This window comes from Medicago sativa, chromosome 6, assembly GCF_051527215.1.
Source record: "Medicago sativa cultivar Bolivia chromosome 6, Bolivia_mono, whole genome shotgun sequence".
NCBI classification, from domain to species: Eukaryota; Viridiplantae; Streptophyta; class Magnoliopsida; order Fabales; family Fabaceae; genus Medicago; species Medicago sativa.
The window spans coordinates 89971932-90032879 of NC_140754.1; the positions used below are offsets into that span (position 1 = coordinate 89971932).

The 60948-nt window shown below is 33.6% G+C and overlaps 2 protein-coding genes and 1 long non-coding RNA gene across 5 annotated transcripts; all 3 read left to right on the forward strand.

Annotated features, from left to right (window-relative positions):
• Nucleotides 1-28989: 28989 nt before the first annotated feature.
• On the forward strand, nucleotides 28990-33334 carry LOC146918085 (uncharacterized). The gene is made up of 6 exons (XM_085721992.1): nucleotides 28990-29103; nucleotides 30608-30690; nucleotides 31049-31099; nucleotides 31476-31586; nucleotides 32413-32671; nucleotides 32914-33334. Exons 1-6 carry the CDS (start codon nucleotides 28990-28992, stop codon nucleotides 33016-33018), a joined length of 723 nt encoding a protein of 240 aa, XP_085578118.1. The 3' UTR covers nucleotides 33019-33334.
• LOC146918086 (uncharacterized) lies at nucleotides 32936-41536 on the forward strand. 3 transcript variants are annotated; one of them, XM_085719752.1, is made up of 7 exons: nucleotides 32936-32970; nucleotides 35055-35123; nucleotides 36898-37767; nucleotides 37854-37989; nucleotides 39928-40203; nucleotides 40289-40396; nucleotides 40903-41536. In XM_085719752.1, exons 3-7 carry the CDS (start codon nucleotides 36902-36904, stop codon nucleotides 41350-41352), a joined length of 1836 nt encoding a protein of 611 aa, XP_085575878.1. In that variant the 5' UTR covers nucleotides 32936-32970; nucleotides 35055-35123; nucleotides 36898-36901; the 3' UTR covers nucleotides 41353-41536. The 3 variants fall into 3 exon arrangements, with proteins under 3 accessions (XP_085575878.1, XP_085575877.1, XP_085575879.1); XM_085719751.1 differs by lacking the exon at nucleotides 32936-32970 and adding an exon at nucleotides 33711-34013; XM_085719753.1 differs by lacking the exon at nucleotides 32936-32970 and adding an exon at nucleotides 33711-34013 and having other exon boundaries at nucleotides 36902-37767.
• Nucleotides 41537-45225: 3689 nt separating this feature from the next.
• Nucleotides 45226-48987, forward strand: LOC146918087 (uncharacterized). The gene is made up of 4 exons (XR_015015973.1): nucleotides 45226-45760; nucleotides 45792-47028; nucleotides 47116-48397; nucleotides 48485-48987. It is a non-coding gene; the product is annotated as an uncharacterized LOC146918087 (long non-coding RNA).
• Nucleotides 48988-60948: the final 11961 nt, after the last annotated feature.

The following is a 60948-nucleotide window of genomic DNA, read 5'->3' on the forward strand; positions in this document are numbered from 1 at the left end:
GCCAAAAGGTGGCCGGTGAACCAAGCAAGTAGAAGCGTGAATCCTCCGGGAATGTAAGACATGTTAAGAAGGAACGTTCCAACCATGTCGGGTAAGATGTTAGCAATACTTCTTGTACCCGTAAGTGACGAAGTTGGATATATCTCTAAGCATGACCGAAAGTTTCGGTAAGAGTTGTTGTTGGAACGGGTTTATGATATTCTGGGATGTCAGAACAAGGCTACAAGATGGTGAGAAGTCGACATATGTTGACGGAGTCAGCGGGCTCTCAGGAATAGTATTATATGAATGAAGCTAAGGACATGTATGTTCGGAAAGTTGTGTAAGTGGCAATGTAATGAGGAAAACTATTCTTAGTGGAGGAAATTAAGGAATCAAGAGAAAGTTTTATGTTACCAGGATTAAGGCATTGATTTCCGACGTGCCAAGAATTGTATCGAAAAAGGTTGATGTTGTCGTGCATATGTTATAGAATATTTCACGAAGATAGGAATGAATGATATGCATTGTATACTTGAGAATAAGAAATTTTATGCAAAGAATGTTTTCTGAAAAATAGAGTTTGAGAAGCTCACCAATAGCAAGCCTGGGACGAAACTTTCCGTTTTAGGAAACCTATTAGTTCGTTCCTATGGTTTGCACTGACTATTGGAGAGATGTCTTCATAATAACCTTTTATGAGATGAAAATCTATTCTGACATCAAGTAATGAATGCATATCATATCCTAAGATTTCCAAGGAAAAAGGCATGGGCAATTATCAACGAAATCGATACGGTTTAAGGTAGCTTTGGAAATTAATGTGTTAAGAATCAAGAACGAGTCAAGATCAAGAGTATAGATGTTCCGGCATTTAGAAGGAAAATCACAGATGTTTATGCATGAGGTATGAAGTAGGAAGTTAAAGCGGTGCAAAGTTATGAGAAATTACAAGGTTCGCCGATTATGTGGAATTATGACGTATCGCTCGAACCTATGTTTTGCTTAATTAATTTGCTAAGGCTCATTATGAAGTTGAACTATAAGGTTTAAAGGATTTTAAAAAGATTTACACGTATAGGTGATTGAGGTTGATATTTTGAAAATTCACGAGATTTTCTAGGAACCGGTTTGCTTCGACACTCGTAGAGCGGGCTAGACTCATTAGAGTCTAGGTTCGATGGCACGTATGTGTTATCAACTCGTTCTATGATTTTAGAGCAATGGTCGGGGCCTAAACTCAATATATATTTATAAAGTAGAAAAATTATCAACGTCAATGACCCGTGCGTTAGTTTACGAAGTTTACTTTAAAAAAAAAAAATTCACCTTTGAAGTTTAAGTATGTTATTGTGTAGGGAGATGCGACTCACGAGATTTGTGCAATGAGAATCATACTGTCGTATGCAACACTTGTTGAGTGACAACGATACTTGTTAAGACATGTCAAGTCATGATTTTATAACTTTTAAAAGCTAAGATTGGTATTAAGGAACTTGGAAACGATGCTTATTTTTAAAAACTCATGAAATTATACATTTTTGAAACTGATAAGATACGTTTTAAGTAAACTCACTTAAGACGTACAAACTTCAGGACCAACTTGTTGCGGACAAGTTTGGGGCGAGTTGTTAAATCTTTTTCAAAATATAGAAACTCATCTGGTGGTTCTGTGGTACCATTACACAATCAGTTTTGGAAGTGATAAAATCTTTTTAGTCACGAGCATATTCGTTCTAAGAACCCAAATACCAAAGATTAAGAAAAATTTCTTCGAGAAAGATTTTAGAACACGTATCGTTATCATTTAACAAAAGGCGGCCCTTGTAAGTATGCACATGTTACGGAAACGACAATGTTAGTATGAAGCTAATATCCTACGGGATACACGGAATTATGTTAAGAGATAAGAAATTCGTAGAATCGGTTATATGGGTAATGCAAGTAAGAGACATGTGTCTCAAAGTACAGTAAGTAAATGATGTATGAAGTATATGTTTACCCGATAAGATTATGTATGCATGAAAAGATGTTGTAATGTCACAAGTAAGCACTGCAGGGCAAACCTGGTTTTCGGTAGGATTCCAGTTAAAAGGCAAATCCTGAGTGTTCATGTTTATGATAAGATATCTTTATGAATGGTTTATGTTAAGCGGGTAAAATACGAGTCCGAGACAATAAGTTTATGATTTAGACAATAAGTTCTAAATCATGATGTATTAAATGCCTTCAAGTTTAAGTGATATTAAGATCAAGAAAGCTATATGCTTAAGTATGTGGATTGAAAAACAGAACGAAACACAAGCAATGACGAACTTCTTGAGAATCTGTGTTTTGAATATGTATGGTTCAGACCAAAGATGGTAAATTTTGTCATGATGATTGGTAGTCGATATCTAAATTTCGAGGACGAAATTTTTTTAAGGGGGGTAGAATGTAATATCCCGCCTGACAGTATCGGTATATTACCCTTTGACCGTGTCAGATGAATTTAATTCATGGAAAGTAAGTTAAGGTTAATATTTTATGAGATGTCAGCTTTTTATGGAAAAGTATCAGAGTCGTTTTAAACACGCTTGAGGCAAGGGCATAATGGTAATTTCACGGAAAAAAGGATATTTATATGTTTTTGGATGGAAAATATCTTATTTTCCCTTATCCTTTCTCTCTCTAAGTTGGGAAAACATTTCCTCTTCCTTCTCTCTTCTCCCACACGCCCATCTCTTCCTCTCTCCACCAAATCTTCCAAATCTTCCTTCCTTCATGGCAAGTGAATCAATCTTGTTCCCTCATGATCTCTTGTACAAGTAGAAGCTTGATTAAGGTTTGATTTCCCTTTTTCCACCTCTCATGAAGCTCATCCCATCTCTTTTTCCTCTTCACCAATCTTTCATGAAACTTCATCCTCTCATGGTAAGTTTCCAAACTTGTTCCCTTATGATCATTTAAGCTTAAGGAAGTATGGATTATGTTTGATTTCTTCTATTCCTCTTCTTGAAGAAGTGATTGGAAACTAGGGTTTGGTGTATGGTGAAAATGGATTCTAAATTGGTACAAGGTATGGTCTCCACTTGATCAAGGTAATAATATTAAGTTCGAATGGATTAATATCTCTATTCTTCCTCACCAAGAATTCCTTTTGATTTTAAGTTTTGAATATGTGTTTTGAGGGTAATGTTGGAGTATGGTTTTGAGCTTGAAATGGTGTCTTGGTTTGCAAGATAAGGACAACAAGTTTGAAAGGGCATGAGCTAGGGTTGCAAGGAAATCAAGTTAGGGTTTTTGATTCTTGAGCTTATAAGCTTGGAGATGTTTTAAGAAAATTTACTAGGTGAGTTCCATAGCTAGTTTTCCTACCCTTTGGGATCATGTTTATGCCATGTTAGTTTATTATGAAAACTATGAGAAGTCTAGGATTATGTATTGTGACAGTTGCCCCTTTTCTTGGCATGCATGCAAAACATGTTTATACTTGCCAAATGAATGTTTTATAAATTTCCAATGATCAAATATGTTCCAAAACACATAGAGACACTTGGTTTGAGGTTTTTGGGTCAAAAATACCATTTTTAAGTGTTCTGGACTGTCCTAACTCGCCACGGCGAGCTATTACTCGCCACGGCGAGCTAGAACTCCGAAAGGGGGGTCCTGCTCGCCCCCAACTCGCCACGGCGAGCTACCACTCGCCTCCCCAGTGAAATCACTCACCTAGGCGAGTAAGACAATGAGAAATCTCACTGTTTTGCTTGCTTCAGGCAGGCATGGGGATTCGCGACGCGGTTTTCTCCGTGGTGTCTTTTTACGAATGTAAACCCCTCAAACCAAGGTCCCAATTGACGATCAAGGAAAGCAAGATTGTTATGTTAAAGAGGCAAGTATTATGCATGTTAGTAAGGCATGGTATACGAAAGAATCATGTCATGAATCGGGTAGTAAGTTACTCATTAAGCAAGGGAAAACTAGAGCCTCGACATAGTTGTCGAGAACTAGCTAGTTAGCATGAATTCTTAGAATGACAAGACGCGAAGTATAAGCTCTTCGCATATGTTTAAGAGTGTTTAGAAAGCATGTTAAGTCGTGGTTTGATTAGTTAATCACTCCACCATGATTAAGAAACTACAAGCATGAACAAGTATGAATTTACCGCTAATCGGATCGATTAAGGTTCTGAGGTAAACATGTATGCATGATTAGGTTTATCCTAAATTTATGACAAGTTTTAAGTAGGTGGCATGTCTCTTGCTATCCACACCAGGGGGATACAAGGGGTTCTCATCATGAGAACGATTCAAGCCGTAAGGGACCCGCATGTCACCGAAACCGCAAGACTAAGATAATAACCGCATGGCGGTGCTCGTGTCTCTTGTTATCCACGTCAGGGGGATACGGGAGGTTCTCGACCTAAGGGGAACGGTTCAAGCCGCAAGGGACCCGCACGACACCGAGGGAGTCCGATGTACGTACATCGGTCATGTATGGGATTGTTCTCGGGGTTACTCCACCCAGGGCCCTCCGTAAAATGAACCAAGATAACTGTTTGTTCAACGCTAACATAATGAATGAACTTAGATACGTTTATGTATGATATGATTATGATTATGTTATGTTCATGATTATGCAAGAGTGAATCCATGCAAGTTTATGTTTAAGAACAAGAGCACTAGATGCTACATGACAAGTATAAGACATGGAATAGAGCAAGTAAAGAACATGATACCGATGACGATCTTAGGTTTCCCCTAATCATCCGGTTTAGAATCGTGCCATGATTATGTTATGTTTAGGCCTCGATACGTAAGCGTATTCTTGGCAATGCGGTCCTAGGTTCCCTTGGCCGCCATGACACGTATAGGAAGTGAAGCCTATAACAAGTGAGATAAGACTATGACGGCTCTAGTATGCATCACCGTCTAGTATGCAAGTCCTCACACACGTATAATCAACCGTCAGGTTGTAATGTAGACACGTGGTGACCGTAGGTTTCCCCTGAGGTTACCTATAGCCTAGGATTTAGGGGAACTCACTGAGACATTATGTCTCATCCCAATCCTTATTTGTTTCAGATAAACAGGTTGGATGGCAAGCTAGTAGACGAATGGATGTTTCAACAAGTGATCGTTCGTACCGCAACAGGATGTTATGGACTTCAAGGACGTAATTTTATTATACTTCAGAAAAGTTGAGTAGGATATCTTTGTACGAACGCATGTTGTTGTAAATAATATTCATTCGAAATTTTATTGTTGTATATTTTAATGTAGCCAGTACTAAATTCAACGCACGTGCTAGACTTTCTAGATACGTCTGGTATGGGTGTTACATTTGGTATCAGGGCAGGTCAATTCAGACGGTGCCTTGGGTCATTAAATTACAACAAAGGAAGTGGGACCATTGGGTTCCAGGTAAATGTTCTAGTTGTTGTTGTTAGTTGAGCCTGATCAACTCAATTTAGCATTCAACGATTAGAATAGATGCCTGAGAGCTGAATAGGACCCAGGAGGAACGAAGTATGTGATGAAGAAGTTTGATCGTGCCAAAAGGTGGCCGGTGAACCAAGCAAGTAGAAGCGTGAATCCTCCGGGAATGTAAGACATGTTAAGAAGGAACGTTCCAACCATGTCGGGTAAGATGTTAGCAATACTTCTTGTACCCGTAAGTGACGAAGTTGGATATATCTCTAAGCATGACCGAAAGTTTCGGTAAGAGTTGTTGTTGGAACGGGTTTATGATATTCTGGGATGTCAGAACAAGGCTACAAGATGGTGAGAAGTCGACATATGTTGACGGAGTCAGCGGGCTCTCAGGAATAGTATTATATGAATGAAGCTAAGGACATGTATGTTCGGAAAGTTGTGTAAGTGGCAATGTAATGAGGAAAACTATTCTTAGTGGAGGAAATTAAGGAATCAAGAGAAAGTTTTATGTTACCAGGATTAAGGCATTGATTTCCGACGTGCCAAGAATTGTATCGAAAAAGGTTGATGTTGTCGTGCATATGTTATAGAATATTTCACGAAGATAGGAATGAATGATATGCATTGTATACTTGAGAATAAGAAATTTTATGCAAAGAATGTTTTCTGAAAAATAGAGTTTGAGAAGCTCACCAATAGCAAGCCTGGGACGAAACTTTCCGTTTTAGGAAACCTATTAGTTCGTTCCTATGGTTTGCACTGACTATTGGAGAGATGTCTTCATAATAACCTTTTATGAGATGAAAATCTATTCTGACATCAAGTAATGAATGCATATCATATCCTAAGATTTCCAAGGAAAAAGGCATGGGCAATTATCAACGAAATCGATACGGTTTAAGGTAGCTTTGGAAATTAATGTGTTAAGAATCAAGAACGAGTCAAGATCAAGAGTATAGATGTTCCGGCATTTAGAAGGAAAATCACAGATGTTTATGCATGAGGTATGAAGTAGGAAGTTAAAGCGGTGCAAAGTTATGAGAAATTACAAGGTTCGCCGATTATGTGGAATTATGACGTATCGCTCGAACCTATGTTTTGCTTAATTAATTTGCTAAGGCTCATTATGAAGTTGAACTATAAGGTTTAAAGGATTTTAAAAAGATTTACACGTATAGGTGATTGAGGTTGATATTTTGAAAATTCACGAGATTTTCTAGGAACCGGTTTGCTTCGACACTCGTAGAGCGGGCTAGACTCATTAGAGTCTAGGTTCGATGGCACGTATGTGTTATCAACTCGTTCTATGATTTTAGAGCAATGGTCGGGGCCTAAACTCAATATATATTTATAAAGTAGAAAAATTATCAACGTCAATGACCCGTGCGTTAGTTTACGAAGTTTACTTTAAAAAAAAAAAATTCACCTTTGAAGTTTAAGTATGTTATTGTGTAGGGAGATGCGACTCACGAGATTTGTGCAATGAGAATCATACTGTCGTATGCAACACTTGTTGAGTGACAACGATACTTGTTAAGACATGTCAAGTCATGATTTTATAACTTTTAAAAGCTAAGATTGGTATTAAGGAACTTGGAAACGATGCTTATTTTTAAAAACTCATGAAATTATACATTTTTGAAACTGATAAGATACGTTTTAAGTAAACTCACTTAAGACGTACAAACTTCAGGACCAACTTGTTGCGGACAAGTTTGGGGCGAGTTGTTAAATCTTTTTCAAAATATAGAAACTCATCTGGTGGTTCTGTGGTACCATTACACAATCAGTTTTGGAAGTGATAAAATCTTTTTAGTCACGAGCATATTCGTTCTAAGAACCCAAATACCAAAGATTAAGAAAAATTTCTTCGAGAAAGATTTTAGAACACGTATCGTTATCATTTAACAAAAGGCGGCCCTTGTAAGTATGCACATGTTACGGAAACGACAATGTTAGTATGAAGCTAATATCCTACGGGATACACGGAATTATGTTAAGAGATAAGAAATTCGTAGAATCGGTTATATGGGTAATGCAAGTAAGAGACATGTGTCTCAAAGTACAGTAAGTAAATGATGTATGAAGTATATGTTTACCCGATAAGATTATGTATGCATGAAAAGATGTTGTAATGTCACAAGTAAGCACTGCAGGGCAAACCTGGTTTTCGGTAGGATTCCAGTTAAAAGGCAAATCCTGAGTGTTCATGTTTATGATAAGATATCTTTATGAATGGTTTATGTTAAGCGGGTAAAATACGAGTCCGAGACAATAAGTTTATGATTTAGACAATAAGTTCTAAATCATGATGTATTAAATGCCTTCAAGTTTAAGTGATATTAAGATCAAGAAAGCTATATGCTTAAGTATGTGGATTGAAAAACAGAACGAAACACAAGCAATGACGAACTTCTTGAGAATCTGTGTTTTGAATATGTATGGTTCAGACCAAAGATGGTAAATTTTGTCATGATGATTGGTAGTCGATATCTAAATTTCGAGGACGAAATTTTTTTAAGGGGGGTAGAATGTAATATCCCGCCTGACAGTATCGGTATATTACCCTTTGACCGTGTCAGATGAATTTAATTCATGGAAAGTAAGTTAAGGTTAATATTTTATGAGATGTCAGCTTTTTATGGAAAAGTATCAGAGTCGTTTTAAACACGCTTGAGGCAAGGGCATAATGGTAATTTCACGGAAAAAAGGATATTTATATGTTTTTGGATGGAAAATATCTTATTTTCCCTTATCCTTTCTCTCTCTAAGTTGGGAAAACATTTCCTCTTCCTTCTCTCTTCTCCCACACGCCCATCTCTTCCTCTCTCCACCAAATCTTCCAAATCTTCCTTCCTTCATGGCAAGTGAATCAATCTTGTTCCCTCATGATCTCTTGTACAAGTAGAAGCTTGATTAAGGTTTGATTTCCCTTTTTCCACCTCTCATGAAGCTCATCCCATCTCTTTTTCCTCTTCACCAATCTTTCATGAAACTTCATCCTCTCATGGTAAGTTTCCAAACTTGTTCCCTTATGATCATTTAAGCTTAAGGAAGTATGGATTATGTTTGATTTCTTCTATTCCTCTTCTTGAAGAAGTGATTGGAAACTAGGGTTTGGTGTATGGTGAAAATGGATTCTAAATTGGTACAAGGTATGGTCTCCACTTGATCAAGGTAATAATATTAAGTTCGAATGGATTAATATCTCTATTCTTCCTCACCAAGAATTCCTTTTGATTTTAAGTTTTGAATATGTGTTTTGAGGGTAATGTTGGAGTATGGTTTTGAGCTTGAAATGGTGTCTTGGTTTGCAAGATAAGGACAACAAGTTTGAAAGGGCATGAGCTAGGGTTGCAAGGAAATCAAGTTAGGGTTTTTGATTCTTGAGCTTATAAGCTTGGAGATGTTTTAAGAAAATTTACTAGGTGAGTTCCATAGCTAGTTTTCCTACCCTTTGGGATCATGTTTATGCCATGTTAGTTTATTATGAAAACTATGAGAAGTCTAGGATTATGTATTGTGACAGTTGCCCCTTTTCTTGGCATGCATGCAAAACATGTTTATACTTGCCAAATGAATGTTTTATAAATTTCCAATGATCAAATATGTTCCAAAACACATAGAGACACTTGGTTTGAGGTTTTTGGGTCAAAAATACCATTTTTAAGTGTTCTGGACTGTCCTAACTCGCCACGGCGAGCTATTACTCGCCACGGCGAGCTAGAACTCCGAAAGGGGGGTCCTGCTCGCCCCCAACTCGCCACGGCGAGCTACCACTCGCCTCCCCAGTGAAATCACTCACCTAGGCGAGTAAGACAATGAGAAATCTCACTGTTTTGCTTGCTTCAGGCAGGCATGGGGATTCGCGACGCGGTTTTCTCCGTGGTGTCTTTTTACGAATGTAAACCCCTCAAACCAAGGTCCCAATTGACGATCAAGGAAAGCAAGATTGTTATGTTAAAGAGGCAAGTATTATGCATGTTAGTAAGGCATGGTATACGAAAGAATCATGTCATGAATCGGGTAGTAAGTTACTCATTAAGCAAGGGAAAACTAGAGCCTCGACATAGTTGTCGAGAACTAGCTAGTTAGCATGAATTCTTAGAATGACAAGACGCGAAGTATAAGCTCTTCGCATATGTTTAAGAGTGTTTAGAAAGCATGTTAAGTCGTGGTTTGATTAGTTAATCACTCCACCATGATTAAGAAACTACAAGCATGAACAAGTATGAATTTACCGCTAATCGGATCGATTAAGGTTCTGAGGTAAACATGTATGCATGATTAGGTTTATCCTAAATTTATGACAAGTTTTAAGTAGGTGGCATGTCTCTTGCTATCCACACCAGGGGGATACAAGGGGTTCTCATCATGAGAACGATTCAAGCCGTAAGGGACCCGCATGTCACCGAAACCGCAAGACTAAGATAATAACCGCATGGCGGTGCTCGTGTCTCTTGTTATCCACGTCAGGGGGATACGGGAGGTTCTCGACCTAAGGGGAACGGTTCAAGCCGCAAGGGACCCGCACGACACCGAGGGAGTCCGATGTACGTACATCGGTCATGTATGGGATTGTTCTCGGGGTTACTCCACCCAGGGCCCTCCGTAAAATGAACCAAGATAACTGTTTGTTCAACGCTAACATAATGAATGAACTTAGATACGTTTATGTATGATATGATTATGATTATGTTATGTTCATGATTATGCAAGAGTGAATCCATGCAAGTTTATGTTTAAGAACAAGAGCACTAGATGCTACATGACAAGTATAAGACATGGAATAGAGCAAGTAAAGAACATGATACCGATGACGATCTTAGGTTTCCCCTAATCATCCGGTTTAGAATCGTGCCATGATTATGTTATGTTTAGGCCTCGATACGTAAGCGTATTCTTGGCAATGCGGTCCTAGGTTCCCTTGGCCGCCATGACACGTATAGGAAGTGAAGCCTATAACAAGTGAGATAAGACTATGACGGCTCTAGTATGCACCACCGTCTAGTATGCAAGTCCTCACACACGTATAATCAACCGTCAGGTTGTAATGTAGACACGTGGTGACCGTAGGTTTCCCCTGAGGTTACCTATAGCCTAGGATTTAGGGGAACTCACTGAGACATTATGTCTCATCCCAATCCTTATTTGTTTCAGATAAACAGGTTGGATGGCAAGCTAGTAGACGAATGGATGTTTCAACAAGTGATCGTTCGTACCGCAACAGGATGTTATGGACTTCAAGGACGTAATTTTATTATACTTCAGAAAAGTTGAGTAGGATATCTTTGTACGAACGCATGTTGTTGTAAATAATATTCATTCGAAATTTTATTGTTGTATATTTTAATGTAGCCAGTACTAAATTCAACGCACGTGCTAGACTTTCTAGATACGTCTGGTATGGGTGTTACATTTGGTATCAGGGCAGGTCAATTCAGACGGTGCCTTGGGTCATTAAATTACAACAAAGGAAGTGGGACCATTGGGTTCCAGGTAAATGTTCTAGTTGTTGTTGTTAGTTGAGCCTGATCAACTCAATTTAGCATTCAACGATTAGAATAGATGCCTGAGAGCTGAATAGGACCCAGGAGGAACGAAGTATGTGATGAAGAAGTTTGATCGTGCCAAAAGGTGGCCGGTGAACCAAGCAAGTAGAAGCGTGAATCCTCCGGGAATGTAAGACATGTTAAGAAGGAACGTTCCAACCATGTCGGGTAAGATGTTAGCAATACTTCTTGTACCCGTAAGTGACGAAGTTGGATATATCTCTAAGCATGACCGAAAGTTTCGGTAAGAGTTGTTGTTGGAACGGGTTTATGATATTCTGGGATGTCAGAACAAGGCTACAAGATGGTGAGAAGTCGACATATGTTGACGGAGTCAGCGGGCTCTCAGGAATAGTATTATATGAATGAAGCTAAGGACATGTATGTTCGGAAAGTTGTGTAAGTGGCAATGTAATGAGGAAAACTATTCTTAGTGGAGGAAATTAAGGAATCAAGAGAAAGTTTTATGTTACCAGGATTAAGGCATTGATTTCCGACGTGCCAAGAATTGTATCAAAAAAGGTTGATGTTGTCGTGCATATGTTATAGAATATTTCACGAAGATAGGAATGAATGATATGCATTGTATACTTGAGAATAAGAAATTTTATGCAAAGAATGTTTTCTGAAAAATAGAGTTTGAGAAGCTCACCAATAGCAAGCCTGGGACGAAACTTTCCGTTTTAGGAAACCTATTAGTTCGTTCCTATGGTTTGCACTGACTATTGGAGAGATGTCTTCATAATAACCTTTTATGAGATGAAAATCTATTCTGACATCAAGTAATGAATGCATATCATATCCTAAGATTTCCAAGGAAAAAGGCATGGGCAATTATCAACGAAATCGATACGGTTTAAGGTAGCTTTGGAAATTAATGTGTTAAGAATCAAGAACGAGTCAAGATCAAGAGTATAGATGTTCCGGCATTTAGAAGGAAAATCACAGATGTTTATGCATGAGGTATGAAGTAGGAAGTTAAAGCGGTGCAAAGTTATGAGAAATTACAAGGTTCGCCGATTATGTGGAATTATGACGTATCGCTCGAACCTATGTTTTGCTTAATTAATTTGCTAAGGCTCATTATGAAGTTGAACTATAAGGTTTAAAGGATTTTAAAAAGATTTACACGTATAGGTGATTGAGGTTGATATTTTGAAAATTCACGAGATTTTCTAGGAACCGGTTTGCTTCGACACTCGTAGAGCGGGCTAGACTCATTAGAGTCTAGGTTCGATGGCACGTATGTGTTATCAACTCGTTCTATGATTTTAGAGCAATGGTCGGGGCCTAAACTCAATATATATTTATAAAGTAGAAAAATTATCAACGTCAATGACCCGTGCGTTAGTTTACGAAGTTTACTTTAAAAAAAAAAATTCACCTTTGAAGTTTAAGTATGTTATTGTGTAGGGAGATGCGACTCACGAGATTTGTGCAATGAGAATCATACTGATAAGATATACATTTAAAAACTCATGAAATTATACATTTTTGGAAACGATGCTTATTTTTAAAAACTCATGAAATTATACATTTTTGAAACTGATAAGATACGTTTTAAGTAAACTCACTTAAGACGTACAAACTTCAGGACCAACTTGTTGCGGACAAGTTTGGGGCGAGTTGTTAAATCTTTTTCAAAATATAGAAACTCATCTGGTGGTTCTGTGGTACCATTACACAATCAGTTTTGGAAGTGATAAAATCTTTTTAGTCACGAGCATATTCGTTCTAAGAACCCAAATACCAAAGATTAAGAAAAATTTCTTCGAGAAAGATTTTAGAACACGTATCGTTATCATTTAACAAAAGGCGGCCCTTGTAAGTATGCACATGTTACGGAAACGACAATGTTAGTATGAAGCTAATATCCTACGGGATACACGGAATTATGTTAAGAGATAAGAAATTCGTAGAATCGGTTATATGGGTAATGCAAGTAAGAGACATGTGTCTCAAAGTACAGTAAGTAAATGATGTATGAAGTATATGTTTACCCGATAAGATTATGTATGCATGAAAAGATGTTGTAATGTCACAAGTAAGCACTGCAGGGCAAACCTGGTTTTCGGTAGGATTCCAGTTAAAAGGCAAATCCTGAGTGTTCATGTTTATGATAAGATATCTTTATGAATGGTTTATGTTAAGCGGGTAAAATACGAGTCCGAGACAATAAGTTTATGATTTAGACAATAAGTTCTAAATCATGATGTATTAAATGCCTTCAAGTTTAAGTGATATTAAGATCAAGAAAGCTATATGCTTAAGTATGTGGATTGAGAAACAGAACGAAACACAAGCAATGACGAACTTCTTGAGAATCTGTGTTTTGAATATGTATGGTTCAGACCAAAGATGGTAAATTTTGTCATGATGATTGGTAGTCGATATCTAAATTTCGAGGACGAAATTTTTTTAAGGGGGGTAGAATGTAATATCCCGCCTGACAGTATCGGTATATTACCCTTTGACCGTGTCAGATGAATTTAATTCATGGAAAGTAAGTTAAGGTTAATATTTTATGAGATGTCAGCTTTTTACGGAAAAGTATCAGAGTCGTTTTAAACACGCTTGAGGCAAGGGCATAATGGTAATTTCACGGAAAAAAAAGGATATTTATATGTTTTTGGATGGAAAATATCTTATTTTCCCTTATCCTTTCTCTCTCTAAGTTGGGAAAACATTTCCTCTTCCTTCTCTCTTCTCCCACACGCCCATCTCTTCCTCTCTCCACCAAATCTTCCAAATCTTCCTTCCTTCATGGCAAGTGAATCAATCTTGTTCCCTCATGATCTCTTGTACAAGTAGAAGCTTGATTAAGGTTTGATTTCCCTTTTTCCACCTCTCATGAAGCTCATCCCATCTCTTTTTCCTCTTCACCAATCTTTCATGAAACTTCATCCTCTCATGGTAAGTTTCCAAACTTGTTCCCTTATGATCATTTAAGCTTAAGGAAGTATGGATTATGTTTGATTTCTTCTATTCCTCTTCTTGAAGAAGTGATTGGAAACTAGGGTTTGGTGTATGGTGAAAATGGATTCTAAATTGGTACAAGGTATGGTCTCCACTTGATCAAGGTAATAACATTAAGTTCGAATGGATTAATATCTCTATTCTTCCTCACCAAGAATTCCTTTAGATTTTAAGTTTTGAATATGTGTTTTGAGGGTAATGTTGGAGTATGGTTTTGAGCTTGAAATGGTGTCTTGGTTTGCAAGATAAGGACAACAAGTTTGAAAGGGCATGAGCTAGGGTTGCAAGGAAATCAAGTTAGGGTTTTTGATTCTTGAGCTTATAAGCTTGGAGATGTTTCAAGAAAATTTACTAGGTGAGTTCCATAGCTAGTTTTCCTACCCTTTGGGATCATGTTTATGCCATGTTAGTTTATTATGAAAACTATGAGAAGTCTAGGATTATGTATTGTGATAGTTGCCCCTTTTCTTGCCATGCATGCAAAACATGTTTATACTTGCCAAATGAATGTTTTTATAAATTTCCAATGATCAAATATGTTCCAAAACACATAGAGACACTTGGTTTGAGGTTTTTGGGTCAAAAATACCATTTTTAAGTGTTCTGGACTGTCCTAACTCGCCACGGCGAGCTATTACTCGCCACGGCGAGCTAGAACTCCGAAAGGGGGGTCCTGCTCGCCCCCAACTCGCCACGGCAAGCTACCACTCGCCTCCCCAGTGAAATCACTCGCCTAGGCGAGTAAGACAGTGAGAAATCTCACTGTTTTGCTTGCTTCAGGCAGGCATGGGGATTCACGACGTGGTTTTCTCCGTGGTGTCTTTTTACGAATGTAAACCCCTCAAACCAAGTTCCCAATTGACGATCAAGGAAAGCAAGATTGTTATGTTAAAGAGGCAAGTATTATGCATGTTAGTAAGGAATGGTATACGAAAGAGTCATGTCATGAATCGGGTAGTAAGCTACTCATTAAGCAAGGGAAAACTAGAGCCTCGACATAGTTGTCGAGAACTAGCTAGTTAGCATGAATTCTTAGAATGACAAGACGCGAAGTATAAGCTCTTCGCATATGTTTAAGAGTGTTTAGCAAGCATTTTAAGTTGTGGTTTGATTAGTTAATCACTCCACCATGATTAAGAAACTACAAGCATGAACAAGTATGAATTTACCGCTAATCGGATCGATTAAGGTTCCGAGGTAAACATGTATGCTTGATTAGGTTTATCCTAAATTTATGACAAGTTTTAAGTAGGTGGCATGTCTCTTGCTATCCACACCAGGGGGATACAAGGGGTTCTCATCATGAGAACGATTCAAGCCGTAAGGGACCCGCATGTCACCGAAACCGCAAGACTAAGATAATAACCGCATGGCGGTGCTCGTGTCTCTTGTTATCCACGTCAGGGGGATACGGGAGGTTCTCGACCTAAGGGGAACGGTTCAAGCCGCAAGGGACCCGCACGACACCGAGGGAGTCCGATGTACGTACATCGGTCATGTATGGGATTGTTCTCAGGGTTACTCCACCCAGGGCCCTCCGTAAAATGAACCAAGATAACTGTTTGTTCAACGCTAACATAATGAATGAACTTAGATACGTTTATGTATGATATGATTATGATTATGTTATGTTCATGATTATGCAAGAGTGAATCCATGCAAGTTTATGTTTAAGAACAAGAGCACTAGATGCTACATGACAAGTATAAGACATGGAATAGAGCAAGTAAAGAACATGATACCGATGACGATCTTAGGTTTCCCCTAATCATCCGGTTTAGAATCGTGCCATGATTATGTTATGTTTAGGCCTCGATACGTAAGCGTATTCTTGGCAATGCGGTCCTAGGTTCCCTTGGCCGCCATGACACGTATAGGAAGTGAAGCCTATAACAAGTGAGATAAGACTATGACGGCTCTAGTATGCACCACCGTCTAGTATGCAAGTCCCCACACACGTATAATCAACCGTCAGGTTGTAATGTAGACACGTGGTGACCGTAGGTTTCCCCTGAGGTTACCTATAGCCTAGGATTTAGGGGAACTCACTGAGACATTATGTCTCATCTCAATCCTTATTTGTTTCAGATAAACAGGTTGGATGGCAAGCTAGTAGACGAATGGATGTTTCAACAAGTGATCGTTCATACCGCAGCAGGATGTTATGGACTTCAAGGACGTAATTTTATTATACTTCAGAAAAGTTGAGTAGGATATCTTTGTACGAACGCATGTTGTTGTAAACAATATTCATTCGAAATTTTATTGTTGTATATTTTAATGTATCCAATACTAAATTCAACGCACGTGCTAGACTTTCTAGATACGTCTGGTATGGGTGTTACATCTACCCCTGAAAGTGAAGTGACCAATTTATCAGAATCAATTAATTTTTTTTATGAAGCATCAGAATCAATTGAAATCTCAAAAGTCGCAATTCATTAAGGTTTCTGATTGTGAGTAGTTGGTAAAGTGACAAAAAAATAAATCAATATTTGATATTTCTAACACACATATAATGTACTCCCTCCGTTTTAAAATGAGTGTCGTTTTAGGTGTTTACACATATGTTTTATCTTGGTTTTTCGGGTGTCAAACATTGATTACGTTTGAACCTTTTTAACCTTTGATATCTCATTTTTTTTGGGAAGGGAAAAAATAAGCAAAACCCTTGAGAATCGAGGTCCGGGAGTTGTTTTCGCTACGGGAAGGTGTTAGGCACCCATAACGACTATAGTATCCTATAGGAACCGTCTTTAATTTCTACGCGCGCGCTTTATTTTTAAATGCTATTTGGAAAGTGATATTTACACCTAAGAGTTTACTAAGTCAAGAATTGGAGGGAGAAGAATGTGTTTGAATTTTTATTTTATTTGAATTGAAGGAATTTTGTTCCTTGCCTACGTACCTGTTTAAGGGATCAAATCCACCGTAGTTCTCTTCCAAAAAATGTTTTTGTTTTTGTTGGTTGATTTTAAGTTTGAAAATGGGACTTTGAAGAATAAGAGAGAGAGGCCTCAAGGGCATAAGATTGTGAAATTGTGAGGTTGAATTAGTTATTTTGCAAAAGAAAGTCAAAGTTGGAATTAGTTTCATTGATGCTTTTATTAAGAAAATAAAGAGAAAAAATCACTTGGAATGTGTTCCAAGAGTTTATTTGAAAGAAAAATTTGAGTGAGATGGTTCAAGTTTTTTTTTGTTTGGAAATTTTTTCTAAGTGTAAAACCTAAGCATACATCTAAACATACAATCTTAAACATACATCTAAACATGCATATCCTAGCCATACATCTAAAGTGAGGTGTGTGCATGTGCCGGTGCTTGTGTCGGTGTACATCATTAGAGTCCATTGTCCTTTACATCATGCCCTAGTTTACATTCTATGGTCTTGCAAGAAATTAAAAGCATGAGAAAAAAAATGTTACAAAATTCCTAAGTTTTACATTCTAAGCCTTGGTAAAAATTAAAGTGCAAGAAATTAAAGTGCAAGAAATAAGAGATGAAAATATGATGTGAGATGCTATGGAAATGAGACATGAAACAAAAGGGGTTAGTAGCACAAATGATATAGAAACTAGTATCAAAATGCATAGTAAAGCTATTGTAACTTGCAAGAAAAGTAAACCAATCAAGCTTGACAAAAAGTGACAAAAGAACTTGGAATTCAATGTAAAGCTATGACAAAAATTAAAGCCTAAGTTCTCATAATATTGGAGGAGTTTGAGATGGCTTATTTCAAGAGGGCCAACATGAGAATCTAGAGATTTAACTATGCCAAAAATTTACAAGATTTTCAAGCCTTTTATGCAATTTAATTTTGCAAGAGATTTTTCCATTTTTCACAATGTAAAGGATTCACAAGGTGCACACAAACAAAACAGCAAGTATATACCAAAAATGAAGGACAAAATCATTCCAAAAAATTACATGTTCAAGACTACAATTATGTGCCACAATCCTAGCTCAAAATCACATCACAATTTCTCAAAGAATATTAACAAAAAAATAAGCTACAAGTAAGAGAGGCTACATATGATCTTAAAGTGAACTTTGGCATGAAACCACATCTTAAATGATAGGTTTCAAGTGCCAAAATTACTACAAGGAACAATGCACCAACTACTAAGAGTCTTTAACAAAAATTTACCAAGAATTGAAGCATTTGAATTAACAAGGACAAAAATATTTTCCCTACACCTCTAATTAATACTCAACATGAAAACAACATCAAGATTTGTCAAAAAACACAAGAAAATTAACGGAAAATTATTTGGAATCTTTTTAAAGGTTTTTTAGGCAAAGCGTGGGTGCATATAACAATTTTCACAGTAAGAAGCGCAGAAACAGGGGGGTGTGTATATCAACAGAAAGTCCAGACATGGGAATTGGGCCTAGGGAGAGTGGAGCGGGTCATGGATGGGTCGACCCGGTCCAGTTGCTAGGATATAAAAAGGCTGAACCGGTTTTTTTATCATTCTTAACCCTTTCTTTCTCTCTCTAGGTCGAAATTCTCTCCTCCCTCTCACTCTAGAATTCTGGAAACGCAAAAGCCTTATAGAAGATCTTCATCTTCTTCGAATGGTTTCTGGAAATGAAACGAGAACTCCGCCATTGATTCCGGCGACGGTTAGGTTTCCGGTGACGGAACCACCGTGCCGGAATCTTTAACGTATCCCTTTTTTAAATTTTTTTAGACCGGAATAAACCTTTCTCCATTCTCGTTTCGAATCCAGTAACGGTTTTTGAAAATGAGCTGGAAGCAACCGTGGATCTACTTAAAACCGAATCAAACAAAATAATCAAAAAATGCAGAGATTGCAGGGACGGAGAGTACCTTGTGCTTCGAACTGGAGAACAACAATTTTCGATGGGAAAGCTTCGAGTCACTTCGCCTCCATGCTCAGATTCGTCGAAATCCAAAAGCTTGCGATGATATTGCTTTGATTTGGTTCAGGTGAGACACAGATTCGTATCTGAAACGTTGTGCTTTTTTCACTGGTTCTGGACTTGTTTTGTGTCGCGCTTGCTCTTTCTTGTGAATCTGTTACGTTGAATCTTGAATCAGCTTTGTTTTGATTCGAGGCTTTGTTGTCACGAAGAACGGATGAGAATTGTGATTTGATCGATAGATTTCTGTGTTGTGATGGAAATCGAAAATGGTGATGATGATGATTCGGTTATGGTTGTGGTTTGAAGATGATGATCTTCTTCATCATGTTCTTCAGGTTTTATGGCTTTGATCTGTTTTCTGGAGAGAGAGAAAACGAAAATCTGTTTCTGATCCTGTTGTGATGTGGCACTGTGTGTGTGGATCTCTGTGATGAGTTGGCTTTTTATAAGTGATGACTTGTGCAATCTGGACAAATAAGAAAATGACATGTGGCATAACTTTGTAACAAACTCTTGGAAAAATGAGACACTGACATGTGGCCTGGACTCTAACAAACTTTTGGACTGGACTGCAATTATTAAAAATTAAGGACTGAAATGCAAAACGACACAAAGGACTGAAAAGTAATTAATAATAAAATTGGTAAAAAACGTAATTTGGAAATAACGTAAAGTGAAACGATTAAAATTTGACAAAACGGACTAAAACGAACCAATGGCTTAAATGAGGTACTTTAAAGTAACCTCTCTCTGCCGGAATTTCGTGTGAAATGACCAAAATGCCCCTAGGGCTAAAACGACTAAAAATGACTCAGATGCAATTTTAAAATGGATTTTTTTAACAGGAAATTAAAGCAAGAACTTATACAAACAAAATTAAAAGATTCAGAGACAATTTTTTAAAATTTTACACAGAGTTTTGACACATGAAAAGACTAAAATGCCCCTAGGGGCAAAACTGACTCAAACTGACTTCAAATGCAATTTTTGAAATGGATTTTGACATAGAATTGAAATGAAGATTTATTCAAACTAATTGAAAGGACTCAAACAAATTTTTAAAAGACTGAAAGAAATTTTAACATAGGAAATGACTAAAATACCCTTATATGTGAATTTTGCAAATAACATTGAAAAATGCAAAGAAAGATGTAATTGATCAGAGACATATCAAATGACTTGAAATACAAGAAAAGAAGAATTGAGTTAGTATTTTTAGGTCCAAAATCAGGGTATAACAACATATATTAAGAAATGCAATGATTAAGAGAAAGAGAATGATTATTTTACCAAATTATTCTTATTAACTATTGGTTAGTTTTAAAAGTAATACTTTGTAAGTAGTGTGCAGAGTATTAATTGGAGGGTACAATTGAAAAGAAAAAGTTATTATTGCATTAGAAACTGAAAGCAACACTCATTTTGAAACAATTTTTTTTGGCTAAAGCGACACTCATTTTGAAAAGGAGGGAGTATTATACACTTAAGATAATTATAATATCAATAATTAATTTGATGTTTAACGATTAATATTATTTACTTTAGAGGAACTATCAAAACACTAATAAGAGAGAAAAAAAATACTGATCTCATTTGCAATATTAGTGTCAAGTATGACTCAGAGTTAGTGATAAGTTAGGAGTTGGTGATAAGTTGGGAGATCGATTGAGAGAGACATGACCTTAGGCCGAACTCAAATGTTTGTTGCATTTCAATTGGAGAGTGTGAGTAGTGAAGTCCTTCACGGTGCGATTGAAGTGTTGTGGTCTAATTTGGACCAAAAATAGTACTAACAACACTCTCTTGACTACTAACTCTTTTATTGAATTTAAAACATTGTAAGTCTACACTTTAAAACTAAAACCTACACAAAGTGATTGATATGGTCTCAAAAAAGGACTAAATTGCTATTTTGAAAATTTAAATGACAAAATTCACCGACCCTTACAAAGTTACAATTTTAAGTATTAAAATTTTAATTTAGTCACTCTAAAAATTCATGTTATTGTTTTACCTCCTTTCATATTTGAAGCTCCCTTTAACCTCTCCTCACCTACTCTCTAAGTGCAACTTAAATTCAATCCTCCCTTCACGTTTATTTTCCCTTTCAACCTCTCTTCACCTACTCTACTTACAACCTCCCTTTAAATGTATCTATCTAGCTCTCTTCATCTACTCTATTAACACAAATTACCTTCAAAATCCATTTACACTATAAAAAGTCTATTTTCAACATTTCTTTGAAGTTAAACTCATTTCAACCACTCTTTTCTCCTACACAAACACACTCGCTTCATTCTATCTCACAGAATCCACTCTAGCTAGTTGCTCATTTCATACCAGATGTCATATATCTTGTATTAGACACTTCTTATTCCATCTTCATTATTGATTGGTCCTTCTTTCAACAAATGACTATAATATAATATTGGCACAACAATGACTCACGGCTATATTATGAATACATGATATATACAAAAATCCTTTTGAAATTGTTTACTGTTCATGGCCCTGGCCACCTAACTTCAGACTGATTGGCCGAACAGGGTTCAAAGAAGTTTGATCGTCAGAGGCCATGAATAGTAAACTTTTCTCTCAAATATGTCCATCATACATGATTTTGATCACCAAACTTATAAATAATTGGCTAAACAAGCCTCATAGAAGTTTGATGACCACAATCAATGTGTGACAAACATACTTTTCAAGGTTATTAGGAATGTGTTGTATATTCAGTTGTGGGCCATGGTTGAGCCAATAATCACTTATCAAGATTAAAGGTTTAAAAATGAATGTTACATTTTAGTTGAATTGATCAAATTTAAATTTTTATCTTACTTGTCAGCATCATGAAAAATCTATAACATGGTTGGCTCCATTAATGGACTTATAATTAAGGACTTAGCATCATTTGTTCTGCATTGCATTTAGGTAGTTGGTTTTACACACATATATTTTTTTTTTCCCGGTTCTTTGTATTACTTGTTTTGAATCAGTGGGTTGAATAATCGTCAAATGACGGTAGATAGTTCATTTTTTATAAGGATTTGTATTAATTGTTTGTATAAATTTAGCTATATTGAAGTCATTGAGTTGTTTAAGCAGTCTGTTTTTTTGGTTCAGATATTGTGCTAGGGAGTATTATAACTTGTATGTAAATTATGCTAGGGAGTATTAGACATGACTGGGAGCATTTTTTGTGATTATTATTTTGACTTCTTTGCAATTTTATGATTTTTTTACTTTCAGTTTTTATATGTTTGAACATTTATTGAAAACCTAGATGGAAATTGGTGAATGATATATAGTTAACCATTGTTAGATCTAAATAATTTACATTAGGTTCCTATGTGGACTCATACGAAATATTTGTTATACGTTCAAGGTTGACTACCGGTAAGAACCAAGGTTATCAAAATCGGGACTTTACTTCAAGTCGAAAGGGAGTAGCAAAATCGGGACTCGTAAAATCGCAATCAAAATCGAAGGATTTTACTCAAGGACTTTGGTAGAATCGATATAGGATAGCAAAGTCGGGACTCGTAAAATCGCAATCAAAATCGAGGATTCTACCAAAACAAAAATAATGTTAAATATATGTTATATATTGCATATAGTCATAAATGACTAAAGTTCAAAGTCCACAAAATTCATATACCTAAATGTGGGGGGAAGTGAAAGAATGAAAAAAATTTGCCTTTTGGGTATTTATAGAACGAGTCATGGATTCAAATCGGGTCAATTTACGAACCGGGTCAAAAATTGACCCTTATAAAAAAAATCAACAAAATCCTTCAAAATCCATCAAAATCCTGCGATTTTGAATGGATTTCACGATTTTGTGCGATTTTGTGCGACTTTGATAGGATTTTGCCTGTTTTTGGGACTTTGCTATGGATTTGAGTCGTTGAAGCTACGCAAAGTCGCAAAAACCAGGATTTTGGGACTTAAGTCGCGTTTTTGATAACAATGGTAAGAACACTTTTCTCTAGTGCTGCATGTTAATTGACTTATTCCTTATCATCTACGGCGTTGGTATTGATTTGTAGTTAGTTGTTTTCATTATTTTGCTATATTTTTGGCAATATTATTAATTGTAGTATAAAATTGTTGGCATTAGATTACTAACTGTAGTTTAACTTGGAATTGCAGTATCTCCCTATTAAGGACTTGGATGCATTTAACAAAGCAAGAGAGGTTTGTTGCTAGGTGATTTCTGTTGCTTCAAGTAATGTTGGTATATGTTATAGTATCAAGTATTAAGAAGTTTATTTCAAAGTATTAAGTAGTTTAGATGATGGAAACAAACATGTTGAGCAACATAAAGTAGGTAGCGATGTTTCTAGATACAGACTCCTCTACATTGAGATTCCCGCATTTGCGTAGTTAGGACATCATTGGCCATTCGATTCAGATCGGATCTATCAAATTTGCACTTTTCAAGACCATCCGATCTTACTCGAATGGACACTGATGTCTCTGATTGGAATCCGGATTCTACATTTTGGACCATAATTTGCAATAAGCTACTAAGAAATTCATAAAAGAAACTAATATCAAAATAGTGACTAAAATCAAATTTTGAACTGTGTGGTGTGCTAGCTATCTATTTACTAGTTACTAGAAGATTTGTATATATGAAGTTTGATAGTTGAAAGTGGCAAGCAAGAAAAATCTCATGCACCACATGCAGCATTTCATCAAATGCATTATGCTGCATGTGACATAGGGGTGTTCAAAACCGAACCAACCCAATAGAAAAACTGCAAACCAACCCAATCCAAACCGAAACCGCAAAAAACCGCACTTGGTTCGGATGAATTCAGATGACTTTTGCACTGAACCGCGCGGTTCGGTTCGGTTTGCATCTCAACAACCGAACCAAACCAAACCAAACCGCAAGAATAATGAATATTACTTAAACATGTACTAGCCCAATTACATAGCCCAAGAATAATCTCTTATGATTCGATTTCTTCATTGTTGCACCATCAGGTTCGATTCTAATTCCTTTTCATCTCTTTCAATTCATTTCCAGTGATGAATTTGTTTCCTTTTCTTCCCAATAATTTGTTTCATGCTTATGTTTCTTCTTAATTTTACCTATTTTGATATAAGTTTTACCTAATATTTTATCATATAAACAACAAAATAAAATGTCTTATGTTTATTTTGTAACAAGTTGGCAATATTAGAGTTAATGTAATATTTTTTTATCTCGTGATAAACCGCACAAACCGAACCAATCCAAACCGCATTGGTTTGGTTTGGTTTGGTTTGGTTTGGATGACTTTTTAAAAATCAACCGAACCAAACCAAACCGCATGTTTTTTTATCTCGCGGTTTGGATGACTTTTATGCTCAAAACCGAACCAAACCGCACCGCGAACACCCCTAATGTGACAAGCATAATTGTCAAAATTTGTCTTCTATGCAAATCAATCTGGATTATGGGAAACTTCAAACTCGTCTTGGATTACTCTTTTTACCTCTATTGGAAAAATGGGCGAAAACAAATAATTGAGAGCATTATGTTTTTTAAAACATCATATATTTATCATCATAAGTTTAGACTTTTTAAAAAGGGTTAAATATGTTTTTGGTCCTATAAATATACCAACTTTTCGTTTTAGTCCCTCTAAAATTTTCCTTCAACTTTTGGTCCCTTAAAAATTTTCCTTTTTTACTTTTGGTCCCTCTTTTAAAGTAAAATCATATGTAGAATTCATATTTTTGAATAAAAATTTGCATACAAATTAATAATATTATAAGAATATCTCCCAAAAAAAATTAGAATTTTTAAACATAACATGAATTTAATATGAATTTTTACATTTTTTACGGTTAAAAATTCATATTTAATTCATGTTTTGTTAAAAAATTCTAATTTTTTTTTTGAATTTTTTTTTACAATATTCTACACATTTCTGCATAATTTCATTAAAAAATACAAAAATTAATTTAAAAATAGGGACCAAAAGTAGTGATTGACAATTTTATAGGAACTAAAAGTTGAAGGAAAATTTTAGAGGGACCAAAATGAAAAGTTGGTATATTTATAAGGACCAAACATATTTAACCCCTTTTAAAAAATATGATTTTATTGAAACATCAAAATATAACTTTTGCTAAAATGACAATGTCATTTTAACTAGGGGTGGCAAAATGGGCTTGACCCGCCGGGCCGGCCCGTTTGGCTCGCTATTTTTGGCGGGTTGAGTCGAAGTTTTGAACTCGCTTTTTATAGTTGGCTCGGCTCGGATCGTCTCGTTGAAAAGCGGGCCGGGCACGGGGTGGGGCGAGGCGGCCCGCTTAACTCGTTGGAAACAATTATGTTACGACGACAACATGAGGAGGAGGAGGAGGAGGAGGTGCACCGTATATTCATAACTTAGATGATGATTGACTTGGAGTTGATTAACTTAATAAAAGAATTATGTTGTTGCTGCGATTATTTTGAAAATTGTTTTATGCTTTTGGATTTATCTTGGTTGTTTAGTTTATTTTGAGACTTATTTTATGCTTTTGGATTTATTTTGGTTGTTGGATTTATTTTGGAACTTATTTTATGTTTTTCAATTTATCTTGGTTGTTGAGTTTATTTATTTTGAGACTTATTTTATCCTTTTGGATTTAATTTGGTTGTTGGATTTATTTTATGATTTGTTTTATGTTGCGCATTTGCCTTATTTTGCTATTAATTATAATGTTGAATTCGATAATTTGTTAATTATCTTGTTTTTCACAAATTTATTTGCCACCTATTCTTTTATATATTTTTTATTATAAAAGCAACATAGTTTTTTTTTTTTAACAATTAAGTTGTAAAAGAAAAATCAAAAAAAGTTTTTTGTTTGGTGGGCCGGCCCGCCAACTCGCAAGTCCGCCACTAAACGGGGCGGGGGTGAGATTTTGGACTCGGTCACTAATTTTGACTCGGCTCGTCTCGTCTCGTTTTTAGCGGGCTTAGACGGGGCGGGTCTAAACGGGGCGGGCCGGCCCACTTTGCCATCCCTAATTTTAACAATGTCATTTTAGCTATTCTATCAAACTCACTGCCAATCTAAATGAGCACATAATTTGTTTTCACTAATCATGATATCACAATCTTGTTTGATTTGATACAATCATATATATAGTGAAATAAAGTGATATGCTTCTGCAGTGTGATCTCGGCTACTTTTTAAGTCCAAAGATAAGATTAAATGAACCATAAGAGAGACCATAAACTTGACACTAGAGTGAGCAATGTTTCTGTCACATGCTCCACATCCATTTATTTAAGGGTTAATTATGTTTTTGGTCCCTACAAAATTGCGACCTTGTAAGTTTAGTCCTTACTTAATTTTAATAGCATTTTTAATCCCTACAAAAAAAAATTTACTTATAATTTTAGTCCCTGCTAAAATAAATTTTGTTTAATTATCCTTAAACTCTTAAATTTTTTAACGATTCTTTTTATACAAGTTTAGAACACTATGAAAGGTTCATTTACTAAAATCTATAATTTTTTAACATGAAATAAATTAAATATGAATTTTTTAAAACGACAAAAGTTTAAGATATAAGTAACAAAAATATGGACGTAGAAATCAAATTTTTGCGATATTTTTTTCGGAGGACCTTTTAATAACATTCTTAACACGCCTGTAAAAAATTGTTGAAAAACTTAATAGTTTAAGCATAAATTAAACAAATTTGGATTGAGTAAGGACTAATATTGAGTGAAGAAATTTTTTGTAGGGATTAAAAATGCTATTAAAATTAAGTAAGGACTAAACTTACAAGGTCGCAATTTTGTAGGGACCAAAAACATAATTAACCCTTTATTTAATGAAGAAAACTAATAAATGAAATCAAGTCGTATAAAATAAAGTTTATCCTCACATTCATATTGCAAATACATACCTTGGAATCACACTTAAACATGTATCGACTATAAAATTGTTACATTATACTTTAAAATTTTTTGTTACATTGTATGGACTTCCTTTTCTTTATAAAGAAAACAATGACATGATTTGATTGACCGATTTGAGCTTATTTACGAGCAAAAAGCATTTATGAGATTATTCAAGAGGACTTATAGAAACACTTATGATGTATTAATAAGTTGTTTTTAGCTTATTTCCATAAGCTCTACATGACAACTTATAAAAATAGCTTATAACTTCTATGAAAACAGTTGACTTTATTTTATCGTTTGTTATAAAAAATAGCATATGGATAAGAACTTATAAGTATAATTGCTTAATTAAGCTTTTTATACAAACAGGTCCCTACTCCCTAGTCCAACCTCTTATATTAGTCTGTTGTATTTTTTAGTGCAGTAACTACTTTTCTTCAAAGTGGTAAATTGCCGAGTTTTTTTCCCCTTCACTGGTCCTCTAGTAATTCTTTTGAGATACTTCTTTCAAATTTCCTATACATTTTCCTGAGTACTAACATGACATCTCCAAACACATTGATAATTTCTCTGTCATATCGTTCGAACGCAAGTGGCAATGTTTGAACGCAGGGAAACCATTGTCATGAATAAACACTACTAGAAAACTCAGATTTAGCGACGGAAATTTGTGAGGAGATATATTCCGTCGCAAACTGTGACGGATTTTGTGAGGGTTTTACCAATTATACTATTAGCGACGGATTTGTTGACGGAATAGCCCGTCGCTAAATTTCTGTCACAAATTCCGTCAGTGATTTGAATGGATCAGATTTTGTGAGGGGATTAGCGACGGTATAATTCCATATCTAAATATTCCGTCACCGATTCCGTCGCAATTCCGTCGCAAAATCTCCTAAAGCTTAGTGACGTCCTTTAATTCCGTCACAAAGAGACACTCGCGTTTTTTACATTAAATGAAGCAAAATACATAATTAAAATTTTTATGTTTATGGGTGAGCTGTTTATGGGTGAGCTGAGACACGAACCAAGGACCTTCAACACATGGAAAGAAAAGGCGTTTTACCACCAGGCCATGATGACTCTTTTGATATTTTATTTTATTCAAATTGTATTCTTAGTATGTTATCACATATTTTTTTTAAAATCCTTCCTAACAAACACGTGAATTCCTCCTCCATCATTTATTAATTTTTCCCTTTTCTTCTGAGTGTGTGATTTGGTTTGGTGGTGGTGAAAATTGATTTTGATAGATGGTTTAAAAAATTTTCAAAAAAAATCTATTTTTTCCTTTAAAAAAATCACTTTTTTCATTTTTAAGTGTTTGTTTTAGATTTTTAGAAAAATCATTTTATCAAAAAAATCTATTTTGATCCTAAAATGAAAAGCTATTAAGATTAACTTTTCTCAAAATCTATTTTTTTTAAGAACAATGAGGTAACACATGTACAAGTTAAAACTCATTTTTTTTAAATGGATTTTTATGGATAGCAGATAAACAAAAATAACTTTTGATTTTTTTTTTGAAAATCTCCAAAAAAAATTAACACAATCTTTTTTTTAAAGCTGAAACAAACGCACCCAGAATTGAGTTTGAGAGAATTGATTTTGGTTAAAAGTGATTTAGACGTGAATTAATTTATGTTTGGATACGCTTACTTAAAATTGATTCTTACAAGTTGATGTTCTTTGGACAGTATGAATCAAAATTGATTTTAAATGATTTAAGTTTATTTATATTTGGATACACTTACTTAAAATTGATTCTTACAAGTTGATGTTCTTTGGATAGTATGAATCAAAATTGATTTTAAATGTGTAATGACCAAATTATCTTTTTAATTCTATTTAAAAGTAAATATCTATTCACATTAGATAATTATTTCAACTTATTATATATTGATTTTATTGTTTCAAAAATTCATTTTAAAATAATATAAATTTATAAGAGTTATTTTTAATATTTTTTTTATCAATTGGGTAATTTTGGAGGTACCACTCTTATACCACCCTTACTTGTCAATTATAATAATAAAAAATTCTACCTAATACATATGACATGTAATTTCAAAAAGAAAATGTAATTTAAAAAAAATGTAATTTCAAAAAGAAAACAAAAAATGAATGGAACGTTCTCTCTCTCTCTCTTCTCATTGAGAGTCACGTCTCTCTCTCTCCTATCCCTGTTCCGTTTATCCAACTTCACCGGCGAGAAGATTTCCTCCTCCATTTTTGTCGACGTCGTCGTCCACTTACTGAGTGGTTATCCAGCATGCCGATCTCCTCCCACATCTTTGTCTTTGTCGTCGTTGCCGCACTCTCACCATCGTTGTCCTTAAATCAATCTCTCCACTTCCTCTCAATCGGTGATGCTTCACCCTTGAAGGTGAGTTATTTCTTGTTTTTGTCTCTTCAACATCTGGTCTGGTTGTTTGCATTTAAGGTTATTTGTCACATGATTGTTTACATCTACGGTTATTTGCATTTAAAGTTATTTGAGTTTTATTTCCATCTTGTGTGTTGGTGAAAATGCAGTAGCAGCATCAAGCAGAAGCAAAACTGCACAGAATCTGATTATTTGTGTTTACATGTGTTCAATTAGAGCTAGGTCTTGTTTGATTATAATCACATATGGGTTTGATGGGTCAAGGTTTTAGTGTTAGGACTGATGATCCATCAATTCAATGTTTATGTTAAGAGGATATAAAACCTTGGTGTTTTCAGAGAGAAATGGCTGTAAGAGTTTAGAAGCTTATTGTAGTAAGATTGATGTGTATTGGGATCTTTCTTCATCTTGATTTTGTGTTGGACATGAACCATTCGAGGGTTTTTTTGTAGGAGTAGTTGTTGATAAACAAATGGTTCTTTCTTCAGCAAAATATGGGGTTTTTTACCTTATTATGTTGAAGTACTTGCCGATCTTTGATTTTTAATGTATTTGAACTTGTTATTGAATGGGTCATGATGAGTATATAATGGCCCTTAAAACTTCATTTTGCTCTTGTATATGTATGATTATGTTCCCATAGTTTAGTTCTTGAACAAGGGATATTTTCTATAGTTCTAATGATCAAGTACTCTTTCTAGTATAATCTGAAGTTTTAAAATATAGGTGTACCTTTGATTTTATTTTTACTTTGAAGTTTCTTTGATTTCATTGCTGCTGCTTTAAATTGGAATAAGCGTAAGTTTCCTGTGTTTTCCTAGATTATTGATATTATTTCTACTAGTCTATTTTGTCTATAGATTTTTACTACTCATTTTTAATAAACAATTTTTTTGAAAATATAAGGCATAGGTAGAAAATCAAAATGGCTACAATAAGATTATTCAAATGACACTTTTAACATTTTGTGAAGAACACCCCCTTATACTCACTACAACATGATGGTGTGAGTTGAGTGAAAAAATGGAAGGGTGGAAATTGTAAGGTGTATGAGTTGAGTGACTATGGTTAGAAAGGCTCCTATAAATGAAAATGAAACAAGCCAGTCCATTATAGAACCAATCCATTATATACATTCAATGTTATGTTTAGAAAGGCTCCTATAAATGAAAATGAAACATTATTGGAGCATTATCACTTGTGTTGTATATTTTAATCTTGATTCATTTGGTGAAATATATCCTGGTTACTAAGTTTTGCACCACCATGTGTCAAAAAAAAAAGTGGCATTATGTGTTATTTAATTGGATACATGTGTTACTAAGTTTTGCACCACCCGTGCATAAAAATGAATCTCTTCTAAAATAGACCTTCAATATTACTTGCCTTTCTCTCTCGGACTGTCATAGTGTTCTGACAGCTATGTCCTTAATATCATAGTTGTTTTCGAACCACTGCAGGTGGTACTTTTGCCTTGTACTCCTTGATTTGTCGTCATGCTAAGGTGAGTCTTCTCCCCAATCAGTTACCATCAGATGCCCGTATATCAAGCTTTAGGCTAAAGGTACAATCCCCCGAGCTTGAAAGGTCGTTAAAAATCAAGGAAAGACTCTAGTCTTCTCTGACTCTGAAGAAGACGCTACTGATATGTGTGCTTGCTGGTAATACTATGGTGATCGCTAACGGTGTTGTAACACCAACAATGTCAGGTTATTATCTGCTATTACTTTATTTCGCCAAAAACTGCTATTACTTTATGTATTTTTGAAATTTATTTGGACTTTCTTTGGTCATGTGTTTGGAATGATACTCATAACATACCTGTAATGATATCTTGTTACACATGTTCATGGACAACCAGTGTTTTCATCACCATTTGACTGCTGTTTAGTTTTTTTTCTTTTGTTTATAACAATTCTCACTTTCTATCTTTGTCTTGCTGCAGTATTGTCATCTGTTGGTGGTTTAAAAGTTGGGATAGATTCAATCAAGCAAGGTATTACATTAACCTATAAATCAACTATTATCTGTAACCTGGGCCGGTCCAAGGCAGTAGTGAAATGAGGGAAAAAAAGGAGAAGCCTTTTGTGAAGTTGGACAGGCTGGTTTGGCAAAAAAAGGAGAAGATTAAAAAAAGTATAGTTTCAGTTAATCTTTCTTATTCCTTAGACAGACAGTGTCACTGCCTCGTTGACACTAATGTTTAATCATTTTTCTGTTCATTTCTGTTTCATTCTTTTCAGTGATTACTTTTAATTATCGTGTTAAATAATGATTACCAAAAAATGTGTATTAATCTAATCTAGTGCATGTGTTAAATGTTAATATTCAAAATCATGTTTGTAACGTTTTCGGCGATTCGTGTGATTCAGGTGTTTAGTCCATTACTTCGCAACGATTTCAAGGTTTCCGCTGAAGAAATTGAGATCGGAATTATTAAACCAAGTGCTTCTATTGCTAACCTTCACATTCAACTTTTGTAGGTATCTTTTCGCTCTTGTTTTCAATACTTGTGTTTTGTTTTGTTAAGCTATTGATTGATTTGATTGAACAATCAATTTCCTTTCTTTAATAGGAAAATTTAGTTGTTAGTATGTTACGTTAGTAGTCATGATTTCAATCTCGAACCTCCATCTTCAACTCTTAAGTGTCCCAGTTCAACCACTTGAGCTGCGCCTTGAAGGCAAGGAACCTATCTTCTAACATGGTCAAGGAAACAACAACATCCAAGCCTTTTCCCACTAGGTGGGGTTGGCTATATATATATATATATATATATATCACTTGACATCACAAAGTCCTGTCATATATCAAGTCTAAAGATAAACAATTTTCCTTTAAATTTCTCTCATTGGTTTGACCGATAGATATCCTATAGTCTTTCTCTACCTTTAACTGTTGGGTAATCTTCAATCGTGTTAACTTTCTTTATTAGTGCTTTAACATGGTCAAGAAAATATAAGTTTTTATACTATAAACTTGAAATGTATACCACACTTTGCTACTGCTGATATACTTTTATATATGTCAACTATGAAGCATTGACACGGACACCGGACACGACACCAACATTGTAACACTGACACTATAATAATTTGAGAAAATGATATAATTGAATGTAATCAATGTATCGGTGTCGTGGCCGACACTGACACGTGTTAGGTGCTACATTGTATTTCAATGCTCTTTCTTTATTATAAGAAAACCACAAGTTATTTAATGTTGAAGGAATCTACACCTCACTGTCCTAGTTGTTCTATCAGTGTAATGTATTGAGCAGGGTGAACTGATTGGTTTTGCTTAATGCAGTTTGATGTTTGGACCGGATCTATGTGGTACACAAACAAAGAAGCTCCATGTTATATTGTCATACCAGGGGCAGAATTATCCTATTAGAAAGGATCTGGAGTGTGAAACTGACAAATTAACTCATTTCTATACATTCATTATGAGGCCTGATGCCTCCTATAGTGTCCTTGTTGATAATCGAGAAAGAGATTCTGGTAGCATGTACACAGATTGGGACATCCTTCCTCCAAGAAAAATCAAGGATGTCAAAGCGAAAAAAGTAATACTTCTTAATTAGTGTTAGTCGGTTGGCTAGTATTCGTGTATTTTCCTTATTTAAATGTTACAATGCTGAGATTCAAGTGCAATGTTATTAGTTATTGCAGTCCGGATCTCAAAGGTCATGTGTTCAGAAACAACTCAAACATTATATAGGAGTTTTTAGTTGAGATAAGAGATGTTTTGCTTCTTTTTGTTTATCTTCTTTCACGTGAAACCTTTTTTTTTCTTTCTCTATTGCAGCCAGCAGATTGGGTTGATAGAGAGTACATTGAGAACCCTGATGATGTCAAACCAGAGGTATTTGTTGTCACCTTTGCCTTTTTTATTGTTCACATGTGCATGTAAAACCTTAATGGCCACCTTTAAGAATTATACCGTGGTATGGATAACTTTCATGTTCATATGAGCGAAAGATAATATATGCTGCAACTAACCAGCCTTCAGCAATATATTTTTATTTTTATTTTTTTGTATACAAATTGCTCTATTTTCAACAAATATATATAAAATTAGAAACCTGGTTAGAGGCACTTTCATTAATTATTCTTTTGAAGTTTTGTCGGGGATCATAAATGGTGTCAAACTTTTGTAGAGTTTAATTGAAAATAGATTATAGTCCTAAAAGTAGTATATTACAGTAAGGATGGAGCATCAAATTCACAGTTTTAGTGAAATCTGTAAATTTAACTTGTTACCTATTAACTGAACTCCTCGTTTGTTATCCATCTTCGAAGAAAAAAAATCTCTTTTTAAAGCAAAATAATCACTTATATATCAGTTTCTTATAAAAAAAATTACTTTTTTTAAAACAAAGAGAGAATCTAAAAGAAAAACCTAACAAATGCTTAAAATCATAAGCATTTTTTCAGTAGCTTATTAGAAAACTACGTAGACAAGAAATTAGCCAAAGAGGCTCCTTTACACAATAAACCAAATCTAAATCAAAGAGGTGGTAAATACGTAAAACAGATTTAAGGCGATATGACGAAAAGTAAATTTCACCAACTATAGAAAAGCAAAGTTATGGCTAAGCAATATGTAATTCTCAAAAAGAAGATAAACTAATGCAATACTAAACATAAAATGTTTTTATGTTGTACTAGACAATAGACAATGTCATTGATTCAAAGTTGGAAACTTTGATTCAAAGTTACTCTTTATTTCAAATCTAAAATCAAAATAAAATGGGTTTCAATAAAATTTAGGAAGAAGTTTTCTTAACATCTTCCTAATCACAGGTTGAAACTCGTGTTGGGAAGATTCTTCTTCTTCTGGAAATTTGTTCAAATCAAATTCGCAATCTGCTTCATCGTTTAAATCAAAATCCCATAACTCTCTTGGTAAATTCTTTTCTTCTTCGTTGCCATTTTTTTCTTGTATCTTCTTAAACACAGCTTCAACCATATCTTGAAAATTTTTCAACTCAAATTGATACTCTTCCTCGGTTAAATCATGATCCATTAGAACTCTTGATGAAACTTCTCCTTCTTCGTTGCAAATTTTTTCTTGTATCTTGTCGAATGAATCTTCAACTATTTCTCCTTCTCCTTCACTTTTTTCAAACGAATCTTCCACTCTTTCTTCTTTTTGAATATTCATAGAGTCTTTTACTTTTGCCATCAGATTTGTTATTCTAATTTGCACTTAAATTTTTAACAACATTACAGTCTTATTTATATAATTTCTACTCTCGCTATTATATGTAACAAAAGTTTGTTATAAAATCCCTCAAAAAAAAAAGTTTGTTATAAAAAAAAAAAACTTGGATTTTTCAGATACGACGGTTTCATTATTGTAGGTAACAAATTACGTTAATCTTTTAACAATAATATAACAAATATAAAATTTATTCAAAAAACAATAATAACAAATATAATAAAAATCCTTTATTCAAAAATATATAATAATTTATTTTATCTTTTCAATAAACACAAACAATAGAACATTCTTGCTCCCAATCATCTACTGTGATAGATTATTATTATTATTATTATTATTATTATTATTATTATTATTATTATTATTATTATTATTATTATTATTATTATTATTATTATTATTATTATATAAATAACAAAACACCACTTTCTCCCTCGCATGGTTCATCGTTCATTCTTATTATAACAAACAGATACATAACAAAACTCAGTTTTTCCTCATTCACCCATCAACCAGCAATCGCTCATACCAAAATCCATTCATTCTTCATCAATCTAACTCCCAAACAGGTCCCCCAATCGGTTCCTAATCTAATTTCCCCTCTCAAATTTCCAAATTCATTTGCCCTAAATCTTCACTTCATCAATCTAATTCCCAAAACCTTCAATCATCAGTTCACTTTGATCAGATTATCGCTAATCTTACTTTGCTGCTGCAAACAGGTTCCTAAATCCTTCACTTTGCTCGGGCCGTTGCTCACTTAGCTCATCTCACTTGGCTGCTGCAAACAGGTTCCAAACTCTTTCTCCTTCTCTTGTTTTTATGTTGTAAACTATGCTAACTGAATTGGGTATGCACAATTTGAATGCCTATATGTTAAGGTTCTGATTTGGGCTGTTTTATAGATTTATATGTTTTAGTTAGTGAAGATTTTTTGGTCTGTCTTTTACAGTTGAATCCCCTTTTTGTGTTGTTTGCTTCATGGTTAATTTTTTTTTTTTGTAATTAGTAATTAGGGAGAACAAATTTTGGATAGATAATTTTGTTTTTCTTTTTGTTTGTTTGCTTCGAACTAGTGTATTGAATTTGGATGGTTAATTTTATTTTTTTTAATTATTAATTAGGGAGAACAAATTTTGGATAGATAATTTTATTTTTGTTTTGAGTTTAATTAGAATACTGACAGTGAAAAAAAAAATTCACGGTCAACAAATTAAAATAATTTTTAAGTGCTATAAAAAGGAAAAATCAAATAAAATCTAGACTAATAAATGTCAAATCCCATGTTTCTTCATTTACATGTTTGATTAAATCTCCTTTCAACTTTTAGAACACTACTGCCCTCCTCAAATCTCAAATTGATATATTCATCCTTTGCAAGACGATGTTTTATTAATTCCTAAAATTGACATATTCATTCTCGCATCTGAAATTGAAAAAGTTAAATAATATTTCCAACTCAGAATTGTCTGTGCATAAAGTTTAAACCTAAATTGCAGACTTTCATTGTTTAAATCAACATTATAATTACATTACATAGGGGATTTTGTAGAATAAAAGAGGTTAAAAATGAAAATCGGGTGCCATGGAGCAAAATTGTTTGAACAGAGCCTCTATCACAACTTGACCATTACCAAATTTTTTGAACTTTCACCATACAACTATACCAGCTAAACGCAAGGTTTGTTTCTCAATGATTTTGTTTACTGGGGCATAGGGGTTTTAGGCTAATAAGAAAAGTGGGATATGACATTTATTAGTTTAGATTTTATTTGATTTTTCCTTTTTCAATACTTAAGCTTATGTGTCTTTAAAGAGTAATTTTTAATTGGTTGACAGTGTAAAGTTTCTTTACACCGTCAGTGTATTCTAATTAAACTCTTTTGTTTTTGTTTTTAATGAGTAATTGGGAGAACGGTTGGTCTTTTTTTTCATAGTATTTTTACTATGCTTTAGGTTATGTTCTTTGACATAGAACACTGTCCATGATTAGTTTCACAGAGAGACAAATTTATTTGGCCTTTCTGTGATTAGTCTTTATAAGAAGGAGACATAAGCAAAATCTTAGTTTCCCGTAAGTTCTTAACACTTGATATTAAATTATCAAGTGATAATATTAAATTATCAAGTGATATACTGTCCATGACTAATATTGTAGTGATGTGTAAATAATGCATCAGCAATGGAAGTGCCTGATAATAGAAAGTGGATGGATAACCGTACTGATCCTAATCAGGAAGTTACTAAAGAATTTAAAATCGGAGTTCTTGAATTTGTTGAGTATGCTTTGGAACATGATAAAGATAACATTGGAGGAGGGAGTATTAGATGCCCTTGTCTTTAGAAGAAGGAGAACAATATGACTAGTCTTTTTTCTATTGTTATGTTAAATTTTTTCAACCAATCCTTATGTGTGATTCTTATGCATATTAATGGAAAATGCTAATTGTGCTTAAGTTTTAATTTTGTGTGCCTTTTAACTTGTTTATGCCCATGTCTAATTTTGTGTGCCTTTTAACTTTTTTTATGTACAATAGTTAATTACCTAGTTTTATATGTATATAGATAGATGGAAGACAATGATATTACAAGGGGCAGTGGAAGAGGTGTTGGTATAAGCAGCAACAAAGTTAAGGGAAATGGGGGAGGTAAGCATAAAACTACTTTGTCACATTCTTCTAGATTTCAAGCAGCTAGGCCTGCAGACACCCAACAATCCCTATCTACAAAGCAACCTACACATCGTCCCATATCTCAAACACATACAAACTTCCCACCTTTCCTCTCTACTTCAAGTCCACAAATGTCTACTGTCCATGCTCCCACTTCTCAAATACCTACAAATACCCAACAACCCCACTCTACAAGGAAACTTACACATCATCTTACATCTAAAACACCTTCAAATATCCAACAATCCCTATCTACAAAGCAACCTACACATCATCCCATATCTCAAACACATACAAACTTCCCACCTTTCCTCTCTACTTCAAGTCCACAAATGTCTACTGTTCATGCTCCCACTTCTAAAATACCTACAAATACCCAACAACCCCACTCTACAAGGAAACCTACACATCATCTTAAATCTAACACACCTTCAAATATCCAACTTCCACAACCTACAAGGCAACCGAAACATCATCCCATATCTCAAACAAATTTCCCACCTTTCCTCTCTACTCCAAGTCCACAAATGTCTACAATTCATGCTCCCACCTCTCAAATACCTACAAATATTCAATCTCCCCACTCTACTCCTAGTCCACCACATCTTTCTAATACACATAGCCCGCCACATTTACCATATGATGTTGTATCTGGTGGTGATCCACATGCATCATCATCATCATGTGATGATTCATATCCGATAGCTGGGAGTACAGATCCTACTGATAGGCGTATATGGATCCGTCCGGGACCAGAGTTAACGTAAGATTTTTTATAATATTTTCCGTTTAATTCTATAATAACTTGTATCCTTGTATTTTACTACTTGTTTAATTTTGTTTTTATAGGTTTGAGCCCGCTGTTCAGCCCCCACGTGCCATTACAAAGATTATGAAACGTCTGTTTCAAGGGACTTGGGCAACTTATACAGAGTTAAGGAAAAATGACAAGGATCTTGCGGACTTGTGGTATAAGGAGTTTCAGGTACTGTCCTTCTCTTCCTCCAACTTATGTTTATTGTCCTCGTTGTTAGATTTGTCGCTCAGTCCATTTGTTATTTGGAATTGTCGGTTGAAGTTATCTTAGTCCATTTTTTATTTGGAATTGCTGGTATATATTCTATTCCACCGCACTGCCTACCATCATTTTTGGCTCCCTCCCAACTTTGGAGGGTATGGATTGGAATCTGTTACTAGTCTCTTATCAAAATTATAACATGAAAAGTTAGACCAATTAACATATATATAACCCTATGGTGATGTTGTTTTCTGATTGGCACTAACTATAGCTTCTCCAGTGGAGCACCACCCTTTTCTTAATCTCTTTTTTACATGAAATCAAGGAAATTATATGCACTTAACTACCATCCTTAATAAGTGTGAAAAAAAAGTACTTCTACTTATACTTGATTATGAAGTGAGTACATGATTCCCTTATTATAGAATTCTATTGCATCCATTTTGTGACAAACTCCCAATAGAATCGTAACTACTAACTTCTTCGGTCAAACTTCAATTAAACTTTGAAACAGTAGCCATATCTTATTGAATCTTGTTGTGTTTGAAGGTTCACAGACATCTAGTCGTAATTTATGATTTTTTTATTTTTTCTTTTTTTGACTTTTTATACTAGTACAGATGAGAACACTGCAAATGTAGATACACAATAACATTTTAATATGTCTAAAATAATTGATGCTTACTTTTCAAATGCTAGACTATAGCCATGTCATGTGCTATAATTTTTTAGAATTCAGTTTATCAATGTGTCCATGTCCTTTTGCACCCATGTCCCATCTTGTATACATGCTTTCAAGGTGTCTGGCCACTGGCACCACACTCCACTATTAACTATTATGTTTTATACAAATCCTTGGTGTTTGCTTTCTGATTGGGTTATCAAGAACTTACAATGCCTTTTTATGAACTTTGAAGTAACGAGTACCATTTTAAATTTGTAAAATCTACTTCTTTTGAGATTACTAGATGATCATGATGGTATTAACGTGAAAGTTCTTGATTTCACAATTTCTTTGGCTCTCATTTTTCATCAATATAGGATTTAATGTTAATTTAGTCCAAAATCTGTTAAGATCTTATGTGTCATCTACTTGTGTCTCTGCATGCTAGGTATTAAAATTGTATTTGCTTCTTGGCTTTATTTGTTTGTTTGTGTTGGTCTACTGGAATATAATGCATTTACCGTTCAATGTTTTGTCCTAGATGGTAATCTGATTATGATTGAAATGCAATTGCTGAATCTATAAACAGTAGACATTTTTCATTCTAATGTAGACATTGAAGAACTCTTTCGGTATGATGTTCTTGTATAGAATTTTATATGTATACGTTTGAAAATGTATAACATCTTCAAACGAGCACCATCATATGATTTTTTTTGGCAATGAAGTAGAAAATACATAGTTGATGTAGTGTCCTGCAGTAGCCATAATAAACATGCAAGTTATAATTTAGGATACCAATGGAAATATAATTCCAAGAACATTGAAACATAACTTCTGATAGTTATTATGTATAGCAGCTTTTTCGAATTTTTGGAAGGCATGTGATCAATGTGGAAGCCTAAAGAACACGACAATTGCTCTTTCCGTCTTTGAAATTGATCCTTTTTTCAACTGTCGTCGGTACTTTTCTAATTGTTCAACTGACTTTAATAGTGTCCAGCGGTGGTTAACTGTTGCTGGGTCAATGGCAGTTGGAGAAAAAACAATTTCAAAAGTGAAAAGAGCGATTTTTAATGAACATACCTGATAGAGCAGAGCTAATAAAACATAATAAATCAATAGAAACAAGAGAATAGTGGTGAATATTAATAACTCACAAAAGAGTTACAAGTTCCAGAGCAAAGTTCCTAGTTTGATGTCCGGTTTATCCTATATTAATTGCATTGCTTGTATTGCAGAGGATATATAAGTGGCTTCCTGAGCATGATCAAGACATAAAGAAGACTTATGATCATAAGGCATCTGATGGGTACCAAAATACTATGTATCGGGTACGAAGAGGAATAGACAAAGGCGAATGGATCCCTGCTGTATTGCGTGAAAAATTGGAACAAAATTGGGAAGATAGTAAATGGAAGGACAAGGCAGCAGTTAATAAGCGAAATAGAAGATCCTCTAATGGTCCAATGCACACTTGTGGGTCAATTCCAACAATTGAACATTCTAAAAGATTAGTAAGTAAACAAATTATATATATTTGCAGTAAAGCATAGTGATTTAAATTAATAATAATATTAATCTATTTATTTTGTACTGTAGAAAACTGACTCAAACATGACTCCAAGTTGTTGGGAAGTGTATCTAAAGACACACAAAATGAAAGGTGATCCATCAAAGTGGGTATCCTCCAAATCTGAAATGGTTGCGGTAAGTTACAATTCAATGATATTATCATTTCCAGCACTTTGTCAAATGAACATAAAAACAATTGAAAATTTTCTAAAATTAGTTATATCCTTTTGTGGACTTGGTATGCTGGTGGAAAGTCAAGGTAATTGGAAAAACTTTAAAATTAGTATTTATAATTGTCCTCATGTGTATTGATGCATGCTGCTACACTATAACTCTGCCATCATGTGCTATAATTGTTTTTGGTTATCTAATCATGCATATTGTTGTATGTTACATGCTTTTGTGCCATAATTTTTAATGTTATGCATGCTTATTATTGTTCATCAGGTTCTGACATCTGAACATGATAATCTTATGTTTCTTCACTTGGAAAGAAGTCATGATAACTTAGTTATTAGTTAAAAGCTAGTTTTAATTTGTTTAACTTGTTATTGGTTGGTTTATATATGAATTTAATTGTAGTAATTAATTTAATTTCATATTTTTATACGTAAGAATCAAGACAAACTCTAATTTTGTAGGATGAATATGAAAGACGGATTTTTGAAAGGAACTCGCAACAAACAGAGGGGGATGATGTGTCTAATGACCATCAGTCAGACAACTTCATCTTCTTGGACGTAGTTGGAGGAGTCGACAAGAAAGGACGCATATATGGTTTGGGGACAGAGGCAGGAAAATACAAGCCTTCTTCATCCAGGTCATCGGACGGCATCTCACCATCTGAATATGAGCATATGAGGACTGCAATATCTAAAATGTCAGCTGAAAACATGGAACTCAAGGAGCGGTTGAAGACTAACGAGGAATTGATTCGTGCATCACAGGAGGAGTCACGTTTAGCTCGAGAGCAGTCACAACAATCACAAGAGGATTCGCGATTGCTCCGAGAGCAGTTGCAGAAATTCATGGAGTCTTTTACACCAGGCCATTTTCATCTACCTCCTTATCAACCTCATCGTTCGAGTTAGGATCAACATCTGTGTCCACTTACTTGATTATTTATCATATTATTGAGAATTTTATTATAACTTTTAATTTAAAGTAAATGTTCTAATACTATTTAGTAATTTCATCGTTCGAGTTAGGATCTACACCTGTCTCCACTTACTTGATTATTTATCATATTATTGAGAATTTTATTATAACTTTTAATTTAAAGTAAATGTTCTAATATTATTTAGTAATTATTTCAATATATTTTCATGCAAAGGTTTTTTTATCAAATATTAATGTGATTTTTATCATATCTTATCATATTAATGTATTTTATATTGTCATTTTTCATCACCTTTTTTTATATTCCAAAAGTATTTTGACAAGAAATTGAGAAATTTCCTAATCTAATTTTTAGGGAAAAAAAAAAATTCCTATTTGCGACGGAATTTTAAGGAGTCGCAAATTTTGTCTAGCCCAGTAGCGTCCGTCAGCATGCGACGCTAGTGAAATTTCCAGAAATTTTACGACGGAAGTTTTCTCTCAGCTATTTGCAACGGTTTTATCCCTCAGAATTTTGTGACGGATAACTAAAACGTCGGTAATTTGTGACGGAAAACTGGGTGACACACGTTCATTTTATGAAAGGTTTAGCGTCGGATTTTTGGAGTTTGCGACCATTTGTCATCCATCGCAATGCGTGACGGAATTAATATTCCCTCGCTAATGTTTTCCGACCCCCATTATTACGACGGATTTCTGCTGCGTCGCAAAATCCGTCAGAAAACCGTTTGCTACGGATTTTTGACTGCTTTGCGACGGAAAACGGCCGTCGCTAAATCCGGGTTTTCTAGTAGTGAAACCAGCAACATGAGAGAACATAACTTTAATTAGTACACTTAATCCTTAATGTGAAATCCAAGAGAAAAAAAGGAAAAAAGTGAAGAACTGGTTACCAATATACTGCACTACATAGAGGAATAACCAAACCGAAGTAGCTTCCAATTACTGCACTACATAGAGGGAAACAATATCTGAAATTTTGTTTTGTGAAGTTAGTTCTTGAGTTTAATTATGGAACCGTACTTTAGCAAAAAAAATTTTTTTTTTTAGAGAAGTACTTAAGCAAATGTTAAATATGTTTTTAATCCCAAAAAATATAATTTTTTTATTGCCTATAAAATTTAATCAAATTTGTAGTCCATAACTGACACACCCAGAAGTGTAGGCTAGCAAACGCTAAACAAGATTTTAAAAAAAAAAAGTTTGCAAACCACAAACATGTGAAAATAGGGTTCCAGAATTCATCAGAATTTGAGAAAACTCTCTAAAATTTTGTTGAATGAATAAACCGTCTCTTTGTCTACAACTGAAGTGTTTAAATACTAAGGAAACATTAATGGGCCGAAAATCCAAAACAGAAAATAAAACAGAAATTATTAAAATTGGGCTAAAATAATAAAATCTAATTTTCGGTCTTCAGATGAACTCAGAAAAAGACCATACGTCATGGCAGAGCATCATATACCACTTGTGGGTAATTCCCTTTCCATAAAGATATATTAATAGCCATTCTGACATCGAATGCAAACCTACACTATTTCCGTCGAACCCTTCTTAGCAACTTTGTCTTCAATACGTGCAACTGGCCCTCCTACATCAGTCTCCTTCACCTCTGAAGAACTCGACCCCAAGTTCTCATTCTAATAAAGAGATTCATCTGCATGATATTCATAGATGTCTTCCAAATTGAAAATTTTAACTCTCCCGCGTTTATCAACAACATTGTCCATCGACATTTATCCCTCATGGGAGGCAAATCGTTTGATAGCTCACCTGCGATCAACTCTTTGAAATCTCCTAGGATCTCTAACACTTCTTCTGGAATTGACACTTCCTCCTTCACAACACTCATCAACCATTTGCTCACCACTGGACATAAACATTAAGTTTCCTTAACAACCTCATCAAGTTCCTTCTCATCTTGCATCATTACCAAGAAATTAGACTTCTTTTCTCTTAGGCTCTTATCAAAGTGTAAAACAGGAGCCATAGCAATCTTATGTGTACCCCATGTAAACATCGTCGCATTATCTCGTCCCTGATAAGTAATATAGTTATCAAACTACCAAAGTCTATCAAGTAAAATATGACAGACATCCATATAAAGAATATCACGAAGTACCTCTTCTCTATAAGGTTTTCTGATGGAGATAGGAGCTCTGCAGAATAGTGTTACTCGAACCTAGGATCCCTTGCTGACCCAACTTCGTAATTTTATATAAACTAAAAACTTATTTAACTTTGTTTTAAAAAATAGACAAAAACAATATTGGTGATACAAGAAAAAAGAGTGGTAGGTCTATTTCATATGAAATGTGGAGAAGCATCGGTAATAATTGGTTAAATCTTCTGTAAAGGATAGAAGCAGGATATTTGAAGAAAGACTCTTGTAAAATGATTTCTGGTATTTGTGGTCCTTTCCTAAAAATAAATTCAAAGAGATTGTTATAAGTATAGTAATTTATTTGTAAGATAATCAAGCCATTATCATCTTACTAAGTATAAAATGAACTAGTATTAGCATTAACTTAATTCATAAGCTAGTCATAAGATAATATTTTGTGCATGTTTAGAATCATGATATTAATAAGTGTGATTTTTTTAATATTACAATGGCACATTGTGATTTCACTAATCCAAACATACATTGGTTTTTGTCAAGTGACTATTTCATATAAATTATTTGTGTTATTCAGTCCTTCACTTTTCCAAAAATAAAACTTGCATAGTAATGTAGTATGTATGACAGGTTTTTATGCAATACATATGTTGCTAAAAATTGAGAGGAGATCTAGTACCATAATTATAACAATCCATTCATAGGTACAAATTGGAATTTGATGTTAAGAAAATTAGATACCATTTGAACATATATGCAATAGTGGACCATATTTATAGTATAAGCATGATGGTAATGAAAATATGACAACTCATAGTCACTAAATTTTAATCCATATAGCTGTTATCACAAGCAAACATGCAGTTGATTCATTTATGTTCCTCCATAACAATGTATCTGCCACTGAAAGTGAAGTCCCCAATTTAGTAGAATCAATTAATGAAAACTCAAAATTCGCAATTCATTAAGGTTTCTGCTCATTAGTACTAGTTGGTAAAGTGAAAAAGAAATTAATATTTGATATTTCTAACACACTCATAATGGATTATACACTATATAAAGTTTAACTATTGATATTATTTACTTTAGAGGAACTACCAAAACACTAAGAAGAGAGAAAAGAAATTATTAATCCCATTTGCATTATTAGTGTCTGAGTATGACTCATAGTTAGTGATACGTTGGGAGTAGTAGTGAAGTCCCTCACGGTACCATTCAAGTGTAGCGGTTTAATTTAATCCAAGAGTAGTGTTAACAACATCTCTTTTGAATATTCTCTAATACTTACTCTTTTATTGGTTTAAAACATTGTGGGTCTACACATTGAAAATAAAACCCGCACAGTGATTGATATTGTCTCAAAAAGGACTAAATTGCTATTTTGAAAATTTAAATGACAAAATTCACCGATGCTTACAAAGTTATACAATTTTAAGTATTAAAATTTTAATTTGGTCACTTTAAAAATTCATGTTATTCTTCCACCTCCTTTCATGTTAAAAGCTCCCTTCAACCTCTCTTCACCTACTCTACTAAGTACAAGTTAAATTGAATCATCCATTCACATTTATTTTTCCTTTCAGCCTCTCTTCACCTACTCTACTTAGTACTTACCACCTCCCTTCACATTTTTGTTTTTTTTTATAAACAATCTCCCTTCACATTAAATGTATCTATATATAGCTCTCTTCATCTACTCTATTAACACAAAGTTACCTTCAAATTCCTTTCACACTATAAAATTTCTATTCAACGTTTCTTTAACTATAAACTCCTTCAATCTCGCTCTTCTAATAACTTCTCCTACAAACAAGCTACCTTCATTATATCTCTCGATCAGTTCACTCTAGTTGCTCATTTCATTTCAGATGTCATATATCTGGATTGAGACACTTCTTCTTATTCTATCTTCAATATTGATTGACCCTTCTTTTAACAAAATGATTATAATATAAATATTGACACAACAATGACATGCGACTATATTATGAATACATGATATATACCAATAATCCTTTCGAAATTGTTTACGGTTCATGGCCCTGGCCACCTAACTTCAGACTAATTGGCCAAATAGGGTTGAGAGAAGTTTGATGGCCAGAGGCCGTGAATCGTAAACTTTTTCAAAAATGTATCATACATGATTTTGATCACCAAACTTCAAAATAATTGGCTACACAAGCCTCATAAAAGTTTGATGACCGCAATCAATGTGTGCAAACATACTCTGCAAGGTTATTAGTAGCGTCATGTATTCAGTTGTGGGCCATACTGTGCAAACATACTCTGAAGGTTGAGCCAATAATCACTTATATTGGAACTTCCTATTGATGCCAAGATTAAAGGTTTAAAAATGAATGTTATATTTTAGTTGAATCGATCAAATTTAAATTTTTATCTCACTTGTTAGCATCATAAAAAAGCTATAACATGGTTGACTCCATTGGACTATATATAAGTGGGAAACCTATTCTTTTATTTTTTTTTCTTTTAAAAACTTGTTTTTCTTATAATTGAGGACTTAACATCATTTTTTCTGCATTGCACTTAGGTAATTGGTTTCACATACACATCTCTTTTTGCGGTTCTTTGTATTATTTCTCTTGAATTAGTAGGTTGAATAATTGTCTAGTGACGGTAGATAGTTCCTTTCTATTTATAAGAATTTATACTAATTGTTTGTATAAATTTAGTTATATTGAAGTCATTGGGTTGTATAAACAATCTTTTTTTTTTTTTGTTAAGTATTGTAAAATATCCAAACTTGTATGCAAATTTTTCGAGGGAGTATTAGACATGACAAGAAGCATTTTCTGTGATTCTTATTTTGACTTCTTTGCAATTTTATGATTTTTGTACTTTCGGTTTTTTGTATGTTTGATCATTTGTTGAAAATCTATATGGAAATTGGTGAATGATATATTTAACCATTGTTCCTGCTATATCTAAATAATTTACATTATGTTCCTATGTGGCCGGCCTCATACGAAATCTTTGTTATCCATTCAAAGTTGACTACAAGGTAAGAACTCTTTTATCTAATGCTGCATATTAATTGACTTATTCCTTATCATCTACTGCATTGGAATTGATTTATATTTATAGTTATACTTGTTTTCATTATTTAGCTATATTTTTGGCAGTAACATCTTAATTTACTTTCTTATCTTGAACTATATATGTTTGATAGTTGGATAAAAACATTGATGTACTTGGATAATAGATTTATTTATTAGGTTCTTATATGAAATTTTAGTCTCACAAACATGTTTCTGTCCTTTCATAATTTAGTATATGTTGCTTATGTTCAATAAAACTATTATTACTTTAACTAATTAAAAAGATACTCTCAATATTATATTTGTGACAGCCATAGCCGGAAGCCATGGCAAGGGTTCATTAATGTGTAAAATCAACACTGTTGATTGAAAACTAACACTATCTTTTCAAGCAAGTCAATATTGATTTGGATTAATTTCTTAGATTTTAGGCAGAGAAACTTATGCTGGAGATAGAGGAAAACAAAGAGGTAATTTTCTTTAGGTCATATGTTATCATTTGAAGTATAAACTTGTTGGCTTTAGATTACTAACTGTAGTTTAACTTGGAATTGCAGTATCTCCATATTTAGGGCTTGGATGCATTTAATAAAGCAAGAAAGATTTGCAGCTTGGAGATTTTTGTTGCTTCAACTGAAGTTAGTATATCTTAAAGCATCAAGTATCACGAATTATGAGAAGTTACGTTGCAATGGTAGCAAGTATGAGTAAGAAATCGCATGTTAGTGGAAACAAAAACATATTGAGCAACATAAACATCATATGTTCTTAGACAAACAGGCTCCCTATAAACATGATTCCCTAATCACGAAGTCAAGCTATCGTTGGTCGTTCGATCAAGATAAGATGGTGCAGATTCAATCTCAGTACTTTGAATTATTAAATAAAAATTGAAATTTTTCGTTTTTTAAAATAGCCTGATCTTAATTGAACAGACACTAATGTTTCAGGTTGTGTGAGTGTGTGGAATCCAGATTCTACATTTTGGGAGCAAGTCTTCCATAGTCACAAGACTAGGAACACAAGTTTAAACACACTCACATAAAAGCAAAATATAAAGTTAACCTTATCATTACTTTTTAAATAATCAAAAGAATATGATGTGGAATTTATATTTTGTGAGTGTGCCTAGAAGAATTGTATTTGGGTTTGTGACTATCTAAGAATAATCCGATTTTTCTTGCTTGCCACTTTCAACTTTCAAACTTCATGGATTATTCTTGGCTTAATTAATGATTTGGTCCCTTAAGTTATTTGTTGGTTACATTTTGGTCCCATAAGTTATTAACATTACAATTTGGTCGCTTAAGTTATTTGTTGGTTACATTTTGGTCCCATAAGTTATTAACGTTACAATTTGGTCCCTTAACTCACTTTTTGGTTTCGTTTTGGTCCCTTAACTTATTTTTTGGTTTCGTTTTGATCCCTTAACTCTAATAACATAAAGGACCAGAGTGGTTGACGGAGGAAGAGTTAAGGCATCAAAACGAAATTTTAGTCATAAAGGACCAGAGTGGTTGACGTTACTTGGATAATAGATTTATTTATTAGGTTCTTATATGAAATTTTAGTCTCACAAACTTGTTTCTGTGCTTTCATAATTTAGTATATGTTGCTTGTGTTCGATAAAACTATTATTACTTAAACTGATTAAAAGAATACTCTCTATATTTGTGTCAGCCATAGCCAGAAGCCATGGCAAGGGTTCATTAATGTGTAAAATCAACACTGTTGATTGAAAACTAACACTATCTTTTCAAGCAAGTCAATATTGATTTGGATTAATTTCTTAGATTTTAGGCAGAGAAACTTATGCTGGAGATAGAGGAAAACAAAGAGGTAATTTTCTTTAGGTCATACGTTATCATTTGAAGTATAAACTTGTTGGCTTTAGATTACTAACTGTAGTTTAACTTGGAATTGCAGTATCTCCCTATTAACAAAGCAAGAGAGGTTTGCTGTTAGGAGATTTATGTTGCTTCAAGTGATGTTGGTATATGTTATAGTATTAAGTATTAAGAAGTTTATTTCAAAGTATTAAGTAGTTGATGGAAACAAACGAGGAACATAAAGTATTTAGCGAAGAAAAAAGTTTATAGTATTTAAGTATTAAAAAGTTTATCAATTTTAAGTCCTTTGATTGTATTTTTATTTTTTTTAAAAAAGTTAGGGACTAAAAATGGTAAAAAAATTATAGGGACTAAACTTGAAAAATTTATAATTCTATAGGAACTAAAAGAGGAATGCTAGCAACACTCTTTTTTGAGCACTCTTTTTAACACTCACTCTTTTATTGAGTGAGTGCTAGAGAGAGTGCTCAAAAGAGAGTGCTGCTAGCATTCCTCGAACTAAAAACATTTTTAAGCTTTTAATGAAAAAAAAAAATGGTGATACCATAAGAAAGAGTGGTAGATCTATTCTACATGAAATGTGGAGAAGCATGGGTAATAATTGGTTAAGTCTTTTGTAGAGGATGAAAGCAAGATCTTTGAAGAAATACTCTTGTAAAATACTTTCTGGTATCTGAGAACCTTTCCTGAATATATATATATATATATATATATATATATATATATATATATATATATATATATATATATTTGAAGAGAATGTAAAAAAACTATACATCATTTGTAAAGAGAACCAAGCCAATATCTTGTCTAATAGTAAAAGAAAATTGAAATGTTACTAATGTTTGGTTTATTTTAAGATGTGTAAACTTTAAGAAAATTACCTTACTAGTGAACTAAAACATTAGCATTCATTTGATTCATAAGCAAGTTATAAGACATTTTGTGCATTTTGAAATCAAGATACAATGTGATTTTGTTTTTTTTTTTTTTTTGAGAAATACAATGTGATTTTGTTAACGTTCTAAAGTGTAATTTTTGCCAAAATTACAAATCACACACTTGTTGTCATTATAATTATGCTAAAATTACCGTGTTATACGGTGTGTTTTATCTTGGTTTTCGGGTGTCAAACATTGATTACGTTTGAACCTTTTTAACCGGTGATATCTTATTTTTTCTTGGGAAGGGAGAAAGTAAGCAAAACCCTTGAGAATCGAGGTCCGGGAGTTGTTTTCGCTACGGGAAGGTGTTAGGCACCCATAACGACTATAATATCCTATAGGAACCGTCTTTACTTTCTACGCGCGCGCTTTATTTTTAAATGCTATTTGGAAAATGATATTTACACCTAAAAGTTTGCTATGTGAAGAATTGGAGGGAGAGGAAAGTGTTTGAATTTTTATTTTATTTGAATTGAAGGAATTTTGTTCCTTGCCTACGTACCCTTTTAAGGGATCAAATCCACCGTAGTTCTCTTCCAAAAATGTTTTTGTTTTTGTTGGTTGATTTTAAGTTTGAAAATTGGAATTTTGAAGAATGGGGATTGAGAGGCCTTAAAGGCATAAGATTGAAAAAAGTGAGGTGGAATTAGTTATTTTGCAAAATGAAAGTCAAAGTATGATTAAAATTCATTAAAATTTGATTAAGAAAATAAAAGAGAATACAATGGGATTTTGGATCCCAAGGTTTATTATGAAAAAAAGATTTGAGGTTTTTCTAAGTGTAAAGCCTAAGCATTCATCTAAACATACAATCCTAAACATACATCTAAACATGCATATCCTAGCCATACATCTAAAAATATCTATGTGATGTGTGTGCATGTGTCGGTGCTTGTGTCGGTGTACATCATTAGAGTCCATTGTCCTTATTACATCATGCCCTAGTTTACATGCTATGGTCTTGCAAGAAATTAGATTGCATGAAAGTAAAATACAAGAACTCCTAAGTGTTACATTCTAAGTCTTGGTAAAATTTAAATGTCCAAGAAGTAAAGTGAAGGAGGAGATGAAGTATGGAATGCTCATGATGTATGAAATATGAAGTAGAATGGTTAGTGAAATTAAGGCACAAAATGATAGAAAGATAGGCATGGATATACTAAACAAAGAATAGTAAAAATGACAAGAATAAAAGTGTCAAAATGTAGTAAAAATTCACCATAACCTCTCAATAAGTACATGACCTATAATTTTCTTATTATGGTAGTTTTCAAAGAGTTTTATTGTAGCCATAATATGGGAATTATAGGAATATACTCAAGCCAAAAGGTATGATACATTTTTTAGACACATTTGACACTTTGTTTTCACAAGACTTGCAAAACAAGAAACTATAACAAATCAATCATACAACAGTGGAGTGAACATAACAAAACAGTGGCAAACACATCTTAAAATCACATATTAAGTACCCATATCATGCATCAATATATCATGATCAAAATCATAGCAAAATTCCTCGAAAATTATCAAGAAAAGTAAGCAAGTAACAAGAATTAATACACATATTTTTTATCAAATTTTATTATGAAAAAAATATTATAAAAACACCAAGAAAATTATCAAGAACTCATAGAAAATTATTTGGAATTTTTGCACAAAATTTTGACATGCAGAAGGTGTAAAAAGCAAAGTCCAGTACTGAAATAGCAAGATCAAGGCAAAAAACGAAAATCCAGTAAAAACATAAGTCCAGGCCCAAAACCTAAAAGACCTGGAGCACAGAGAACGAACACAGCCGTTGGATTGATCCAATTGGATCAAACCTTTGATCCAATGGCCAGGATGCCAAACCAAACTAACCAAGGCTGAACCAGACCGGTTCAATCACCTATATAAAGGCTGATGGACCGGTCCAACTCATTTTCACTACTCGTTTCTCTCTCTTCTCTCTTTCTAGTGAGAGAAGCTCTCACTTCTCTCTTCTCCAACGTTCATCCTCCACCGCCGGTTTCTGGAATGAAACGGCTGGAGACGATGAAGATTCGTCGGAATCTTCATTGTCACCGCCGTGAATTCCAGATTCCGGCGACACTCAAATTTCTCCGATCTGTTTGGATCTAAACTCTAACTTGTGCTATTTTTCATGCTGATTATGAATCTGAACTTGATTTTGTGGAATAAACGGTGAATCATCCTAGATCTACATGTTAGGGTTTCGACTCTGAACTTTTTCAATCTTTTTCAAACTTTTTCGAAAGGACGAGTCTTAAAGCTTGTTGATCTATTCAGTTTCACCGTTTATTTTTGATTTCGAACCTTCGATGATGATTTAAAGTGAAAAACGAGAAGGTTCTTTGAATATACCTGTTGAAAATTGGAGATTCGAGCCAAAAGAAAGAGGAGAAAGATATTGAAGCTTCTTCTTCGTCTCTGAGGTATATTTTGATAGAAACTCCGAAAATAAATCGAAGTTTCTTCGTCTTCTCACTCTTCGTCTCTGTGATTTCACTGGTTCTTTCTTCGATTCCTCTTCTTCTCACCTCTTCGTCTCTGTGATCACACTGGTTCGTCCTATGGATGATAAAGTGTTGGAATTGCAGAGGCTTTTGTTCGATGATGAAGATTCGTTCCGAATCTCTGAGAACGACGAAACAAAACTACTTTTTAAATCGAACTGTTTTTTTTGCTACGTAGTTGTTGAATTTGAGCTTCGTATGGTGAAATTGATAAGGATTTGTGACTGAATTGGTGTGAATTTGTGTTTGTTACGGTGGCTTTAGTGGCGAAGAAAGTTTGTTAGGGTTCTGTTAGGGTGGCGTGTGTAGTGCGTGGAAAGAAAGAATTGTAACTGTGTTCTGGTGAGTTGGCAAAAGACGAATGGCTCTGTGTGATTGATTCTGACACCGCATTGATGAACTGGCCCCTTTTATAGGCTGCCATGTGGCCTTGGTGGCCAATGGCTTGTTGACATGTGTCCCTGGACTTGCTTGATTCGAACTTGGACCAATTTGGACTATGGGCCCATTTGCAATTTTGAAAAATTAAGGACCAATCTGTAAAATTAAAAAAAAAGACTAAAAACAAAACTTGACACTAATGGGGACTGTTCTGCAATATTTAAAAATTAAAGAAAAAAAGAAAAATAACAAAAAGGACTGAAATGCAAATGTTAGAAATTTAAAGGACTAAAGTGCAATTTTTTAGGGTTTTTAGGACTAAAATGAAAATAACAATAAAATTTGGAATAAAATTGGTAAATTGGAAAAAACGTAAAGTGAAACCAATAAAAGACACAAAATGGGCTAAAATGAACCAACTACTTAAATGAGGTACTTCAAAGTAACCTCTCTCTGCCAAAATTTCGTGTGAAATGACCAAAATGCCCCTAGGGACTAAAACGACTAAAAATGACTCAGATGCAATTTTAAAATGATTTTTTAACAAGGAATAAAAGCAAGAGTTTATTCAAACCAAATTTGAAAGACTCAGAGACAATTTTTAGAATTTAAACAGAGTTTTAACACATGAAAAGACTAAAATACCCCTAGGGGCTAAACTGACTCAGAATGACTTCAAATGCAATTTTAAAATGGATTTTGACATAGAATGGAAACAAAGACTCACTCAAACTATCTGAAAGGACTCAAACAATTTTTAAAAGATTGAAAGAAATTTTAACATAGGAAATGACTAAAATGCCCTTTTATGTGAATTTTGCAAGTAATATTGAAACAAAATGCAGAGGAAGATGTAATTGATCAGAGACATATCAAATGACCTGAAATGCAAGAAAAGAAGAATTGAGTTAGTATTTTTAGGTCCAAAATTAGGGTATAACACGGTGATTCTGTCAAAACTCACTACTAATATACACACCTTAAATATGACAAAATCAGTATCTATATACTATTTATTAAAATTAATGCCACATGAATTTCCATTTTTGCCCCTAGGAGGGGCAATTTGGTAATTTCATAATTAATGGCTTTGGTTGAGTGCCACCTCACCATTGCCGTATGAATTTCCATTTTTGCCCCTCACCAATTTTTTTTAATTATTTTTTAATTTTTATATTTTCAATAACTTTTAACTATTTTCCAATTTTTATATTTTTAATTATTTTTCAATTTTTTCTCTAAAATTCAGTTGCTTCTACATTGCCGTTGTGTGAGATTAAGGTATCGTTTGACCCGATTTTTTTTCAACTTCTTTACGTTTTTAAGGAGAAGTTAGGCCAAACACAATATCAATTAAGTACTTACTAAAAAAAGTACTTTTTTTAATGCATAAAATTGAATGGAATGAGCTTTGGCCAAAAGTGGTTGAATGTTACTTTAAAAAAGTACTTCTCGACAATTTATTTCACAAGCACCTTTTTTCAACTCACGATGGGAACATTTTCTTTTATTTTTTAATATTATATTTCAATATGTTTTTTTTCTTTCATTTAACTTTATTTTATTTTATTTTTTTGAACTATTCCATTTAATTTTTTAAGAACATTCCATTTAACTTTATTATCTTTTGTTCAAAGGAATTTTATTATCCATTTATCACTTATATATTTAATTTCAATATCTTATAATCATCACAACATTACAAATATTTTTATTCACGCTGTCATTTAGTGATACCAAATATTTTTATTTCCTTTCTTCAACCTCGCGAATATACACACACACACACACTTTAACATTTAGAGTAATATTTTATGTCCGTCTGTCTGTTTTTTTGTTACGCTAATGCATATAATTTTTTTTAGTGTTGCTTGATTGAGTGCTACCTCACCGATTTTTTTTAACTATTTTCCAATTTTTAAAAACTTTTAACTATTTTCCATTTTTTTTAATTTTTAACTATTTTCCAATTTTTTTCTCCCAAATTCTGTTGCTTCTACATTGTCGTTGTGGGAGATTAAGATACCGTTTGACCCGGGTTTTTTTCAACTTCTCTACATTTTTAAGGAGAAGTTAGACCAACTACACTATCAATTAAGTACCTACTAAAAAATGTACTTTTTTTAATGCATAAAATTGAATGGAATGAGCTTTGGCCAAAAGTTGTTGAATGCTACTTCAAAAAACAACTTCTCGACAATTTATTTCACAAACATCTCTCTTCAATTCACGTTGGGAACCTTTTTATTTTTTAATATTATATTTCAATATGTTTTTTTCTTCCATTTAATTTTTTAACCGTTCCAATTAATTTTTTTAAGGAGGTTCCATTTAATTTTATTACCTTTTTTTCAAAGGAATTTTATTATCTTTTTATCACTTATATATTTAATTTCAATATCGTTTAATCATCACAACCTCACAAATATATACACACACGTTAGCGTATGATTATTTTTATAAAATTGTAGATATCTTTTCTTCAAATAATGTATAGATGCCTAAAAAAATTATATATATATATATATATATATATATATATATATATCACACATTTATATTGTAACAAACTACGCATATCTTTGTCTTATTCAAAAAAACTAAACATATTTGTTTCCATGACACCAACAATGTAACAAATATAATATCACATAATATAAACTCTTATCTTTTTGAAAGACACCAAAAATATGATATTCTTATAACGAAATTTGTTATAGAGTATAATTGAAATAGAAAAAACCAACTATTTTGATATTATTTATGTTATTATTTCAGTTAGAGCTGTCAAAACGGGCGGGCAGGCCCTAACGGGCTTCGGGCTTTATCGGGTCGGGCAAAAAAGCCCGATTGGAAAATGGGCTTGAAATATACTACCCGAGCCCGGCCATACACGGGCCGCGGGCTTAACGGGCCGGCCCGTATTAAAAATTATATTTTTTTTGAAAAAAAAGTACTATAAAATACTCCTATAATTTTTTTTTATAAATAATATTTTTAATATGTTTAAATAATGTCTAGCACAAAAATAAATTGTAAATATTTTCATATAAACGTCGTAAACTAAAACGGCGAGGAAAACAATTTTAAATATATTAGATACGTTATGATTATAGATATTTATACATTCGATCTTTAAAATTATAAATAACGAAACGAGTAAATATAATTTTATATTACATTCATATTTGTGTTAATTCATTAAATTTTCACTTTTATTTTTTACTTTGATAATCAACTAAGTAAAGAATTATTTGAAAAATAAACATAATTTATAGGATTTTTTTTATTATGCGGGCTACCCGTGGCCCTTTCGGGCTAGCCCTAACAGGTACCGGGCTTTTTAGGGCTGGGCTAAAAATCCCTATCAAAATTCGGGCTCAATATTTAAGGCCCAAGCCCTATAATTAATCGGGCTAAACGGGCCGACCCGTTTTGACAGCTCTAATTTCAGGCTCCTTAAATTGTTTCTCCGATTCAAATATTTAACAAGTCATTTATATGTTGATACAAATTTGTATTCATGTTACACAAAATAAACGTTATTGAGTAAATATAGTATTTGTAAAAAAATATATTTTATTTTTAAACATTTTTACCCTTCAGAAAATATTTTAAACATTTTTTTATTTATTATGTTAATTCATAATAAATTCAAAGTTTCGTCATCGTGAGCTTAACTCAGTTGATAGGAACAGTGCATAAATATATGTCAAGCCCGGGGTTCGAACCTCAGACACCATAAAAAAAAAATCAAAGTTTGTATAATATTTTGCCAAACAACATTTAACATTAAAATAGCTTTAAAACTAAAAAAACAAAGAAACTAAACAACTTTAGCATCTTTCTTAATGGCCTTTATTTTAACTTTGTTTTCAAGTAAGTTTTAGACCGTAAAAAACCTTGGCCAAACAGTATCTAAGTTCAGCTGGGAACACTGTTTCACTTTCTTCTTCATAAGAGATCATTTACTTCCTTTTTTCATGGTTCTGAGACCATGCATGACTTGAGTTGACTGATTTTTATGGGTTGAGGGGTTCATTTTTCGACACTGTTTTAGTTTTTGCTTCATCATAGGTGGTGTTCTTCCTTTTTCACGACTCTGCATTTTAAGGGTTTTATTTTTTGTTTTATTTTTCAATTGTTAGTGGATTGTGTACCAGAAATTGTTATGTTGCATGGCTGTAGAAAAATCTTCCTTTGTTATGTGGAGTATAGTAGAGGTCATGATGATTGAATTTTAGCTCATGGTAAGGTTTTGACACAATTGTTATTTTAGCTTCTGGTACTATAGTTGAAAAAAATTGATGTATGTGGGTTATTTTAGTTCTTTTGAGTAATCCTAAAGTTGTAACAATTTTCATATTTGATTTATTCTTTCCTATATCATTGAGTCGTACGAAAGTTGATTGATGTAAATTTGTTTGTCATATCATTGAGGTCCAGAAATTTCATTGGAAGTAATGGAAATCAGCACATGGAACGGATTATCGGCGATGTGAAGGTTAGAAAGATTTGGTCGCAGTTGTTGCGAAATCTTTTATGGATTATTTACGTTGTTTGATGTTGCGCATTTGGATTTATCTCCGCATCTTTATATTTTTACAATATTTTAAAAAAGCTAGACCTAATTCTGAGTATAATTAGTTTTGGCAATGTATTGCAACTCAAGAAATTCTGACAGGTTACATTAACAGCTCAAAGTTGAAGGTCAAGTAGATTGAAGGCTCCTAATCAGTATGTCTTAATTGATATTTTGATTTCACAAGTTTAATGAGTTTCTAATATAACTAGGATTTTCCTTTTCAAATTATATTCATCACATAATTAGTGATTGTGTCCATAGTTTCTATACTGGTTCCATTCAAAAAAATTAATGTTAGTGAAGACTCCTTTAAAGTTACATTAGTCATCATATAACTTGTGCACTGAATGTACATAGACTTGTGCATTATATTAAGTGAATGAAGTCTTATTGTATATATGCCACCAATAAAATACTCTGAAACTAAATGTCAATCTCTGGAATATAATAGCAGGTAGCTTTTCTTCAAAAAAAAAAAAAAAAAAATAGCAGGCAACTTAGAATTTGTAGGTTAACTTCTTAATCTTTTATTTTTACAATGAACTCTATGCTTGAGTTTTTTTTTTCCCTACTTCTTTCTGGAGTTACTCAAAGTAAGTTTTTCTTTCCATTCATTACTTCATTAACATTATTTTATTTTAGACTCACTTTGAATTTCTATAATGTGTGGTGTACTTTCACTTTGTTTGCTTACAATTTGAACATCAAAGTAGAATTTTTTGAGTTTGGCTCTTTACAAGGACTTGAATTTGAGGCATTTCTCTTAGCACTGAAATCATTATAATGGTGTCTACTTGTGTGAACTTTAAGACCAATATCAAATTTAAGAAGAATAGCAATGTTCCGTAATATGAACATCTCTCCTTTATAATCAATTTTTTAAAAAATATGTAATTCAACCCGTGCGAAGCACGGGTTTGTAACTAGTAAATGATTTTAAAAATATCTCATTCCTTGTTTTGTCACGTGACTATATAAATTACATATGCGAATATTGTTTGTGACTTTGTGTTGTATATTCATCCTTTACTTTTCCACAAGTCATGTACTCACTACTATACTCAGGTGGCATTTAGGGTGGGTGAGGGAAAGATTTTCCCACCATAGGAAAATAGATTTTGGCCATTAGATTAAAGAGGAGCATAGATTTTATTATGGTCTTTCAACACTGTATTTTTTTACCTTGCCTTCAACCTTCTGTCAAACAAAAAACATTATCTTCAACCTCCATCGTAAACCACAACCACCACCAATGATTTTAATCTCTTCTCCATCTAGATCTATCCTGCTCTCATTCACTTACCTCGTTTTCCTCATCAATTGAAACTTTCCCAATTCTGCTCATACTCACAACCATCGTCCTCAACTAGTTGTAGTAGAGGTCATTTATTCGCGGCGAAACCACCACACTGGAGAGCGGTGGAGGAAGATGTGGCGATGGAAGTTCGACACATGCTCTATATTTTCTTTTCTCTTCATGTGCTACTTTTTGTTTTCTTTTTCTTTTTGACTGCTATCTTCTCCTTTGAGACGGTAATAATTCATAAAAAGTTGTGAAATATATGGTAACAATTACCTTGTAGCATTATAATTTTTAGACATTTCAATTTAATTTCTGATACTCCAACCACGAATGGTGTTTTAGGAACTTGGCAAAATAAGGAGTTCATACTTCATACTATAATAGCTTGGTGTTGAATAATCAAATTATAGGTGGTGGGTCAATCAGTGTGGTGGTGGGTCAATTGTAGTTTCATGGAGGTTGATGATAGTGAGGTTGAAGACAAAGTGAAAAAAGATATGGTGTTGACAGATCATGATAAAATATGTACTCCTCTTTAATTTAGTGGCCAAAATTTACTTTCCCATGGTGGGAAAATCTTTCCCTCACCCACCCTAAATGCCACCCTATACTCATTATGTATGACTGTATGAGAGAAAACATCATAATAGTAAGAGTTTATTCATAGCCACAAATTTAAATTTGATGTTAAGAAAATTACATACCATTGTAATGTATCTGCAATAGTGGACCACACGTATAGTACAAGCATGATGGTTAGGGGTGGAAATGGGCTAGGCCGGGCCGGGCTTTGTAAGGCCTAAGTCTAGCCTACTTCAAAAATTATAGGCCTGAGCCTGGCCTATTACCCGTCATAGGCTCATTTTTGAGGCCTGAGCCTGGCCTTTTTAAAGGTCTGATGAAGCCTGAAAGCCTATTTAAAAGCCTATTTTATCCTAAAGGCCTAGCAACACGTGTAAGCCTACTCCTAAATAGGCCAAAACTTATTTAGGCATAAAGCCCACAAATATGTTTGCTGCTAAATATTGAATTCTTACGAAGGTTTAATCACACCAATATATCAGCTACTAAATAACCAATCATATGAAGATTTGTGTTTATGGAAAAAAAAAACTTTAAAAATATCAATAATGGAAGATATGTTATATATGAAAAGCTTAATAGGCCGGCCTGATGGGCTTAATAGGCTTTTTTGCAAGCCTTAGCCTGGCTTGTTTAATTAAATAGGCCTTATAAAAAGCTTGAGCATGGCCTTGTTAATAAACGAGCTGGGCCGAGCTAGGCTTTAAATAGGCTAGGCCGTAGGCCCCTGTCGGACGGTCTGGCCTGTTCCCACCCCTAATGATGGTGATGGAAATATGACAAATCATAGTCCTATGGTTTTGGCCCATTTAATGTGAGTTTTTTTTTTTTTACGCAAAGCGAGTAGTTAGTAAAGTGAGAAAATTAATATTTGATATTTCTAACACACTCATATTGTACTATTCATTTCCATATTATATAATTATAATATCAATAATTAATTTGTTGATTAATGGTTGATATTATTCATTCTAGAAGACCTACCATAAAACTAAGAAGAGAGAAAATAAAATATTAATCATTTGCAATATTAGTGTTGAGTACGACTCAAAGTCACTAATTTAGACCGTAATATTTGAATATAAGTTGTATATTATAAACACTAATCATTCACTAATAATAGAAAGGAACAACAACTACTCTATAGTCGAAACGTAGAAACAATGCCCTAACTTCGCTACCAAACATTTTGTGTTTTTCTTTTACAATAGCCTTGTCATGAATGGCTTGCAAAACACAAGTGCAAATTGAATGCACTAATGGATAAATTATGCCAATGAGATATAACTGTAACAAGTCAAAAATGCATGAATTTGAAATTAATGGTACCTCCTCCAAGAATTTCATGTATAGATTTTTCATGTTCAAAAAGCTTTGCTCTTGTTGTAATTTCATTATCAGAATCAGATGATGTATTGTGTGCCATTTAAAAAAATATTTCTTAACTGATATATGTGTGTTCTTGCTTTGTGTTGCCGCTTGTTGATTTATATAATCTTTTTATGTACAAGCATAGGAAGTTCTATGCTCTATACTAAAGTAAGGAATGACTTAGGGTTAAGTTGAGGATGCCTTTTCATAAGTCTAAAGTATCTATGCTTATAGACGAGTCTTTTATGTTTGTGACCAATTTTTTGAATTTTTATGTAATCCACATTAAAGTTACCATGGTTGTAAATAACTGTGGTCAAGGTTGTGTATAGGATTTTGTGATTTAGGATGTTACTGATGCTACATTATGGATTGTGGTCAATCCGTTGTTGCAGTGTGAATTCATCACAACATTGCACAACTCTTAAATAATGTATAATAACTTAAAATTAGAGATATATTTGAGGGTTTAAACTATTGAAAGTCTTAAGGAGATAATTAAGATTATGTAATTTATGTTCAAATATAAACTAAAAAAGTTGTTTTCATCCATCTCAATTGAAAAATAACATGATTCTTTGTCTATTTTTCATGAGCCGCATCTTTTTGCGGCGGTAACGGTGTTTTGTCCCAGCTGTAACGACGTTTTGTCATGATTTTTTTTTTTTCATTTTGTAAAAACAGCAAAAAAAACATATGACTACCTATACCATTTGTCGTGGTTTTTTTCTCGGTAACAGACATTTTTTTATGGGATTGTAAAATTGTCCTAGTACTACTCATGTAAGAACAAGAGCAATTTTTATACAAATACAATCAATTGTGAGTTTTCCATAAAAAATAATCATATTTGAG

Excerpts from the sequence above, each read along its gene's own strand:
- LOC146918085 (XM_085721992.1), top strand. The coding sequence starts at position 28,990 with ATGCCGATCTCCTCCCACATCTTTGTCTTTGTCGTCGTTGCCGCACTC. Across the intron at positions 29,104-30,607 it reads GTGATGCTTCACCCTTGAAG|GTGAGTCTTCTCCCCAATCA; the intron begins GTGAGTTATTTC and ends CGTCATGCTAAG. Across the intron at positions 31,587-32,412 it reads TTCACATTCAACTTTTGTAG|TTTGATGTTTGGACCGGATC; the intron begins GTATCTTTTCGC and ends TGCTTAATGCAG.
- LOC146918086 (XM_085719752.1), top strand. The coding sequence starts at position 36,902 with ATGGAAGACAATGATATTACAAGGGGCAGTGGAAGAGGTGTTGGTATA. Across the intron at positions 37,990-39,927 it reads TGTGGTATAAGGAGTTTCAG|AGGATATATAAGTGGCTTCC; the intron begins GTACTGTCCTTC and ends CTTGTATTGCAG. Across the intron at positions 40,204-40,288 it reads TTGAACATTCTAAAAGATTA|AAAACTGACTCAAACATGAC; the intron begins GTAAGTAAACAA and ends TTTGTACTGTAG.